At 39.3% G+C, this 69,995-nt stretch overlaps 2 protein-coding genes across 2 annotated transcripts; one reads left to right on the forward strand and one right to left on the reverse strand.

The window, feature by feature from the left end:
* Nucleotides 1-28,154: 28,154 nt before the first annotated feature.
* Nucleotides 28,155-39,374, reverse strand: LOC143299192 (alpha-galactosidase A-like). Its single transcript, XM_076612360.1, has 8 exons — nt 39,254-39,374; nt 37,079-37,260; nt 36,159-36,333; nt 34,955-35,129; nt 33,972-34,069; nt 31,514-31,675; nt 29,815-30,012; nt 28,155-29,420 (listed from the first exon to the last, which is right to left on the reverse strand). The coding sequence occupies exons 2-8, from the start codon at nt 37,231-37,233 to the stop codon at nt 29,160-29,162; spliced, it is 1,224 nt and encodes a 407-aa protein (XP_076468475.1). The 5' UTR covers nt 37,234-37,260; nt 39,254-39,374; the 3' UTR covers nt 28,155-29,159.
* Nucleotides 39,375-39,394: 20 nt separating this feature from the next.
* On the forward strand, nt 39,395-60,156 carry LOC143299193 (alpha-N-acetylgalactosaminidase-like). Its single transcript, XM_076612362.1, has 8 exons — nt 39,395-39,474; nt 41,160-41,321; nt 43,425-43,599; nt 44,624-44,802; nt 45,530-45,626; nt 52,212-52,373; nt 57,007-57,204; nt 58,073-60,156. The coding sequence occupies exons 2-8, from the start codon at nt 41,164-41,166 to the stop codon at nt 58,358-58,360; spliced, it is 1,257 nt and encodes a 418-aa protein (XP_076468477.1). The 5' UTR covers nt 39,395-39,474; nt 41,160-41,163; the 3' UTR covers nt 58,361-60,156.
* The last annotated feature ends 9,839 nt before the right edge of the window (nt 60,157-69,995 follow it).

The following is a 69,995-nucleotide window of genomic DNA, read 5'->3' on the forward strand; positions in this document are numbered from 1 at the left end:
ACTTCTGCCTCGTATTCGTTTCGTTGCGCAAGCACTCCTCGCTATAACTGTTTAAAAATACGTGGATACCACATGCCTTCTTTGAGCCGCTTTGCTAACTGAAGACAGCAGAAGTGTTCAATCAGCCATTTTGCTTCTCGTGTCAGTATAGCGCGAAGCGGTAACTTCATATATGTAGCCGAGTGCTCAGTTGGCTACGATGACTGCTTCACGGCAAGCTTTCGCTTACTCGCGGCGTTTGTTACGCTGACATACCTGTGTGTGCCTCCACAGCAAGTTTGCCCTCCGTGTCACCGTACTGTTTTCCTGTAATAACTTGGGTGAATAAATCATAGGCAGATATCAATCAAGAAACAACATTTGACATGTAGTGGGGGCAAGCATAATATGATTTCATCGAAGATAAATGGTTGCAGTTCAGAAAATACCACCAATTTGCAGATGACTTCTCAATGGACTAACACCTGGATACGAGTGTCAGTGTGGAATCCAGTTGGCTTCAGCTTTCCTGGCCAATGAACTATTTTAATTCCAGTGACTCCTTGCCTATCACCACTTGCTCTCTCGCCATTAGTGCTTGCGTTTAAGAAAAACATCTCTTGTGTTTCAATAAAAAAAAAAAAGATTTAAAAAAGTTCCTGCAAAGCGTAGAAACTTTAAACTTTCATCAATAAGTAAAGCAATATGCTATGCATTTTTTTTTCAAATTTCACTACATTACTTAGCACAAACTTTTTTAAAGTGATGTTTTCACGAATCCTTACAAATGGGCTGTCGGTGGTGGAAAGAAGGGGAGATAACTAGCAGAACGTAATGCGTTTAAAAAGCCGTAAGATAATCACAGCGCTGCCTGCACCTAAAATCAAAACCAGAAAGCATGTAACCACAAGTATTTCCCTTACCACACCACAGTGAAGCAAACTACAAGTCGAGAGGTAAACAAGACCTGTTGTAGCACAGAATCTGTTTACTGGCATCTGCTGTAATCAGCTGGTCCAGAAGGGGACGACGTGAGAAGGTCAGGTGGAACACTGTGAACAGATCGCACAGCGTTCTGCGTGTATCCTCCTCCACCCCCACCTCTTAATGATAATAATAATAATGCATAGTTTTTCTATGGCGCGATATCCAGCACTGATGCTGCTCAAAGCGCCTTACATCATCCAGTTGACTATAAACATGCCTTAAAAAACACATCAACCGCTATCTGACAATGGAAAACATCCAGTGTGTTCATATGAATGAAAAAGCACACTTAAGAGATGAATCAGATGATAAAAGCTATGAAGTAAATAGCTTTTAGTATATATATATATGTGTATATGTCCCTCCCTTACACACACACACACACACACACACACACACACACACACTTACCGTCAGCCCATGCTCTACCTCACTAATATCAGTGAGAAAAAAAACTTGAAGGCTTCTGTGCAAACTAATTCCTGTCTAAGGTTTGTTTTGTTTTGTTTTTGCGTGATGAAATAATTTTTGTATATATAATGCCACTGTATACAGTCTACCGATTTATGATGGAGGAAAAGAAAAATTGCGTTTTTTGTCCGTGCACTACTTCTGACACGAAGGCGAGACCATACAAGCAGTTGTACACATGCCTGTTATCTTGATGTTTTACGGAACAGCTTTCTGTTGCTGTGTCTGCGATCAGTCAACCACGACTATTCATATGGTGTACTGAAATGGTCAATTTATAAAGTTTGAAATATCCTAAAGTTTTAGTCCCACACACATAGTACTGCTGGATAGTAAGCGGGTTAAAGACATTGGTGGAGACTGATTACCTATGACGACGGACCAAGTCATACAAATGTTGCCCTCACACTTTGATAGATTCCTTGCTTCCTTCTCCCACAGATCAGAATAAATTTTTATACAGAATATTAAATACTATGCAGAAAAGAACACAAGCATGTCATTACCATGACAATAACAATAATGATGATAACTAGTGATGCAATTATAATAATGGTTATAATGCTAACTCGATAAAACTGACAACTCCCCACACCCTTCACAATATGTTGAGTGGTGGTCTGGGTGCTAGTCTCTCGGATGAGACGATTAGCCAAGGTCCCTGGCGTGTATAACATCTGCTTAGCGCACGTGAAAGAACCGATGGCAACTAAAGGGATATCCCAGGTGAAATTCTGTAAAGAAAAGAAAAAAAAGAAAAAGAAAAAAAGAGAAAAGAAAGAAAAAAATCCATTCTGGTAGTCAGTAAAACGGCAAGTACACATACAGACAGATTTTTTTTTTTTTAAGAAAAAAGAGAAAAAGGCAGTGGCGCTGAACTGTGGCGGCGCGCTCTTTCCGGGAAGGTGAGCAGCCAGGATTTCACACAGACAAACCTATTGTGACAAAAAGTAGCCCAGCACAGCACAGCACAGTACAGCACAGCACAACACAGCACAGCATAGCACAGCACAGCACAGCACAGCACAGCACAGCATAACACAGCACAGCACAATACAGCACAACAAAGCACATCACATCACATCACAACACAACACAACACGACACACGTTCCTAGAAATGAAGATCACTACAGACCCTGACAAACAACAATTGCCATCAGTCCCTCAGTTCTGTTGTGAAGGGAAGACGGCGAAATTTGCATAATACAATGTGTGTTTTTATTGGTTTAAACAGTATTTTATTTGGAACATGTCACAATACAACACAGATACCGATGAACAGGACAACAAGAAAATCTTATAAAAGTCCTGTCCTGATACATGTACATACTGAATATGACGGATGTCATCATAACTAGATGTTAAGACGTGAACATACATGAATTTTGAACAAAACTAATCTGAGATATAAATGACGTGAAGAAAATGAATAATAAACGTGTGGTGGAGGAAGAAGTCAATAAAGAGAGAACGAGAAAAATCGACGCTGGGGCACAAGCACAGCAAGACTTAACTTGACCGACAAACAAAGCGGCGAAGGCCAACCGTCCCACAGAAATCGTTAATTGTTCTTCTTTTTTTCTCTCTGTTTTTTGTTTTTGGTTGAACTATTCTATCCGTCTGTCTATTCTCGCTCGCTCGCTCGTTCACTGTGTGTGTGTGTGTGTGTGTGTGTGTGTGTGTGTGTTGCGTGTGTAACTGTGTGTATGAGAGAGAGAGAGAGAGAGAGAGAGAGAGAGAGAGAGAGATATTAACATAGACTGACAATCAACCATTTTCCCGTTACCTAATGAAGAAGAAAACAATAGAGTTATGTACACAGAATCCCTCAATGTTCTGTCTGCAAGTCAGGGCCATCGTCCTGATCCAACAGCTCAGAAAGCTTCGAAATGGTCATCGGTCCAATCGACGATGAATGTCTGCGCTGGAGATGTCTTTGTGAGTTCGCCTGGTGTGGGAGTTATAATCCCTCCATTACTCTACCATTCTCCAATACCCTTCCAACCTCCTTCATTTGATTTGTCTATTACCGCATTCACCCTTTCACTCACCCCACCCTAATCGTGACTGAATCAACTGCCAACACTCCATTCTGCCCACCCAATTTGTCCCTTTTCACTGAAAATTGGAAACAGGACTCTGCATGTGACTGCTTGTTTGTATCGTCCAGCTTTTCATTGGTCACTTTGACCAGCTGTATATATATACATACAGAGGTATATTTTCCTGGCAAGAATTATTCATCAGACAGACAGACAGGGAGAGAGAGAAAGAGACCTGAACTCAGTTCCAACAGTGTGGGAAGATAAGTCGTCATACAGTCTTTTTTTCTTTTCTTTTTTTATTAAAACATTCTTTCCTTCTTTTTTTGTTTTGTTAGCAAACTAAACCTGAATACTGCTTCATGGACATAGATCAACAGTGAGTGATTTGAGCAAAAAACAAAAACAAACAAACAAACCAAAAAACAAAAAAAAACAACAACAACAACAAAAAAACAACAACAAAAAAACAAAAAACAAACCAACCCCGAAAACATTTCCTGGTAAAGGACTGATTGGGGAACAGTAAGGTAAAATAAATAAACAACAGACGACAATGTTGCCCACGGTATCCTTTCCTTCAGCCTTCTTTCCACCCGGTCAAGGTACAAAAGCAAACCACTATCACTTCTTTGTTTACTTCCACCCTTCACACCTCTTAACAATACCAACGGCCTATTGTATTGCACGGTACTGTTTAGCTTTGATTATGTCACAGGGTTCTTCCCTGACTGATAAGATGACCTGTTTCGCTTCGTTTCTGCATGCACGTGATTGACTGTTTAGCTTCCTCTTTGCACGTGACTGGGTGCTCTTCCTATTTACACACGTCTGCCTATAAAAGTAGGGTCTCGTCAAATGTTTCACATACAAGCACAGTATCCTAGAGGGAACAGAGCACATTGTTTCAGACTCCGAGATTTTCAAGACGATCGTCTTTTTTTCCCCAGTCTTCAGTTCACGAAGGTGAGGCATTGGTCATTATAGGCCTGAACTATGTATTTTCAAGGGTTATTACGGACACTCCTCTTTTATTCTTGTCCTTTTTGACAGCTTGTGTTCTAAATGCCGTCAGATTAAGACAGAACAAAAAATAGTGAACAATGGGGCTGTGAGTGGAAATAAAGTATTAATTTTCAGGTCTCAGAGTTTGTAGTTTGCAGAGTTGATTTTAGTGACACATTGGCTTGCGCCCTTAAAGTCAAGCATTTGACAAAAGTGCAATGTAGGGGTCGAGTTAGATTTTAAAAAATGATAAAAAGCAGCATGGAGTGAAAGCATTGAACAGGGTATGCCAAAAAATAACAACGAAGATGCTAAAAAGAAAAAGAGCCAAGCAAAGCAAATTTTCTGGAGGTTGTGTGTGTGTGTGTGTGTGTTGTTTCGTTTCGTTTCATGATTAAATATGTTATACCGCAGTGAAAAGTTGATCTTGGGATAAAATTAAATTTTCAGTAAAAGGAGATTACAATCTAACCATTGAGATGGGATAAAATCTGTATTAAAAAGAAAATGAAAAAAAAAACCCACAAAGAGGAGGCTATCGTAATGTTAATCGGGGCCAGCCGCTGAATGTTTTTAACTCAGTCTGTGGCATAAAAACGTGAATGTTTAACAAGGATATTACTTAACTACCAGCGCGTAAAAAAAGAAGAAAAAAAAGGCCAGTAATGACAAAATTTTGTCAGACTAAAACCCTAAAACTACACCATGGAAATATCGATTGTTCATGTTCATTTATATTGTATAAAACAAAGAAAACAAATCTTCGTGGACACAGACCAGTAGTAACTGATTTAGGAGGAAAACAATGAACACTCCATAAAACAATATGTTGGTTATGAATGATTCAGTCGAAATAAATTCGAAAGCTAATAAGCGGATGGATAAGTTGTGACTGATAATAAACCTAAAAACTGCTTCATGGACGTATCTCAGCAGTAACTGTTTTAGGGTGCTTTCTTGAAACACATCGCGTGTGTCACAGTACTTTAGTAGAGCCTTTTCCTTGAATGGTTCAATCATTGGTGTGTTGAGTTCAGATATCACCAGACACTGTTCTATGTGCTGCAGGATTTTATTAAGAACATACCGAGAAAAGAATCAAATTATAATCCACAAACTAAGACACACCACTGAAACTACAGAATGCTATAAACAGTACGAAGAACGTGGACAGACATTAACGCTAAGTCAGTTCGGAGGAAATGCAAGAAAGCTTTTTATCGATGCTCAGCAGAATACAGAACCAATTATTGGATATCTATTATCAATTTTATTAAAAAGAAATATGTATTCCTTTCTTTTTCTAATTCATTGACTATCAGAGACACCCTCTGCCGAGGGTCTGTGTATAATCAGTCTTTTAGTTCTTTTTTTTTCATCCATTGCGTTTGAACACTGTCTTTTAGTGACGGTGGTCTACCTGTCATGAATCGGTGATTTTTCCATTGTTCGTGCTCATGTGCTGGCTGTAACTGTTCCTTCGTGGCTGATGGCAAACTTTGTTTAGAAAGTCTTTCTTTTAAATTTTTTTTTCATAAAAAAGATCCCATTTAAGCACATTTTTTCATATATTATTGGTGGTTGTTTTTTGTTGCTGTTGTTTTCTTTAATAGTAAAATAAACCTGAAAACTGCTTCACGGGTGTAGATCAGCAGTGACTGATTTTAATAGCAAAACTTGAAAACTGTTTGCTGGGGAAAGACTGACGGGAAAATAAGAAATAAATCAACATTTTTTCGTTAAGCCCTCTTTCCACCCACTTAAGGTATAATAGCTAACCACTCTTATTGTTTACTTCCACCCCTTCAACGTATTAACTATCACAGGGGCGTATTACATTGCACGATAATGGTTGGCTCACATGAGTCCTCCCTGACTAAGATGAGCTGAGGTGCGTTTTTTACACGCGAGTAAAGGTTCTCATGAGACACACTAGAAAATGTGTTTCTTTTTTCCACCTTGTGGCAAGAGTGGGAAGGTTCTCGCAAGGCACGGCTAGATACAGGTAGCCTCGAGCAACATCGCCGTGCGGTAAACATAGTTATCTACTTCCCACCTTGCAGTCGTTCCGTTGCGCATGTACTCCTTGCCCTCGATAACAATGGACGCAAGTGACCAAGCCATCCTGAGGCTCACCACGTGACTGCTTGAAGCGACAGTCCCTCACGTGCGACAGCTACGATTAGCTTGTTCCACATACGAGCCAAAGTGTCCCGCAGCGAACATAACACATTGTATAGTGACTGCTGTTTCATTGACTCTGAACAAGACCTTCGAGGCGGGCGGTCAGTTTTCTTCGATTCAAGCTTTCAAGTAAGATTTTGGGTATGACTGTTTCTTTAGGTATAATACAGACTATTTCATTAGTGTTGTTCAACTTGTTAAAAAATAAAAAATAAAAAAAAATCTTCAAAGACCAGATCCCAGTCGGAGTTGGGTCAGCTGATTGTCTGAAATAAAACTTGCAGAAAAAATGCATTTCTTTTACTATCCTTTCGTATGGCCATGCCTTGAATTAGACTTGTCCACAGTGTGTGAATGTGTACCGTTTACTTTTTTTTTTTTTCTTCTTTTTTCTTTTTTTTTTGTGTTTTGTTTTATTCAATATAAGCAACCATCCGTTATACACTCTTGTTCTTTTCGACAGTATGTATTCTGTCAATGAGTAAGAAATAACTTTTCGACAGCATGTGTTCTGTCAATGAGTTTAAGAAATTATAACTTTTCGACAGCATGTATTCTGTCAATGAGTTTGAGATAACTTTTCAACAGCATGTATTCTGTCAATGTGTTTAAGAGATTATATATAGCATATAATGAACATGGCTGTGAGAGGAAGTAAAGTGTTAAGTTTTCAGGTCTAAGTGCTTGTTGTCGAAATAATGTTTTTAGCGATATGCTTGCTTGCGCAGAGTGTAGTAATGATAGTTTGGCAACTGATGGACCGTTCTTTTCTCCTCCATCAATGGCTACAAAAAGATGAATGTTCAACACGAATATTTCACTACCAGTGTGTATAAAAAATTTTTTTTTATAAAAACCTCCATAGTAATGGCAACCTTTTTGTCAGCCTAACAAAAAACCCAAATTTTGAAGAATAAACCAAACATGTTTTCCGTGGAAACAGATCAGCAGTGACTAATTCAGGGTGGGGTGAGGTGGGAAATCCAAGTGGGGCTGAGGGTCCGGGGTGGGTGGGTAGGGATCCCAATCCCAAATATTTTATGTTCAAACTAATACGGAATCCAATTTTGTTATTTCATCATTTATGTATTTGTTTATTCATTAATTTATTACTATTCTAAATTTATTTATTTATTTTTTAATCAGTTCACTGACTATCCAAGACAGCGTCTGTGGAATACCTGTGAATAAACTTTTTGCGATCCATTGCGTTTGAGCACTGTCATTTATTGTCAGATACCTGTAAAAATGAGCAATTATTCCATCATTCATGCTTGTGTAACTCACTGATTCTTCCTGGCTGACGGGGAACGTTGTTTGTATCAAGGAAACTTGCTCTGTGGTATTGACAAACACTGACTTGGGCAAGTCAGCAAACTGAGATATATATATATATACCAAAGTAAAGAAATGTGTTTAAACAATTTGAAATGGCTTGACTTACGGGAATTACATTAAATGGACTTCAAAAGTTGTTTGGTTTCTCTTCTCCCTTTCGTTCTTCAGCTGTGTAAACCTGGTGCTCACTGTAGTCCGTCACCTTCCCTCACTCACATCCTTTACACAAAATCTGAAAACGTTCCTTTCATGCAGTCTCTCCATAATCAGGCAGTCCATCCTGTATCTGCATTCTATGGTGTCTGTGTGTTTTGAGGTTTGAAAGCGCTCCATATATATATATATATATAAATTTTTAGTAGTAGTATTTTTATGTATTCATCTTTTTTTTCCCTTTTTTAAATTAAAAAAAAAAAATTTTTTTTTTCGTTTTTTTGTTTTTGTTTTTTCTATATATTTAAAAAAAAAATTTTTTTATTCATTTATTTTTTCTCAAGGCCTGACTAAGCGCGTTGGGTTACGCTGCTGGTCAGGCATCTGCTTGGCAGATGTGGTGTAGCATATAAATTATGGATTTGACCGAACGCAGTGACGCCTCTTTGAGCTACTGATACTGATATACATACATACATACATACACACACACACACACACACACACACACACAGTCATATGTGTGTGTGTGTGTGTGTGTGTGTGTGTGTGTGATTAGTAGTAGTATCATCGGGGCAGGAGGGAGGGGAGAATATTTACCCATTGTTCATCTTTATAACGGGCAGGGTGACTTATGTGCAACTGTGTTGCAGGCATCAGATTGAAATGGCGCCACTGATTAAGGTGAGTTCGAACTTTACTGTTTCACATGCCATCGAACATTTCCTTTTATTTTCTAACTGGTTTTATGTTGAAAAATTTTAATGAAAAATTCTAAGAAAGACGTGTGTTCAATTCTAAGGTGTGTATATATCACGTTTTTATTCATGGTAAGCCTAATGTGTTCATTTATACAATGAGTGTGTTTCATGAGGCAAAGGCTTGTGTTGTCAACTGTAATGGAAGCAGCATGTTCTGTTTCTATGTTCATTTTATTCGTTTTGCGTATAAATGGTATACATTCTTTTGTCAACAGAAATCCTGGGCCGACGACGACAGCCGTCAAACTGAAGGTAATGATGATTATCAAAGTTTTTTTTTAAAGTAACGGGCAAAGAGGCGTGTTATAATGCTTCAACAAACGTATCAACACAGTGTTGAATATTTAGAAAAGTTTAACAGTGCCGTCACGTCACAAACAGCAGTTGTACGGATTGCCATACCCCAGATCCGTCTTAAATCGAGGCTTTTCCTCAAACTGCTCTCCAATTCTTTGAAAGAATGAAAAAAAATAATCAACCGGAATAATCAGCTCTTCTCTCCATTCCCTGAATTTTGTTATAAGATTTAATTATCCTTCGTGGGGAAAAAAATCCGTAATGAACATAAAAATTAAAGCCACACGACATGCAAACCATCGAATGAACGAAAACTGAGTAAATTGTTCACAAAGCACATACATAAACATAATCACATTTCATGTGAATTTCATAACTGGCAGACAATTATTCAAGGCTTTAGATGGAAAGAAACAAGACAATCCTTACACACACGCGTGTGCGTGCATGCGTGCGTGTGCATGTGTGTGTGTGTGTGTGTGTGTGTGTGTGTGTGTGTGTTTCTCCCAAAGTTGTCTTTTTCCATGTAAGTCCAAGACGTAAGCCATACGTTTAAGATGTGTGATGTTGCAGCTGATTGTCTTACACCATATGATCACTGTTACAGGTGAGGCTGACGTGGATGACACCGTTGGTGAAAACAGGAGTGGGGACGCCGGAAATACCAGCCCACCAGCAGCTCCGGCAAAATCAAAGAGAGGTAACAATATCTGACCACTTGTGGTAACGTGGTAAAAGTCTGTGACCACTTGTGGTAACGTGGAAAAAGTCTGTGACCACTTGTGGGAATGTGGTAAAAGTCTGTGACCACTTGTGGGAACGTGGTAAAAGTCTGTGATCACTTGTGGGAACGTGGTAAAAGCCTGTGACCACTTGTAACGTGGTAAAAGTCTGTGACCACTTGTGGGAACGTGGTAAAAGTCTGTGATCACTTGTGGAAAGGGAGATTCCTCCCATGTCTTAGGGAGTGTGGAGGGTGGGAAAGATAAATAATTAAGCTAAAAACGATTCGGTGACGAAAACACTTATTTTCTTTGAACCGGCATTGGAAACTCATTTCTTGTTCGTCTTTAGAAATCGAACTTTGCGACCATTCGTTTAGAATATAAAGAAAAGCTGAAGGGGGCAACTGGAACGCTGTTTCTGTCTTATTTAAAGCATCATGGACGTGTGTAGTGATGTTGATGAAATTAGACATGGTGAAAGATACGTTAATGTACACTTTCAGGGAAAACCAAATGGATCCCTTTTCCGCATGCCTCTGACGCGGTGGGATTGGACAGAGGGAGGAACAGACGCCGTGGGGAGATGACACAGGCTCCTGGTGGCAGAAATACAAAGCGTGAGTTTGACGTGCTAATCACATCTGTCAGATCTGATCAAGCAAAGTTATTATTGATGACTATGCCAAGACTCTTGTTACCATTGACTTATTCAGTAATTTTGCTATTTACGTAAAGATGTGGTATTTAACATAAGGAAGCAATGTTGACTGCTATGTTTGGTCTTCTGTTGACTGTATTTCGTTCCATGTGGACGCAGAATGTGTAGTTAAGCTCTGAAAGTTTAGATTGTTGAGTGTAAAGTCATATCGTCGGCATACATAGTTAGCATAATTCAGCGAGGAATAACGGTAAATCATCTTATATAATCGAATAATAACACCTGCCCCAAAACAGACGAATGGAGAATTGTTTTCATTTCTTCGTCAGTTTTTTTCCGGTCTGTTACACACACACACACACACACACATATCCTCACCCCCCCCCCCCCACCCCCACTCCCCCCCCCCCCCACACACACACACACACACACACATACACAGAGAGAGAGAGAGAGAGTGAATGAATGAATGAATGAATCTTTATTTTGCGATGGTGGATATATTACAAGCTGACTCTGGCATAATTTTGAACACAATAAACTTTGATAATAAAACATATACACTTGCAGACACGAAAGAAGGTGTGGCGCTGCACTGTGGCAACGAGCTCTCCCCGAGGTCTGTTGTGACCAAAAATATCTGTTTCAGCGGTGCGGTCACGGTACAAACATCACACGAGACATCGTCAACCAGCCGGTGCCCCCAGTGATTCCATTCGTAGAATCACTGCACAACTGTACGTATGCGTGTGTGTGTGTGTGTGTGTGTGTGTAGGGGTGGGGGGTGGGGGGTGGGGGGTTATGTGCGTGTATGTGTGTATGTTTGTGCATATGTACGTGTGTGTGTGTGTGTGTGTGTGTGTTAAAAAGTACAATATCATGCATGAAAAATGAAATAATGACCGATTTAAAAAAAAAAATTTTTAATATCGTCGGCCAAAACCACATCAAAAACTAGTCAGATCTACAGCTAGAGAAAGCTGTCGCTGTTCTCGTTTTGTAACTAGTTTTGTGCACCGGGATGGCCACCATTTATACTCAGCAGATTCATTTAAACGGAATGTTGTGGGCATTTTCACACATATAAAAGAATGTTAGCACTTACTTCTTCTGAAATCGTCCATGCCCCGTTATGGGGAACACAGTTTGATTAAATATGGAAATATTATTTCAGATGATTGCTCGATGATAAAAATTCAGCATTATTTTACCATGCCCCCAGGAGGAGCGTAAGTTCCCAAGTGGTCCTTATTTTTTGTGAACCGTATAGATGCCTATTTTGTTATGTGGAAACCATAACAATGCAATGCAATGAAACACAATGTTTTCCTCCATAGAAACGCCACAACACGGCACGGCCTGTTGTCCACAGGAAGCACTCTTACAATACAGTACAACTTAACACACACACACGTGTGTATGCACACATGTATATGCATACATTATATACAGTGCAGCATAATACACAACACAGTGTTGATGTTGCTGTTGTCCACAGAGAACATTATTTTAGCCAAGAAAACCTCCCGAAAGACACGTTCCTTCGCAGCCACATGGATGCTGATGGCTGGGTCCCTATCAGCGTTGTGGGGAGGTTTAGGAGGATGTTGGCCCTGGTCAGTGACTGTCCTGAGGATCCCCACCACAGCAGCACCATCGCTTACGTGAGTGACCTCCCTTCTTGCTAATGCCGTGTTTACCGTGTGGTCTTTATTAATCATCTACTCTCGTGAGCTGCAACTTCCCCGTCTACTCGTATCCACATTTTGCAGCCACACATTTCACAGAGAAATTCATCCTAGTGTTCGTCTGCAGGCGGAGTGACTGCAGGAGGGTTAAAATCACTTTAAGGAACGTGTAGTCTGCAGGTATATTTCAAGATATCAGTCAGTTTAAAACAGTATGATCTGCATGCTTTTTGTCTCACTTGTGTCAACAAAGTGAGTCTATATTTTAACCCGGTGTTCAGTTGTCTGTGTGTGTGTGTCTGTGGTAAACTAACACTGACATTTTCTCTGTAAATACTTTGTCAGTTGACACCAAATTAGGCATAAAAATAAGGAAAAATCCAGTTCTTTCTAGTCATCTTGTTTAAAACAATGTTTTGCACCTCTTGTATGGGCACAAAAAGTAATAAATGAAGCCTAATTATATGCAAACTGTATTGATTGTTATATTTATATATTTATATTTTTTGTATTCTCTAAACTTGGCACTTTGATCTGATATTCGACACAACAACAAGAGCAGTCATTATTATCATTTTTTGTTCAAACAGGAACTTCTTTTGCTACGCATGGAAGTTTTATTTATTTGCAAACGTTTTGGTGCAGGTAGTAAAGAAGGGAAATTACTCTAATTAATGCGAGGGGACTTAATTTGCTTTAAACTGATCTTTCTCATCTTAAACATTACATTTTGAAATTAGACTCAATACATAAAAAACTTGTGTGTTTTACTCTGTGTACAAAGCTTTCACTATGTTCATTCGCCCAAGTATTTTTCGGAAAATATTAAAATCAATAATACGAGTGGACTTTACAGATCTGTTGGCTGAGCCCTGAAGGCCATTGGCAAAAATCAATTGCGTACACATATTTATACACATTCAAAGCGCGTGCCCATATTCTTCGCGAACGCGAACGACGCCATTTTGTTTCAAGTTGTTGACCTGCCCGTTCAATCCTATATTCAATGGACAATACACGATAACATGTGATGGAAAGTTGGAGAAGGAGACCGTTAAATATTTATTCAGAGAAAGATTTGTGAACGCCTCATCACATACTGGATTATGCCCCAAACGACGCCATTTTGTTTCAAGTTGTTGACCTGCCCGTTCAATCCTATATTCAATGGACAATACACGATAACATGTGATGGAAAGTTGGAGAAGGAGACCGTTAAATATTTATTCAGAGAAAGATTTGTGAACGCCTCATCACTTACTGGATTATGCCCCAAACTGACATAAAAATATCCACAGAATCAGTCGTAATTCAAAGTTAAATAACTCACCATGAATTGATGAAACGTAAAAATTTCCAGTCTTGACTTTTTTCAAAATGAAGTCCTTTTCACTTCATACAACGTTTAGAAGTACTTGTACTTGGCTCTACATGTTATTAGTTTAACAAAATACTCAATTTTCATATCAACTTTAAAACTATAAAACTAGAATGAACATAAGAGAAATTGAATCGACCGTGTCAACCGGATGTAATTAAACTTGTATATCTATCTGGATCCAGAGAAAACAACTGTTGCAGTGTGATTGCCGCGATAGCGATTAAAAAGAATTTTTTATTGCCCTTTAAGATTTTTTGAATGCTCAAGATACACCAGAATAATATGATTTAAACAGCGTTCTCACTGCGAATACCGCAATTGATTTATCACCCTTTAAAAAAGTATATTCAAATGTTAAATTTTAGAACGACTGTTAAGTAGCCATGATAGTGTAATGGATAAGGCAGTTTCTTCTCACCCGAACACGCGGGGTTCGAATCTGGTTAGGACTTTTTTTCTTTTCTTTTTAACGCGAAGCTTTATAATAACAAATACAGAACACATTTTAACGATTGATTTTTTTTTTTAACGTGAAGCTTTATAATAACAAATACAGAACACATTTTAACGATTAGATTTTTTTTTAAAGTGTATCACAAGTGAGTGTTGAAGGCCTTGCCTCTCTTGTTTTTATTATATATATATATATATATATATATATATATATATATATATATATATTAATATATAAAGGTCGGTATAAAACCTGTGTGGTCTGCATGTTTCTTTTAAGATGTCAGCGTCAGTAACAAAAACAATAACAAAAACACACACACACACAAAAACAACAACAAGAACCAGTAACGTCTGCATGTTTGTTTCCCTCCAACAGGCGGCTCAGCAGAGTGAGAAGCTGGTGGTATCCGAAGACCACCAGTGGCTGAGGCCAGTTCTCACACCAAGGAGATGGCCCTTGTCACAGCAGCAGTCCGTGATGCCACAGCTGCCCTTCATACAGGTGCTGGCTCCACAACAGGTGCTGGCTCCACCACAGGTGCTGGCTCCACAACAGGTGCTGGCTCCACAACATATATTGTTGGCTCCACAACAGATGCTGGCTCCAGAACAGATGCTGGCTTCACAACAGATATTCTTGGCTCCACAACAGATGCTGGCTCCACAAGAGATGCTGACTTCACAGCAAATGTTTGTTCCATGGCAGGGGCTATGGCAGCCAACAGGGCTATGGCAGCCAACAGGGCTGTGACTGGTATGTTACTGATTGAAATAAAAATTTGCGCGCTCGCGCGCTCGTGTGTGAACGTCAATTTCCATATAAAAATTATATATATATATATTGATATTAATGAGTATAGATAGATAAATAATAAAGAATTGGATATATATATATATATATATATATATATATATATATATATATATATATATAGTTAATCAGTGTTGCCCATTTTTTCCTGTTGCAGACATGCTGTTTAAGTGGGAAACGATTCAACTCACATCCGTCACCTGACTCGGAGCTCACGGAGATGTCTTGGAGGTGGCGTTGACCCTGCTGCCAACTGGATACTTTCCGTCTGCAAGGAGGAGGTGTAGGAGGTGTAGGGGGTGGGGTGGGGGGCAAGGGAGGGGGGCGGGGGTCCTGTTGTAGAAAGGCTGAGAGAACACACAAGTGGTAGTCCATCAGCCAGCAGGTTAATCGGTACCACTCACAGTGGCAAGTGTTATCATATATTTTTGGAATCGTCTATGTCCCTAGATGTCAGAAAATCATGATAATGTTGTGAACGTGGCAGCTTTCTACCTGTTATCACGTGATTTCTACCACCACCCTACCGCGTCGAGAACGCGCATCGTGATCAAACTCTGTTCTCCCAGAGCCTAAACCATTGAAGATAGAAAAACCATTATTGAACAAAAAAGATGTATAATAGCACGCTAAACAACTTTTGTTCTTATAAATATATCAAATTGTTATTTGTTCGTGAAATGTAGTGGCGTTTTGAGGATTTCATGACACATTCGCAAAAAATTCGGCATGTCACCTTTTGTCAAAGCTAAATCGTTAGATATAGGAAGACACTTTATGAAACAAAACGAAGCGCATGGGACTTGTGAACAACTTTTATTCTCATAAAACTATCAAAATGTTGATCGTTTTGGAAAAGTAATCACTTTTGTGAGTGTCATCAAAGATTACGCAACACGACAAAATTCTCAGTTTGTGTTCTGCTCTGCCTAAATGGTTGCGAAGAAAAAAGTACTTACCAAAGAAGAAGATGTAGAATAGCATGCAAAACAACTTTTGTTCTTATACATGTATCAAAATATTATTTCGTTCATGAAATGTAGTGCCGTTTTGAGGATTTCATGACACAATTCACACAAAATGCGGCACTTCGTCTTTTGTAAAGGCTACCCAGTAAGATATAGGAAGACATATTCAGAAGCAAAACGAAGCGCAAGGGACTTGTGAACAACTGTTATTCTCATAAAACTATAAAAATGTTTGTCGTTTCGGAAAAATTATGGCTTTTGTGGAGTTTTATTAAAAAAAAAAAAACGCAACACGACAAAACGCTCTGTTTGTCCAAGTCGGTGTAATACTCTGCCTAAATGGTTGTATATGTAAATATACAGGTAACTGCTAAACAACCAGATGTAGAATAACACACTAAAGAAAATTTGAGCAGAAATAGATGAAAGGCAAAGTAAAAGACATTTCATTTTGACCTTGGGCACACATGCAAACTTGGGGAGGGGCAAAACAGATCAAGGTTTAGAGACAATACTTGAAGAGCTAAATCTGTTAAAGGTAAATCAAACAGCAACCTTTGTTTTTATCATTTGGTATGTGAAATTATCGCGCATTCTTATGATAATTATAGGGATTAACATAAAGAAAGTAAAATCTATATTTGTCCTGTGTTTGTGTCTGTTTCAGACGGCGTCAGAGGACAGTACTGTCCACCGGAAGTACTTCTGATTGATAAGGATCCAATACCATCATGGCAGAAGCTCCGCATGAAGGAAGACCTGGATTAAAGTCTTCAGTTGACCAGTTTATCATCCACAAACAGAGTTATACATGTGATCAAAAAGAGTCTGATTTCTCCAAATTCATTCCAATCATGGGAAACTGTGCTTGAAGTGGCTAAAATAAGGAATCACGCACCTGTGCTGGATGCTCCCAAGACGGTAGTTGGTATGGAAGTACAAAAAATAAAATACCATAGGTACTGCGGAACTGTCTTCACTATGAAACATACTTTGAATAGCCTGAAAAGAAAGGTAGAGGAACCAGTTCAGCCACGTGAGGAAGCTTCACAGACAAAGCGTCAAAGTCGAGGACCATCTTCTACGTCAAGGGTCCTTCCAAAACAATATATATTTTGTGAAAATTCTTCGAAGTATCTGAAAAAATCCTACACAAGAGAACAGTTAATACAGGCAAAAGAACTTCGTTTGGATAAAACCCTACGTGACATTGCTGTGAAAAAATGTGACACCAAAATAACTGCAGCGACAAGCAGAGACGTGGTAGCAGCTGAGGCACAATACCGTCGGACATGCTACAGATTATACACTAAAGAAACATGTAAAGATAGGTTGCCAACTCAGAAAGAGGCTGATGATGAAATGCCAGATGACGAAGAAAGGACATATCAGAACGCAGAAGATGCATCGTATGCCTTGCTTTTCAAGCACATCAAAGAACTAATGGCACAGCCAGACATCATTCCTCTAGTGACTCTTACTGAGAAGTTGAATATGTTCATGTCAGTGAATGGTATCAAAGATGTCAAAGATTCGATAACTAGACACATCCGTGGAAAACTTGAGATTAGATTTGTTGAGGAGCTGATTATGTTTCCAGATGAAAATGGAAAGATTTTAGTGATGCCAGTCACTCTCAGTCCCCACGAACTTGGCCGAATGTATCAGGCACTCAAAATACAGCTGGCCTTGTGGAAATCAGACAGCCCATCGACTGACAAAATGTTGGATAAAGCATCTCTGCATCTTCAACAAGCAGTGAAAAATTCACAGAACAAGTCACCATGGCCCATCAACCCCTCAGATTTGGACACCATGAAGTCTGTTGAAATGCTGATCTGAAACGCTTTCTTCTGGCACTCATTACTGGTGATCCAAACAACGAGAACCCATCAACCAGGAATCGAATCCTCATCGACTCGTTTAACCAAGACATTGTGTTTGCTCTAAGTCATGGGCAACAGAAGACTCCAAAACACATCCTTTTATAATATGGTGTGAAAAGTCTTACTTGAAACGTGGAGCTGATCAGAACGTTGAACATGCTAGGACATGGAGTATCATATGAACAGCTTGAAGAGAACAACACAGCACTGTGTCTACAAAAGATAGCAGATTCTATCAACAAGAGAGTAATTCTTCCCAGGAGCAATGTCACGTAGGGTTTTATCCACACGAAGTTCTTTTGCCTGTATTAACTGTTCTCTTGTGTTAGATGTTTTCAGATACTTCGAAGAATTTTCACAAAATATACATTGTTTTGGAAGAACCCTTGAAGTAGAAGATGGTCCTTGACTTTGCCGCTTTGTCTGTGAAGCTTCCTCACGTGGTTGAACTGGTTCCTCTGCTTTTCTTTTCAGGCTATTCAAAGTATGTTTCATAGTGAAGACAGTTCTGCAGTACCTATGGTATTTTATTTTTTGTACTTCCATACCAACTACCGTCTTGGCAGCATCCAGCACAGGCGCATGATTCCTTATTTTAGTCGCTTCAAACACAGTTTCCCATGATTTGAATGAATTTGGAGAAATCAGACTCTTTTTCACCACTTTTGTAAGTCTGTTGGTGGATGATACACTGGTCAGTTGAAGACTTTAATCCGGGTCTTCCTTCATGCGGAGCTTCTGCCATGATGGTACTGGATCCTTATCAATCAGAAGTACTTCTGGTGGTCAGTACTGCCCTCTGACGCCGTCTGAAACAGCCACAAACACAGGACAAATATAGATTTTGCTTTCTTTATGTTAATCCCTATAATTATCATAAGAAAATGCGATAATTTCACATACCAAATGATAAAAACAAAGGTTGCTGTTTGATTTACCTTTAACAGATTTAGCTCTTCAAGTATTATTTCTAAACCTTGATCTGTTTTGCCCCTCCCCAAGTTTGCATGTGTGCCCATGGTCAAAATGAAATGTCTTTTACTTTGACTTTCATATATTTCTGCTCAGATTTTCTTTAGTGTGTTATTCTACATCTGGTTGTTTAGCAGTTACCTGTATATTTACATATACAACCATTCAGGCAGAGTATTACTCCGACTTGGACAAACGGAGGGTTTTGTCGTGTCGTGTAATTTTTGATGAAACTCACAAAAGCCATAATTTTTTCCGAAACGACAAACATTTTTATAGTTTTATGAGAATAAAAATTGTTCACAAGTCCCATGCGCTTCGTTTTGCTTCATAAAGTGTCTTCCGATATCTAACGATTTAGCTTTGACAAAAGACGACATGCCGAATTTTGTGTGAATGTGTCATAAAATGCCACTACATTTCACGAACAAATAATAATTTGATATACTCATAATAACAAAAGTTGTTTAGCATGCTATTATACATCTTTTTTATTCAATAATGGTTTTTCTATCTTCAATGGTTTAGGCTCTGGGAGAACAGAGCTTGATCACGGTGCACGTTCTCGACGCGGTAGGGTGGTGTTAGAAATCACGTGATAACAGGCAGAAAGCTGCCACGTTCACATCATTATCATGCTTTTCTGACATCTAGGGACATAGACGATTCCAAAAATATATGATAACATTTGCCACTATGAGTGGTACCGACCGCCTTGATTTGAGGGGCTGGCTGAAGGACTATGGGAAAAGATTTCATCCAGAGTGACGTGATGTACAACGCGAAGATAGCCAGAACATATCTGAGCTGTGGGGAAATTGGGAGCTGTTCTGTTCTGAGCTGTGGTGAAATGGGCAGCTGTTCTGGTCTGAGCTGTGGTGGAATGGGCAGCTATTCTGGTCTGAGCTGTGGTGGAATGGGCAGCTGTTCTAAGCTGTGGTGGAATGGGCAGCTGTTCTGTTCTAAGCTGTGGTGGAATGGGCAGCTGTTCTGGTCTGAGCTGTGGTGGAATGGGCAGCTGTTCTGGTCTGAGCTGTTGTGAAATGGGCAGCTGTTCTTGTCTGAGCTGAGGTGAAAATTTAATGGGAAACTGCTCCATGTGCAATAAAATGATCAAACTGTGAAGCTGTGGTGAAAAGAAGGAATACAATGCCTATAGAACGCAGGGTTGTGAAACTGAAAGTAGAAATACAAATAGTTATGATAATTTTTTGGATACAATTAATTGAAAATGGCTGCATTGTATTAACAGTTCACTATTTTGTCATTTGATGAGATCACCATTGGAAAATGTATATTTATTCATATATCACCAAATCATAATTCTGTCATTTTATGAGATCGCCATTATTTTCCTTATTGCTATGTCAACTTTCTAAATGTATTGTTAGTTGACTGTTGCATTGAATGATGTAAAACTTTGACGATTTAGTTACAATAATTGGAAAGGATGTTCATTCATTCATTTATTTGCTGTGGTAAAGAAACTGTAAATATTTTCAAATGAACAGTTTTACATGACAACGCCTGTGTGTGTGTGCGTTTGTACGCGTGCGCGTCAAACGTAAAATAAGTGTTTACATTCTTTGATTGCTAATTCTTTTTCTTTTCATTCTATTTCTATCTGCCTCGATCTGTTTTCTATTTCCTTTCCATATCTGTTTCGCACACACTACATATGTTTGTATGAATGCAGGCGCGCACATACAACCCTAACATACAAGGTTTATTCTACACACAGGTTAGCAATGAGTTAATCATACATTTGAGATAAACAAATTACACATAAGTTTTGAATATACGTAGATTGTTAGTAAAAGCAGCTGAAAAAAAAATCACGAAAATAAATGGAAACTGAATGTATTTCCATACTTTTTTTAGCCATACACATGGAGTCTATACACTTCTGATATCCTGCACATTGTCAGCCCAGCATTCACTCAATTTCTTGCAAACTACAGTGGACATGTAGTCAGCAAACTATCTTTTAGTCTAGTTTTTAAGACAAATAAAAATTACACACACACACACACACACACACACAACTTTTTTTTAACTTTTTTTAACACAAGTCCTTCAAATGCTACGCCTCATTCATTCTTTCACAATTTATAGGCTTGTATTGGCCAACAATAAAATCTTCGACGAATTAACGTAAAACTGTCTGGTAGTTTTATTTCATCACTTCAATCTCACTCTTTCCGAAATTATTTTTTATTCAGAGACCTGCAGGGGTCTTCCAGGAATTATTTCAGTGCGTTTGTATGAACCTTTGACCCTTAGGGGATTCACACTAGTCGAGTTGATCCACCTACCTACAAAATGGTGTTTTGCCAGGAATCACTTTAAAGTCGCGAAACCGAGTGGGTTTTGTGACTATGTTATGTTCCCAAGCTTCAGAATACAATAAATACTGATTTGAGAATTTTTCGTGCAAGACAGACTGTGTATATCCGGATATAATGAAGCAATTTGAATGTCCCCAGTCATTCGTTATAAGCGGCTTTGACTGTACCTAACTAGTCACAGTTGTCTGTAGCTCTGAACAAACTTCAACAAGTCCACAAAAAGCTGCACGTTAGCAAGATTAAGTGCAAAAAGTCAAATTTATTTGTCCAGTCTACAACTTCCTGCCCCTAACATACAAGGTTTGAAACTTGTTCAATTCCAAACATTCTAAATTTAGTGAAATTCAGCAGTAAGCATATAAATAAATCGAAAACAAGATTATCATGGCACAATAATACTGAACAATTTCCATGAGCTTGCAAAAAATGCCTTTTTGAAACTCACTTTTATTTAAGATGACAGTACCACATGTTATCGTCTTCTGATTATTTTAAAGATTTATGAATTCACTCATTTCAGTACACACACACACACACACACACACACACACAGGGTTATTACATAGACTATATGGACCCATCCTTCCTTCCGCTGTTATAAACTTCCCTAACTATGTGGAGTGAGGAAAAACCTAGAAATGTCTTTCACAAGGACACAACTATGTGGAGTGAGGAAAAACCTAGAAATGTCTTTCACAAGGACACAACTATGTGGAGTGAGGAAAAACCTAGAAATGTCTTTCACAAGGACACAACTATGTGGAGTGAGGAAAAACCTAGAAATGTCTTTAGCTGTTCTTGTCTGAGCTGAGGTGAAAATTTAATGGGAAACTGCTTCATGCGCAATAAAATGATCAAACTGTGAAGCTGTGGTGAAAAGAAGGAATACAATTCCTGTAGAACGTAGGGTTGTGAAACTGAAAGTAGAAATACAAATAGTTATGATGATTTTTTGGATACAATTAATCGAAAATGGCTGCATTGTATTAACAGTTCACTATTTTGTCATTTGATGAGATCACCATTGAAAAATGTACATTTATTCATATATTACCAAATCATAATTCTGTCATTTTATGAGATCGCCATTATTTTCCTTATTGCGATGTCTACTTTCTAAATGTATTGTTAGTTGACTGTTGCATTGAATGATGTAAAACTTTGACGATTTAGTTACAATAATTGGAAAGGATGTTCGTTCATTCATTTATTTGCTGTGGTAAAGAAACTGTAAATATTTTCAAATGAACAGTTTTACATGACAACGCCTGTGTGTGTGTGCGTTTGTACGCGTGCGCGTCAAACGTAAAATAAGTGTTTACATTCTTTGATTGCTAATTCTTTTTCTTTTCCTTCTATTTCTGTCTGCCTCGATCTGTTTTCTATTTCCTTTCCATCTCTGTTTCACACACACTACATATGTTTGTATGAATGCAGGCGCGCACGTTTATTCTACACACAGGTTAGCAATGAGTTAATCATACATTTGAGATAAACAAATTACACATAAGTTCTGAATATATGTAGACAGTCAGTAAAAGCAGCTGAAAAAAAATCACGAACATAAATGGAAACTGAATGTATTTCCATACTTTTTTTAGCCATACACATGGAGTATATACACTTCTGATATCCTGCACATTGTCAGTCCAGCATTCACTCAATTTCTTGCAGACTACAGTGGACATGTAGTCAGCAAACTGTATCTTTTAGTCTAGTTTTTAAGAGAAATAAAAATCGCACACACACACACACACACAACATTTTTTTTCCCCTTTTTTAACACAAGTCCTTCAACTGCTATGCCTCATTCATTCTTTCACAATTTATAGGCTTGTATTGGCCAACAATCAAATCTTCGACGAATTAACGTAAAATTGTCCGGGTAGTTTTATTTCATCACTTCAATCTCACTCTTTCCGAAATTATTTTTTATACAGAGACCTGCAGGGGTCTTCCAGAAATTATTTCAGTGCGTTTGTATGAATCTTTGACCCTTTGGGGATTCACACTAGTCGAGTTGATCCCCCTACCTACAAAATGCTGTTTTGCCAGGAATCACTTTAAAGTCGCGAAACCACCGACTAAGTGCAAAAAGTCAAATTTATTTGTCCAGTCTACAACTTCCTGCCCCTAACATACAAGGTTTGAAACTTGTTCAATTCCAAATATTCTAAATTTAGTGAAATTCAGCAGTAAGCATATAAATAAATTGAAAACAAGATTATCATGGCACAATAATACTGAACAATTTCCATGAGCTTGCAATAAATGCCTTTTTGAAACTCACTTTTATTTAAGATGACAGTACCACATGTTGTCGTCTTCTGATTATTTTAAAGATTTATGAATTCACTCATTTCAGTACACACACACACACACACACACACACACACACAGGGTTATTACATAGACTATATGGACCCATCCTTCCTTCCGCTGTTATAAACTTCCCTAACTATGTGGAGTGAGGAAAAACCTAGAAATGTCTTTCACAAGGACACAACTATGTGGAGTGAGGAAAAACCTAGAAATGTCTTTCACAAGGACACAACTATGTGGAGTGAGGAAAAACCTAGAAATGTCTTTCACAAGGACACAACTATGTGGAGTGAGGAAAAACCTAGAAATGTCTTTAGCTGTTCTTGTCTGAGCTGAGGTGAAAATTTAATGGGAAACTGCTTCATGCGCAATAAAATGATCAAACTGTGAAGCTGTGGTGAAAAGAAGGAATACAATTCCTGTAGAACGTAGGGTTGTGAAACTGAAAGTAGAAATACAAATAGTTATGATGATTTTTTGGATACAATTAATCGAAAATGGCTGCATTGTATTAACAGTTCACTATTTTGTCATTTGATGAGATCACCATTGAAAAATGTACATTTATTCATATATTACCAAATCATAATTCTGTCATTTTATGAGATCGCCATTATTTTCCTTATTGCGATGTCTACTTTCTAAATGTATTGTTAGTTGACTGTTGCATTGAATGATGTAAAACTTTGACGATTTAGTTACAATAATTGGAAAGGATGTTCATTCATTCATTTATTTGCTGTGGTAAAGAAACTGTAAATATTTTCAAATGAACAGTTTTACATGACAACGCCTGTGTGTGTGTGCGTTTGTACGCGTGCGCGTCAAACGTAAAATAAGTGTTTAAATTCTTTGATTGCTAATTCTTTTTCTTTTCATTCTATTTCTGTCTGCCTCGATCTGTTTTCTATTTCCTTTCCATCTCTGTTTCACACACACTACATATGTTTGTATGAATGCAGGCGCGCACGTTTATTCTACACACAGGTTAGCAATATGAGTTAATCATACATTTGAGATAAACAAATTACACATAAGTTCTGAATATATGTAGACTGTCAGTAAAAGCAGCTGAAAAAAAATCACGAAAATAAATGGAAACTGAATGTATTTCCATACTTTTTTTTAGCCATACACATGGAGTATATACACTTCTAATATCCTGCACATTGTCAGTCCAGCATTCACTCAATTTCTTGCAGACTACAGTGGACATGTAGTCAGCAAACTGTATCTTTTAGTCTAGTTTTTAAGAGAAATAAAAATCGCACACACACACACACACACACACACACACACACACAATTTTTTTTCCCCTTTTTTAACACAAGTCCTTCAACTGCTATGCCTCATTCATTCTTTCACAATTTATAGGATTGTATTGGCCAACAATCAAATCTTCGACGAATTAACGTAAAATTGTCCGGGTAGTTTTATTTCATCACTTCAATCTCACTCTTTCCGAAATTATTTTTTATACAGAGACCTGCAGGGGTCTTCCAGAAATTATTTCAGTGCGTTTGTATGAATCTTTGACCCTTTGGGGATTCACACTAGTCGAGTTGATCCCCCTACCTACAAAATGCTGTTTTGCCAGGAATCACTTTAAAGTCGCGAAACCGTTTAACCGACTAAGTGCAAAAAGTCAAATTTATTTGTCCAGTCTACAACTTCCTGCCCCTAACATACAAGGTTTGAAACTTGTTCAATTCCAAATATTCTAAATTTAGTGAAATTCAGCAGTAAGCATATAAATAAATTGAAAACAAGATTATCATGGCACAATAATACTGAACAATTTCCATGAGCTTGCAATAAATGCCTTTTTGAAACTCACTTTTATTTAAGATGACAGTACCACATGTTATCGTCTTCTGATTATTTTAAAGATTTATGAATTCACTCATTTCAGTACACACACACACACACACACACACACACACAGGGTTATTACATAGACTATATGGACCCATCCTTCCTTCCGCTGTTATAAACTTACCCAACAATGGCCATTTTAAACTTCCCCAACTATGTGGAGTGAGGAAAAACCTAGAAATGCCTTCCACAAGGACACAACCATGTGGAGTGAGGAAAAAGCTAGAAATGTCTTTCACAAGGACACAACTATGTGGAGTGAGGAAAAACCTAGAAATGTCTTTCACAAGGACACAACTATGTGGTGGTGTGTCCATCGAGATCGATGATGACCATCGTTGTCATCCAGCTGGGGGATGGGGGGAGGGTGGTGGTGGGGTGGGGGGGAGGATGCTCATGAATCTATCTGTGAATGCACAGATGGCTGAATAGTCCAATCTGCGCACGAAATGTTCGCTGACAGTTGGGGCAGACAAAGACAGGCATACCATTGTCAGGGAGCTTAATGTGGAGAGAGGAAAAACCTAGAAATCACAACAGCATGCTGAAATGGGACTCTGAACACTGGATCAGAAGCCCAACATCTAACCAGCTCTGCCACAGCAGCTCTCTAGGTTGTGTACTCACACTTTGTTAACAAAGGGTACATATCATCAAGTCACTGTTGCTTTGTTATACTTTCCAGCAGCTTGCTGACAGACAACTGAAAGCAACATCCAGAACTGCATTTCACTTTCAGCAATCATCCATAAAATGCCTTTCACTTTCAGCAACAATCCATACAACGCCTTTCACTTTCAGCAACAATTTGAATACTGCCTTTCACTTTCAGCAACAATTCATAAATTTGCCTTTCATATACAGCAACAATTCAGAATATGCCTCACACTTTCAGCAACAATCTGTAAACTGCTTGCAATTTCACGAATAATAAACTTTCATACACAGCAACCATCCATTAACTGTTTCACCAACAATCCATAAACTGTCTTTTCATATTCAGCAACAATCTCTACCTTTCAACAGCAATCCATGAACTGCCTTTCATTAACAGTCCATTAAAAAAAAAAAAAAAAAAAAAACCACACCTGCCTTTTATACACAGCCACAATTCATAAACTGTCTTTTACTTTCAGCTGAAATCCAAATAATGCCTTTCATATGCAGCAAACCATAAAATCACAGAGCACCTTTGTACACACATAAAGTAAGTGTGTGATCACTGGGTATTTTTGAAAGGCACTAAGAACAAAATAGATCACTTCAAAGAAAGACCTGAAACATTTGAAATAGTTAAACGAGACACAGTAATCATTCAGATTTCATTTTAAAATGCAGTTTCAAAGCAGTAACAAGTTAAAACTGTAGATCTCATTTGGAACTTGCATTCTATGACACAGAGTTTTATCTAACGTCTGGTGATTTCCAGGAAGATGAACACGGCACTTCAAGAACCATGCTCACCATCAATGAACAAGTAATGGTATCACTTTCCATTCCAGGACAGCATCATTAGAAATCCATTCATCAGAATACAAAACAGTTTACAATATCCAATAATGGACAGGTGCCCAGCCTCCGTTCCAGTGCAGAGTGAAGGAACGAGTCTGAAGTTATCTTGCAGTCTGGTAACATCACAAACAGCTGTCTGCAATATTTTTAGACTAGATTATTCTTTTCCTTATGATATTTCCATTGCACCTGACAAGCCTTCATTGTCTGAGATTCCATTTATGTCTTGTGTATAGTGTACTGTAATGTCATAAGCCATATTGCACCCACGTATCTCTGTGATTTACTTTCAATCTTTGCTCCCAGATCTTTACAATATCAATTCAGGTGAGAGCCGTTTTCTCCTATCTTGGACCAAATAGTGTGGAACAACCCGCCCTCCTCAGTCATCATGATTCTTCAGCTGAGTCTAAAAGGTCTCTCAAAACATAGTTGTACTTGAGCTTCTTTTGTTCTGCCTGCAGTCATATTGACTAAAGTGCTTCCTGAACTTGTGCTGATTGTGTGTGTGTGTGTGTGTGTGTGTGTGTGTGTGTGCATGTTTGTGCACACATTTGCAGGTGAATACTGATGAAAACTGCTTGATTTTGTGGAAGTTGAATAAACAAAAGAAAGGCTCAACACGCTTTAGCTTCTCTCTTGGTCCTCCTTAAGAAAAGATCCTTTTGCCCCGTGATTAATCAGGCTTGTCAACCCTGGCAAAACAAAAATGTGAACAGCTCCATCAAGTATTTAGCTTCCCCTCAGTTTCCACAAAAAAATGTGCATTATTTGACCACAAGCAGAATAATAACTATTTTGTACTGATCTGTGGAAAAGAAAACAAAAGTCAACACCTGCAAGAGGTGTTTACCTTATCCATGTATGGTAAAAAAAAAAAAAAAGGGTAAAAAACCCAACAACACCCCCCCCAAAAAAAAAACTCCACTTCAACATATACCACTAAAATCTAAAATACCTGATATTCGCTAGCATTTTCTCCTCCTCCACTAGACCTTGAGTGGTGGTCTGGACACTAGTCATTTGAATGAGACGATAACCTGATGTCCCACGTGTAGCATCCATTTAGTGCAAGTAAAAGAACCCACAGCAACAAAAGGGTTGCTGTCAGTGTAGCAACACCCTCTCCCTGGGCTTCGGAGAGCAGCCTGAATTTCACACAGAAATATCTGTTGTGACAAAAAGAATAACACAAATAAAAAAAAGTGCGTGTGTCTGCATGCATGTGTGTGTGTGTGTGTGTGTGTGTGTGATTGCTTGAGTGTGTCTGTGTGCATGTGTGAGTGTGTGTACATGCAGGTATGAATACAAATGTGCATGACACTCTGGAAGTGTGCAAGAAACCAACAGCAACAGAAAGAAAAGAAAAAAACCCTGAACATTTGCTCATTTATTTTTTAGCAGTCAACAGTCAACTGAACAACAATGATAAAAAAGACAATCTGAATATCATTTTGATTAACATGTAATATACCTGAACATTGTAAACATCAAAAAATATTATTTTAAATCAAAACAATTAATTACAGCAATATGTCGCTTTCATAAGAGATACTATGGGTAAAATGGAATGTCAAATGTAAAACACCAATTCCCTGAGACAACTGTCTGTTTCATTAAAGAACAGTCTCAAACAAAACAGTTATCATATTTCTCTGACAATCATACCACTGATACAGTAAAAAAAAAATAAATAAATAAAATAAAATAAAATAAAAAAGGCTGAAGGTGTTGAATATAAGAAAATAGATTTTATTTTGCATTCATCAGCCACAACCTGAATTTAAAACCAAGTCGGCTTTTGCACATAATTTCATTCTCTGCTTGCAGGATCTGAAAAATCATTACCTGCAGAGTGTGTGCATGCACATGGTAGCTTGTTGCTACAACACACACTTACATCATGTGATGTAAAAAGTAAGTCCAGCTACCAAATGCATTGATATCACTCGGTTTGCCTCATTAGAGGTCTGAAGTGGAGACAAAAAGCTTGTAACAAGAAATTTCCATATTAAGCAGGTAAAGTGGGTTTTTTGTCTTGTAAAAAAGCAAGAGCTTCACACAAAAACGTTTTGCCATTCAACAGCAAACACACAAATAATTAAGAATATGTCAATAACATATGTACTATATAGTACTGTGGCTTTGTTCAATATGGTACACACAGACATGTACACTTGTTCACACACTGAATGACAAGTTAGGACTAAGAATGCACAAAGGGTCATGCCAATCATCATTCACAAAAAAATAGTAAGTAATGTTGCCATAAAATAACAAAGGAATCATAACCTTAATAATCATTCATCCAGCTATTTACTATTCTTTTCCTTTTCTTTTACAATGGTACAGCTTTGAGGATAACAATACTGGTTGGATCAACCAAAACGTCCAAGCTTGACGTGGGTTTGTACTGACCCATGTTAAGATTATCAAAGACATCGGTCACATTGTAACCATTAGTGCTGGTCAGTCCTATGTCAGCTAGGTGGATACTGAAGGGCATGGGCCGCCCCTGGTCATCCTCATTCAAAAAGGCGATGGCGTAGCTGCCACTGGGTGTTAAAGGCTTCAGCCACACTGAGATGGAGTCGACCAGCTAAAATAGAAGAAGTTTAGCAGTTTTAGTCAAGACTGAAGTATTCATGGTGAAAAAACAATCTTCAGTATGTTTTGTCTGTGACAGAGCATGCGTTTGTGAATGCACACAAATGTACTTTGTCGTGTTGTAGTTTTGTTCCAAAGATCACAAAGATCAACACAATGACATCCATTCACACATACACACGTGTATGCACACACACATAAATGCATGCACGCACACACACACACACACACACACACACACACATTCTCACTTCTTACCTCCTCCATGTTTGTTGACTTGACAAGATAACAATGAATTTCATTAATGCAGTAAACAGAGACTAAGCAACAACAACACCGCCAACAACAAAGAAACAACAGCCAATGACAAAAAGACTGGAACTCACCCCATACAGCATAATGCCCTGTGCACCCAGAGGGTCCTGGTTGATGGCAATGACATGTCTGTTCAGCAGGATGGCCTTGGCCTCTGGGGTGATGGTTCGAAGGTCAACGGACATGAACAAGGGAGAAGCAAGCATGGCCCACATGCCAAACTGGGCCTTCTGCTGGTAGCGGCTCAACCCATAGTCACCCATCAACAACTGTTCACAATCGATAATAACAACAGTAAGAAGAGGAATAACAACTGTATATTTAAACCTCTTTATGCACTTTTATTAACATGTCAGTCACACACAGCACACAGAGAAACATCTACACACAAACCCACACATGCACATTCACAAACATACTCATGCACACACAAACATGCAAGGAAGAAACAGATGTGGATCAAAGGAATACAGTTCTGGGATGTTATCATGTATTGCCTTAATCATGTAGAGACTGCTTGAAAAGCAGTGTCTTTGGGTTAAAATATCACACTGTCTGTCATTGCATCAAAAACATAGAAAATCATTCATCATAACGGAGTATAACTGCATAAATGGCATGGATAAAAATGGTCATTCATGTTAAAAAGATTTCATACATACAAGTCAACTTGGGATACATAGCCCATGAATAACAACAACAACAATCTCTCTGCCACAGTTTCATTTACCAGTTCATACTGAAAACAAATGATCAAAAACAACATTCTGTTTATCACCATTCTGTTTTTCCAACTCATAATTTTCCCCCTAAAGAAATGGAAGAAAACTATAGGAATATACAATACCATCTAAACTATATATAAATTTATGTTCTGGTTTCTACTGGTTTACTGAAAACATTCTTTGCTTTAGGTTGAATGACTGACATATTTACTGATGGAGTGATCTATTTTATAAAATAATTCCTCTCTAACCCTCTCCCAAAGAAAATAAACTTCATGAAATAATTGAATGGAATGACCCAAATCAAATGTGAAAAACGCCAGTTATGGTTATCATTGTCATCAGCATTATTACATTATCACTGGTATTATCATTATTATTATTACCATTTTTTGATTACTACTTTCATTATTAGTATTATGAAAACACCATGCCAACATCTTTTTTTTTAAAAAGGTAAAACAACAATATATATATAACAGACAAACTTTGTTTCACTACACATTACTGGCAACAGAACCAATGTTTGAACATGCCCTTGAAGAAATGGAAGTCACCAACTGAGCAGACTTTTGTCTGATTTGGAGAATAGACCCCTTCACTTGAAGCACTACTAAAGCTCCACTCCTCTGCCTGGCAAGCAAAGAGAAAATGATGTCTGGATTCAGCTGACTGTGGGGTCAGCCACATGCTTTTATCCACATTTTACTGTCTTCTAGCCCTGATTTGGGCTTTGGAAACGGAAAGAAAGTAACGCCATCATTTCTTTCAGGATAATGCTGGTCAGAACTGCACTGATCAAAACAACAACGTTGGTTGCCTCTTATTTTCTTCTGCCACGTGCAAGCCTTCTTGTGAATTGCTCTCTAAGCAAGACCAGAAATTCAAGCCATTTTACTTGGCAGTAATATGGTGACATGCAATTGGTTGAATTGCACTCACAAGGGAAAGATCACTGACAGGAATGGGGAGGTCTTTTCATCACATGCAGAGAAAATTTGGAACAAAAAACAGAACAACAAATATAGCGTTTAATATCACAAACCTGGTCTGGATCAGAAAATCCACCAGGACCAGAGAAACTTGCAAAGTTCTGTTTGTTTGCTCCGTAAAACTTGAGGATGCCCTTGACATTCTCCCAGCTGTCTTGTACGTCCAGGTAGTTACGCCAAACGTTACAATGTTCCCGTATGCTGGTATAGTTTGGCTGTTGGATGAGAAAATAAATAAATAAATCAAATGAGAGAGGGATGTTCAATAACACACACACACACACACACACACACACACACACACACACACAGAAACATATCTTAAATTTTGCTGCATGTTCAACCTTTTTAATAATTTCAAGCCACTCTTTCAATCATTGGCATGAGATGATGTTAGCATGGTTAAAAAAAACAACATCTCAGAAAGTGTACACTGACTTGTGTTTGTCCTGGTATATCTATCATCTTGTCAATCTTCAGACATTATTCCAGAAAAGCCTGTCCTCTCTCTCTCTCTCTCTCGCTCTCTCTCTCTCTCTTTCCCTTCCTCCTCCCTGTTCTTTAATGCACATACAGACACACACACACACACACACACACACACACAGAGATTGACAGACATACACACACACACACACACACACACACACACACACACAATCTCATGATTGTTAGGTACAACTCACAGAGACCCAAACCAAGTTCAAAGGAAAAAAGGTCCTGACCGGGTCGATGTTGTTATGATCCAGTTGGGGTCACTTTGACCTATTTATCAGAATTTATTTATTTTATTTTATTTATTTTATTTATTTATTTTTTAATTAATTTATTTTTTTACTTTTTTTAAAATTTTATTTTTATTTTTAATTTTTTTTTTCCTTTTTTTTTTTCTTCTCAAGGCCCGACTAAGCACATTGGGTTACGTGGTGTAGCATATATGGATTTGTCCGTATGCAGTGAACGCCTCCTTAAGCTACTGATACTGATACTGATACTATCAGAATGTGTCAGTTGGCGTAGTTTTACAGTTGAAGGCAATGGGATTTACTGACCAAAGGATGGATGTGGTTTCTTACAGCATCCCCTGAACAGGCAATGTAAACATCTAGATACATCTGGAGGTACTGAGGTTTGCTGATGGTAACATTTAAGACTGGCAGGTCCCAATAACTTATAGTCCAGAGAGTGCAATGCATTATTTCTGTAGTAGGAGTTGGCTGCTGTTAAGGAGCAAGGTAGCAGAATGGTTCAGACACTCACCTGCCAATACAGTGTTTTTGAGGGTCTGGGTTCAATTTTATCTTTCACCCTCTCTCCCAAGTTTGACTGGAAAATCAAACTGAGCATCTAGTCATTCAGATGAGATGACAAACTGAAGCCCTATGTGCAGCACACACTTGGCACACTGAAAAAGAACCCAAGGCAACAAAAGTGTTGTCCTCTTGCAAAATTCTGTAAAAGAAATCCACTCTGGTACACAAATATACAAGTGCGCACAAAAGACCTGACAAGCGCACTGGGTTACACTGCTGTCAGGCACCTGCCTAGCAGATGTGGTGTTGTGTGTATGGATTTGTCTGAACACAGTGATGCCTTCTTGACAAACTGAAACCTAGTTTCTATACCTTTGTTTACAAATAATTATGCTATCATGATTTGGTAATTGTACTGACTCAGTTGCAACGTGATTTCAGAAGTAAGTGTTTGAACCTTATCCCGCCTCCAAATTTAAGCGCATTCATTGTCTGCACGCTACAAGAGAGTCTTCCATACTGATAAAAATTAAGCTAATACTACTCACTCAAATGTGAGAAATGACGACAGTCAGCTGAAAGGGAAAGGGAAGAGAAAAGAAAAGAAGAGGAGAAGAAAGAAGAGAGAAAAGAAAAGACAAGAAGTTAATATAAAAGAAGACAAAAGAGATGGGAAAATAGAAAAAATAGAAATTAAAAAAAACAAATTACAAAACAATCCCTACACTTGTTCATACCATTTTACGGGCGCAATAGCCGAGTGGTTAAAGCGTTGGCCTTTCAATCTGAGGGTCCCGGGTTCAAATCATGGTGACGCCGCCTTGTGGGTAAAGGGTGGAGATTTTTACGATCTCCCAGGTCTACATATGTGCAGACCTGCTAGTGCCTGAACCCCCTTCGTGTGTATATGCAAGCAGAAGATCAAATATGCACGTTAAAGATCCTGTAATCCATGTCAGCGTTCGGTGAGTTATGGAAACAAGAACATACCCAGCATGCGCACCCCTGAAAACGGAGTATGGCTGCCTACATGGCGGGGTAAAAACGGTGATACACGTAAAAGCCCACTCGTGTGCATACGAGTGAACGCAGAAGAAAAGAAGTTCATACCATTTGCATTCTTAAATGTGCTTAAAACCACATGGTAAGCAACCGATAAATGCATATCATTATCATCATTAACAACAGAATGTAGTAAAACATAATCAACTAGAACACAACCCATCCAGCTCCCACTGTCTTCACACAGGTCCACTACCTGCATGTGGTAGATGACAACCTGGGCACCAGCCCAGCTGCAGCAGTACACAATGGGTCGTCCAGTCTGGTTCAGGTAAAATCCAAACACCGGGTATGCTGAAACCAGTAACGCAATGCCGGTAAACAAACGTGAACACCATTCCCACAATTTACCCTGAAATTAAAGAATTTGTGCTTCATGTTCCACACATGACATTACTGATGAGTTTCACTATTTGTTTGTGGTGCTGATGAGTTTCACTATTTGTCTGCAGGCCCATGTTTTTGACAAAATCAGACAAAAATGTTTACCTACATAGAGAAGAACCTGTCCAAATGCCACAAATTTCATTCACTCTTTTCTCAGAAATAAAAGGATATTGTTTAAACTTAAATCCTCTCTCTCTTCTATAAATATTAATATCTTATGTCATGGAGCATATATGCAGTGCATGTACCATGCTTTGAGCATCCCCTTTATCTGCATCATTTCTAATGTTTCTGTCTGTTCAATGGACTTGTCTGTGTGCATGCATATGTCTGCATGCATGTATACCTGGCTGCATGCATGTCTGTATGTTTGTATAAATGTCTGCTTACATCAGTGTTTAATCCATAAACAGGCAAAGGTTTTAAATCTCTGCCATCATAGCGATCTCTGCACTTCAATAATGATAAAAAACACAAAAGTATGCGTCTATATACGATCAAACAATGGTGTGACAGACAGGAAATACACAGAAAAAAATAACTACTTGATGCACATGCTGAAGGAACTGAAGATGGCTGCCAGAAAAGATGGCACTGTATATGTAAACAGAAGCTAGGCAATGTCATCAAAGAAGGCAACTAGCCACCAGTACTTTTGATTTCTCCACTTGAACAGAGTAATATTTGCAAAGGACAGGAATCAGACCCCTGCCAGAGTCCAAACAAGTGGGTCATGGTAAATATATATGTAATAAAATGATCTTTCAGACAGCACCTTTTCCCTTCACTTACAGGTATCCATGTCTTTGGGGTTGGCTTTGCAGCCATCCGTTTTGACCAAGTCCACTCCCCACTCAGCAAACGTGTAGGCGTCAGTCTGTAGGTAGAATTCTGAGCCTGGCAGGCTTTCACATGTGGCATAACCAATGTCTGTGTAGATTCCTAGCTTCAGCCCTCGTTCATGCACCTGGCAGTTATATCAACACAAGTATACAGTTAAGATACACAGTATGGTGATCTAGTTTTATCTATGGAATGTGGACACCACAGCTATTGCAGCAGCCTTAAAAATAACTCTGGCACCACCAGTTAAGGAATGCCAACAACCATCCAATTCCCACGCCTCTTTGCCTCTGTATCTCTGCTGCTTCTCTGCATGCTTTGACTGCTCATGGCACTTCCACTTTGACTCTCACTGTGTGTAGACTGCTCATGGCACTTCCACTTTGACTCTCATTGTGTGTAGACTGCTCACGGCACTTCCACTTTGACTCTCACTGTGTGTAGACTGCTCATGGCACTTCCACTTTGACTCTCATTGTGTGTAGACTGCTCACGGCACTTCCACTTTGACTCTCATTGTGTGTAGACTGCTCATGGCACTTCCACTTTGACTCTCATTGTGTGTAGACTGCTCACGGCACTTCCACTTTGACTCTCATTGTGTGTAGACTGCTCATGGCACTTCCACTTTGACTCTCATTGTGTGTAGACTGCTCATGGCACTTCCACTTTGACTCTCATTGTGTGTAGACTGCTCATGGCACTTCCACTTTGACTCTCATTGTGTGTAGACTGCTCACGGCACTTCCACTTTGACTCTCATTGTGTGTAGACCTTTCTGTGCTGTAGATTATAGTTGAATAGAATAAAGTGTTTTAAAGACCAACCAGTGTTCTCTCAGGAACAAACCTTACAACAACATTATTATCATTACAAATGACGGGAACATGATAAAGTATTCACAAATGACTCTTCTTAATAATGTTTACAAAAGACGCTTTGCAGGTACACACTGAAAGACATTGCTAAAAGTTGAGGTTTCTGATCTCCAAGGTCAACATACAAGCAGACAGGTGGTATTCAAACCACCTTCCTTTTTCAGAAGATAGCAGCTGCATTCATGAACATTCGTAGAAAAATGGAATTATGGCCATGACTCCCACTTATGGATACATATGAGGCTATGCTGCACAAGAATCATATGCAAACTTACATAGTCTGCCAGGGCTTTGATTCCATGGGGAAAGCGATCAGGATTTGCCTGCAGCCTTCCTTTGCTGTCACGTTCTGGGGCAGCCCAACAGTCATCAATGTGGACATACTCATACCCTGCATCTTTGTAGCCATCTGACACCATCCTGTCTGCCATTGCCATGTACAGATTTTCACTGAAACATACAATGTTGTTTCGTCTCTTAACTGATTGAGCCCTGAACCCAAAGATTGCTCTGCTGACATCAAAACTCGGCTCATTAAAATGGTTTTCACTTTTATACACATACAAAGAAAGGGAACTAACTGTTACAGTATTTCCAAATGTGTCCACATGTAATTTGGAGGAAAAATAGTATGTTTTCTATGCTTTTTCTGCATTAACATGGCTGGAAGCCTGCTGAGGCTGTGACATCCCCAGGGTTGAATGGATTAATGAGAAAGGGTGTGGTGCCAGGCCAGTGGTTTTCAGATTGAAGTTCATGTGATCTAACTATGCCACTCAGCAATTACTGTTGTCAACAGAGGGCTTAGTATGTGATTTCTGCTTGTTGAATCAGAACAGGAAATAGTGAACACCACTAAAGTGAACAGCAACAATGCTGGGTCTCTTTGGGTGTGTGACCTCACAACCACTTGACACTGATAGCTATTGTGGATTGCTGGTACTGGGACTGCAACCGAATCAGTGTTGGTGTGGATATGCATAAGCCTGGAAAATGAGATCAGTGGCATGTAGGTAATGCCACTGGGCTGGTATGTAAAGTGAGACAGCTAAAAAATAAACATGCATGCACACACGCACACACACAGTTCACACACACACACAGACACACACACACACACAGACACACACACACACGCACACACACATACACACACACATTCATGCATATGTTCTGCTGTGTTACTTCAACATACTCAACACAACTGTCAGGGTAGGTCTTGCAGTCTGTTTCACACCGGAAGCGTTCCCAGGACAACCAACCCATTGGTGGGGTCAAGGCCAATCCATTGTTGAGTGCCAAAGTACTTGCGAGGAGACCGCTCACAACAGACACAACCAGCAGCAGCATTGTTCATTTACTCTCTCAGTCAAGGATCTGGAAAACAAACAAGCAGAAAACAAGTCATTCAGTTTGGAGGGAAGTGGGTGCTCTCTCTCTCTCTCTCTCTCTCTCTCTCTCTCTCTCTCTGTCAGAGGTGCATAAGCATTAGGAGCAAGTTTTGCAATAAGTGGTATAGTTATGAAACTTTCTATCATAATTGATAGTGTCTTATAAAACATATTACAACATATCTTATGAAGAAAAATTTTAAAATGTTGAGACCCATATGTAATATCACACAAGTAGAAAAACATGAAAAAATGAAATGAAAGAAAGAAATATGCATGAGCTCACACACACTTACAGAGTTCCACACACCTAGCATACCAAACTTGAGCACATGTGTTTGTTTTATGTATGTTTTTTAAATTTTTTTTGTAAAGCGCATACAGCTCTGTACACAGATTAGATGGTGTAATATTTTCCCCCAGCTTTCAGTTCCCCAGGTCTATGTTTCCCCAGGTCTAAATTCACCTAGGTCTTTGTTAAGATCCCCCCCCCCCCCAACCCCCTAACCCCCCCCCCCCCCCCCCCCCCCCCCCCCCCCCCCCCCCCCCCCCAGGCTCATGTATGTTTCATCATTATATGCATTTTGGGGTAGTGGTCAGAAAGCTGTCAAAAGTGTGCCAAGCCATAATAATAAATAGCAGATGTGACAACAATCACAATCTGAATACTTCTGTGAAGCTTTCAGTCATGGTCAGCAGTTGCATGCGGTGGCCAAAACAGCTCAGCAGGTCAAAATGGTCAAACCCTGGCCGCCCATACCGCATGACTGTCAAAATGTAATGCAAGTTCAACACTGTAGTGTTAGTGGTCAGCAGAGTTTATCAGTGGTCAGGAACAGGTCAAACACCTGCCAAGACAACACAACACTGCAGACGTGACAAAATAATACTTGAACTTGAACTTGACAAAATCAGCGTTTAGGCCTTCTGGCCTTTACACAGTCCATATGCTCCTACTGTTACTGTGGCATGCGTGGGTATTATAATGCCTACAAACTACCAGAAACAAACTGGATCCTAGACGTAGACAGTTGAACTGCCTTTCCAAAAAGTGTTGAGCCTGCTTTTGAAACTGTTAACTGATGGGGCTGTGACCACTTCCTCAGGTAGGCTGTTCCAGGTTTTCACAACTCTCTGGGAGAAGCACCAGCTGCATACTGCAAGCCTGCATCTACCCTTGGCCAGTTTCAGGGAGTGCCCCCTGGTGTCCCGACTGGTGTTTAGCTCAAGGCGAGGTCTGTCTGTATCGTACAAACCATGTAGGTACTTGTATACATCAATCATGTCACCTCGTTTCCTTCGGTGCTCTAAGCTTGGTAATTGCAGGTAGGTCAGTCTTTCATTATATGGTTTATCTTTGATGCAGGCCAACAGCTTAGTGGCTCTGGACATCCTCAACTTTGGCGTACAATGTCTTGTGAGCACTTATGGGTTGTTTTCAATAGTAGTCAGCGTACAGTGATCCTATACCTTGGGAAATATAGACCTGGGGGAACAAAAACCCATGGAACAAAGACCAAGAAAACGAAAATAGGGGGGAACACAGACGACCTGGGGCCGAACGAGTGAGAGTGAGTGTGAATTTTTAGGTAAGTAGTGGGTAGGGGGAGTGCTGGAAGGAGGGCGCTGCGGCGGGGGGTGCCAGGGGCCATCAATAGGATGCCTGCCTGTCACTTCTCGTCCCCTCTGATCCAGTTAGTAGGCAGGAGGGAGAGTGCGAATGTGTAAATGTTTACCTGTAAGATGTCTTCCAAACAGGTATAAAATCAATCCACATAGAACTTTTTCTTTCTTTTTTTTCAAGCAACTGGTTTGCGGAACCCCCCCAATATGTGGCAAAATAATCAGCGTGTTGATTGTGGCTACACAACAGAAGAACGAAGACCTGGCTGAAGGAAAAATAGGGTGAACATTTCCTGGCAGAACAATGCTGACCCCAGCAATATTAGAGAGAGGTGGGCGAAAACATAAGCACTTACAATTTCCTATTACGTGTGTGTCGATGGTAACGTGGGCGGTGTTTTAACTCTACTCCCACGTCGATTAACAATGAAACATGTTACGAACTTCAGGAGCAGACAGCCGGAAGTTCATTGAAAGTCACATGATTGTTAAATCACATGATCTCGGCTTAAACGCGTTCCTGCCCAGTGGTTCAGAAACAGCTTCAACTTCCTTTCATTGTGGGCAACAAGGACAGGTAAATCTTGCACACACACACAAAAAAAGCAACAATTTTTACCGAAATATTTAGGCAGTACAGTGAGAATATTCCAGCAGAACTTTCCGTTGAAGCGTATTTATTTCATTTATCTTGCCAACGATATGTCGGCCTTGTCACTGGAGCCAACGTCACACGCGACGGCTTTATTATTATTGTTGTTATTTTTAAATTGTTAGCATTGAATAAATTTCCTGGTTTATTTTTATTTTCTCTGTACCTCTTAAAAAGTCGTATAATTTTACCAGTGATGTGTGTCAGGTGATAAAAGAAGTGCTTAGGTGCAATTTTATCCGCAGAATGTCATGCGGTTATGTGCCTTTTTTATTCCACACAATTTTCTGCTTGTCACAGCCAGTTTGCTCAGATTTCTGTCACTCCTAGACTAGAGTTAGATGCTAAGCTGCCTAGAGTTTACTCCTCCCACCCCCCCACGGCCCCAGTGTCAGCTGATAATGAATGTTGAACACCACACAAACACAGACACACACACACACACACACACACACACATTATACATACATAATACATGCATTATTATACATACATACATACAATGATGTATAATACTACACACAGAGGAACATGGACAAAATCAAAGGTTTACAGAGAAGGGCGGCTCGCTTTGTGCTCAACGGCTACCACAACGCCTCCAGTTCAACTGACATTATATCATAGTTAGGGTGGCTCACACTCAAGCACCGCAGGAAGTTAGCCAGGCTTACTATGTTGTACAAAATCCTGCACAGCCTGGTCCAAGTCAACAACATCAGACTCATCCATAGACAATATTATCACGGGAATTCTAGTGTCCATGACTCATCCCAGCACCATGTTGTGAAAAAATGACACACTCGATCAGCAGTTCTGTTCTAACCACTGCCGCACCAAATACCGGAGAAATTCATTCTTCCCGCAGACGATCAAGGACTGGAACATACTACCTGAGGAAGCAGTCACTGCCCACTCCTTGGGCATGTTCCAGTCTTCCATTAGAACAATCCTAGCTTTTTTTTTTCTTCTTTTTTTTTTTTTTTTAAGGCTGAGGGGTTCCTGCTGATGCAGCATCATGTTGGTTCAGATAAATGAGTCTTGACTGGCTGGGTCAAGTGTAGTTTTGATTTTTTTAAATTAAAAAAAAAAATTTTTTTTATATACCGTTCAACCATCAGACCTTGACCATAATAGTATCGCAAAATCAAACTCATGATTGTGGATACTCATATGGAAGAAGAAGAAAGACATGTATACATACATGTACATACATACACCCATCTGGAGCCATATTTGTGATTTTCTCCCATGTCAGATCAGTTCAATTTTACAAAAACGAGAGCTTGTGCAGGGCCTGTGAGTAGATTCCACACTCTCTCTTTGTGTGTGTGTGTGTGTGAGAGAGAGAGTGATCAAGTGTTCCAGGTTAGTGACAAGTAGGGATAAAAACAGTTTAACATGTGATAGCAATGGTATGGTTTAGGAGACCCTGCTTCACATTTTCCTCTCTCACACCTTAGATACTGTGCAGTGCCAAGGAGATATGAGATGACCTATCAAAATATTTTTTCCCTCAATCTAGATTAATGAAAAGAATCAACAGTGTAGAGATGAGAATTACTTGTGTGACTAGCCTAACTCAGTATTTTGTTGTTTTTTCTCCTCACCAGAAGGATGAACAGCATGGAGACAGTGCTTGTGGTGGCAGTTCTGCTGGGGCTGAGCTCAGCTCTGGACAATGGCTTGGCTCGGACACCACCTATGGGCTGGTTGTCATGGGAACGCTTCCGATGTGTGACAGATTGTAAGACATATCCTGACAGCTGCATCAAGTATGTATCGAATGCTTATTGGGTGACTGTAACAGGACAAAAGTAAATTATAATAATCTTGAATGAAAAGAAAGCCATTTGTGTACATATTATATCTATCAGCATTGATTTACCTGTTGTAATTTCAATCTTTTAAAACTGGTCTGAAAACCCATCTTTTAGAAAATGCCTATCCATAGACCTTCCATACCTTTTCAGTTATAATAATATAAGCCATGCAAACTCACTCTCTCTTTCATTGTGTGTATGTGTGTGTGTGTGTAATTATCTAATGTAATACTGCTAAATCATTATTTTTATTGACTCACTTGTGTAAACAAAGTGAGTATGTTTTAACCCGGTGTTCGGTTGTCTGTGTGTGTGTGTGTCTGTGTCAGTGTCTGTGTGTCCGTGGTAAACTTTAACATTGCCATTTTCTCTGCAAATACTTTGTCAGTTGACACCAAATTAGGCATAAAAATAGGAAAAATTCAGTTCTTTCCAGTCATCTTGTTTAAAACAATATTGCACCTCTGGGATGGGCACAAAAGAATAAAAAATGAAGCCTAATTATATGCAAACTGCATTTACTGTTATATTTATATTTTTTGTATTCTCTAAACTTGGCACTTTGATCTGATATTCTGACCCAACAACAAGAGCAGTCATTATTATAATTTTTTGTTCAAACAGGAACTTCTTTTGCTAAGCATGGAAGTTTTATTTATTTTGCAAACGTTTTGGTGCAAATAGTAAAAAAGGGAAATTACTCTGTGATTAATGCTGGGGGGACTTAATTTGCTTTAAACTGATCTTTCTCATCTTAAACATTACATTTTGAAATTATACTCAATACATAAAAAGCTTGGATTTTAAAAAAAAATTTTTTTTAAAGTGTATAACAAGTGAGTCTTGAAGGCCTTGCCTCCCTTGTTTTCTTTTCTTTTGTGAGATATTGCGCACACATTGTGTGTGTGTGTGTGTGCGTGTGTGTGTGTGTGTTCAATGTTTATTGTAAAGCGCTTTGAGCTCTCTTTAAGGGAGGAAAGCACTCAACAAATGTCCATTATTATTATCATTATTATTATTATTATTATTGTGGAGTGTTTTTGTTTCGAAACAAATACGTTCACAGGCATGGATAAAAATCAAAAGTGAGCACAGCACTTGCATTGTAGCATGCTATTCCACCCCCGTCACATGGAATTTTGCTTTAGCAGTGAACGGTCATAGACTTTGGAAGAAGTTACCACACAAAAATATGGAAAATTTTATGACCCAACTACAACAACTGAGCAGTACTCCAGAAATAAGTGGCTACAGGGAAACACTTTGGTGATAAATTCCAAAGACCAGGGGTCGAGGCTGATGCATGAATCAAACCCAAGACCTTCACTTCATTTTCAGGTGCTCTGTCCTCTTAACCAGCAATTCCCTGCATGCAGAGATTTGTAATCCTACATCCTAGTGACCCTGACAAGGAAATGTCAGCGAATCGTACAGAACCATTTGAATGTGGAGGATGCAATAACAATAAGCACATGATGCAAGCACAACTGAGGTGCAGTTATACAAAGTGAACAAATGAATATAAATGTATAGATATCAAATTTCTTATCCGAAAGATAGATAAAAAAATTAAAAAAACCCAAAAAAAACCCACACAATACTTAAAAGTAAAACACATTTTAGAAATATGTTTCTAATATCAGGGATTCTTTCATTACACACCCTTCTGAAATGTTATGAACTTATGTCTGTTTTGTTTTGTTTATAATCATTGAGTTTGAAATGTATTGTACATACCTCCTCCTCTTTTTCTTGCTGCTCAACAAGACTTCCTCACTGCATCAACAAAAAACAAACAACAAAAACAAAACATATTTGAACTGTGTGCCTGAGGAAAAGAAAATGGTCTCCACATTCCTACAATTACATAAACTGCAAGTAAACTGTTGCAAAGGGAAAATTATTTTAAAATAAAGTTCTACAGTATTTCCAACTATGTCTGCATGAGTCAGTTTGGAGGAGAAACCAGTCGATGTGTGTATATTTTCAGTGTTTTTCTGCATCAGAATTGCAGGGAAGCAAACAAACAAAAAATAAACAACCCTATTTTGGCAGTGAGAAACTGTACATGGACATGGCGGACATGGTTGTGAAGCTGGGATTGAGGGAGCTGGGCTATGTGTACATTGACATTGACGACTGCTGGCCTGCCAAGTACAGAGACAGTGAGGGAAAGCTGGTCCCCGACCCAGAGCGCTTCCCCAGCGGCATGAAGGCTTTGGCTGATTATGTGAGGGCTGTGTGTGTGTGTGGATGTGTGTGTGTGTGTGTATCTCGTTTGTGTAAATGTGTTTGTGTGTGTGTGTGTGGATGGGTTGGTGTCAGTTGCTTGTGTGTGTGTATAAGTGTATGTGTGTGATGTGCATGTGTTTTATGTGTTTAATTTTAAAAACCTGTGTGTGTGTGTGTATGTCCTGTGTGTGTGTTTGTGTGTGTGTGTGTGTGTGTGTGTGTGTGTGTGTGTGTGTGTGTGTGTGTGTGAAGATACCGTATCATTGTACTCCTCCTCTTGTCACAACAGGTTGTTAAATTGCCTCACTTTCAGTTCCTTACATGTTTTCATATATCATAAATTTTGCACCATTGGAATGGAAAATATTTGCAATTTTTATTTGAGCAAGAGTTAAATTTGGGAGAAAGAAATCATGCACACCTTCACCAGACCTACCTGAAGACAGGACACTCAGTACAAGGTCAAGCATCATTCTCATAGACAGGCCTGTGGTCTGAATTCTTTTAGTGTTATGTTACAGGCTGTGTATGAGGAATGCTCTGTGTGGTGTGTGGTTTTAGTACATGAAATGTTTGAGTGGGGTGTGCATGGCTCATTGAGCAGCATTACACAAGATTATTTGCTATGTAAAAGTGTTTCACTGATTCATTCATTTGCTTCTTCTAAGTCTTTTAAGAGACAAGGGACTGTGCTTAAGCACATTCATGAATATCAGGTTTTATCTTCATGGTGTATTGAAAACTGATTGCATCTCATCAAGATTAGAGTGTCTGGTTGGTGATCGGTGCTGGTAGTTGTCTTGTTTTTCTCCAGTGGTCTTGGGCACTTATTTTTGACAGACCCAGGTTCATCATGTGATTTGCAAGACCTTTTAAAATAAAGCAGGTGTGGTTGACACCTGACAGACCAATGTTAACCTCAAAAACAGTGTTTTCAGAATTGAAAACTTGTGACAATGAATACCATTACCAGCAATGTTTGATGCATTGACTTGTATGTCATTGGTTTCTGTTCACAACAGATGCATGATCGTGGTCTGAAGCTGGGAATCTATGAAGACTTTGGCTATGAGACCTGCGCAAAGTACCCCGGGTCAGAGTTCTACATGCAGACAGATGCCAACACATTTGCAGAGTGGGAGGTGGACATGCTGAAGTTTGATGGTTGTAACTCAGACGCTTCTGACATGAAGTATGGTGAGTAGGAGATGAGTGTGGGGATTTCTCTCACTCTGTTTGTTGTCTATTTGACAGTCTTGAAGTTGTTTTTTGTGTTTATGGATGTGTGTGTATGCGCACTTGCATGTGTGTGTGTGTGTGTGTGTGTGCATGCATGACTTTGTGAATTTGTTATACAAAAGCAAGAAAGTGACTTTTCATATTTTCAGTTACATAATTATTAGTTAAAATGTGTGCAGACAAGAAGTTTGTGTATCAAGCAATGTAAAAATATCAAATCAGAAAAGAGGAGATGCAGTCTCACAAACAAAGGCACAAATAGTTGTGTATAGTGAGTGAGTAAATGTGTCAGTATGTTTGTACAGGTATATTTGCATGTTTTCATAATAGTTTGTTATTGTGCAGATTGACAGTTTAATGTGTGTGTTTGTATATACATGTGTGTGTGAATGTCTGTGTGAAGATGCTTTTCATTCTCTTTCAGTCAGATTTATTGTACATTGTTTGGTAAATAATGTCTGGGTAATGAACTTTTTGTTTTCAGTTAATCCCTCTGAAACAGAAGAGAAGAGAAAGTAATGCTATGAAGAACCACGTAAAAAACCCAACTAGCATTGGAAGTTTTCAGTGAACTGATATTTTCATCATTTTTATTAACTTTTTCCTTATATAAAGTGTCCTGAGCTCTTAGAAAGACAAGGTGCTATACAAATGTACATTATTTTCATTATCAATTATCATTATTACAGGCTATCCATCATGCAGAAATTCCTCAACATGACTGGCCGGCCCATCTTGTACTCATGTGAATGGCCACTCTATGAGTACGCTCACCACCTCAAGGTTGTATTGATTAGCATTGCCACACAGTACCAGATTCTAAGCAATGTTCAAAAACATAAAGATAAAAAGTGGGTTAAGGAATAAAGAGAAAGGGATAAAAAAAAAAAAAAAAAATTTAAAAAAAAACGGGACGGGGGTCGGGGGGGGAAGGGGGGTGCAGGGGGGGTGGAGGGGGGAGGGCAGTTGTGGGGGGGTAGAGTGCATGGGATGGAAACCAAGATGATCAAATGATTTCACTGTTGATGAAAGGAAGCCTTATTGAGGACTGTTTTGTGAAGGGATAGCACTGCAGAATGTTTTTATTACACATAACTGGTTTGTTTTTGTTATATTAAAAGTGACCAGATCTGCGGGCTGTTTGTTTAGTTTTGTTCTTATTTTTTTCAGTTCTTTTTCTTTTACACAAAAGATTATCTTTGATTTGGTGTTTTTAAAAAAGTTATTTATAACTTTAGATACTTGTTATAGAACTATTTTTATTTTCTTTGAAACCGTGACGCATTAAAGTGTCTTTGATACAAAGACTCTCATTCAAATTGTGGTTTCTATCTCTAAAGTTTTCTGAAAGAAGATCTACACAGATTTTCAGTGATAGAAATGTTTCCTTCCTGATAAGACAAATTCCTTTGAAATCACACAAGATCCAAGTTTTCCTGTTAAAAAACATGAACCAAAATTACAATATTTTTTTCAAACTTTTAAACATGCTATCATTATGTCCATGGCAGGCAGCATCCACTGGGCTTGCAATACAGGTTTCACAAAAAAAGTATGGGGTGTTTGGTTTGAAATTTGATAGGAGGGTGCGGGAGCAGAGGATGTGGGATTCTGGTGAATGGTGTTTATTCTCACGGTTTGATGTATTTCCATGTACATATTTCCATGTTGGTGATAAGAAAAATGCAGTGTTTTTTCCCCTTTATTTGACTTTCTTCTGGTTTTAAGACACACACTTAGGTAAATCAGGCCATGGACCCTGGCTGCAAAATTTTCAATGTTACAGAAATCAGTCACTCCTGCCAGTGTATTCCGCATTCCTTTCCAGAAAATGATAGCTTGCTCTTTGCGTGTTTAAAATGCTTTGTGTGGTTCTCTTACTTTTTTGGAGACATGGTCAGGATGCCTTGGCACACTGAGTTGCAGAGAATGCTTATTATCATCACATTTGTCATGTACATTGTGTGCAGCGTTATTTACTGTCAGTGATTAGACGTTGCTGACATATGATCTTATCTTGTTAACAGAATGTCTGTTAATTTTTATGCTTTGTTATTTTTCGACAGTGATAATGGTCTGTATTGTAAATGGTAGCTGTGGTATGAAATGCACATGTTCTCTCCTTGCAGTGAATTCTCCCGTACCAAAGTGCAGTTTGAAACAAGTTGAATATTATTAGTGGATTACACTACTAACAAAAAGTACACCTATTTTGGTCCAGTAAAAACGTTTGGTTTATTATCCGTTTCATATGTGAGTGATTGGCAGTAAAAGTAGTAAAACTCATGTAAATGCTGATGGATATTACTGTTCTATTTCTTGATAAAGCATCAAAAGGAAAAGACATTTTGATTTATGCAAATGATTGAAGCAAAGTAATGTCACCAAACCAACCATAGATATATCTTAATTTGTGAAGAGTTATACAGTACCACCTGAAATTCAGGACAGTAAGTTTATCTTCTTATTTTATTGGAGTAGACACACACACACACACACACACACACACACACACACACACACACATACATATATATATATATATATATACACACATGCACACACACACACACACACACACACACACACAGCGCTTTAATGTTTATTTCAGAATTGGCTTAGTTTGTCATCTTCATCAAAAATGTTTTTTTTAGCATTAGCCCTTTTCTTAACTTTAGTGAAATAAGACCAGTGAAGCACAAGTCTGGAAAGCAGTTACTATTTTTTTGTGAACTCATCAATGGTGTAGTTGATTTTGCTGAACTAAAGTAATGCAGTGCCCAGAGGAAGAAGTCCAAATACTGAATGGTCTTTGACACCCTGCTCTTTAAGCTGCGTCTCATCTCAGTGAGGTGACAGCTCTTCACTGTCGAGCATATTTTTCAGCGACAGTCAAGGGTTTAAACAACAAAGGAATTAAAAAAAAAAAAATCCAGAAGAAAAAAGAAAACAACACACACACACACACACACACACACACACACACACACACACACACATTATATGATGTCACCACTCCTTCCCCCTCCATTACTCTCAGAAATCTGTTAACTCAAAGCTCATGTTTGAAAATAATGCAGAAAAAAAATGCTAAGGCAAACATGTATCTTCTGGTCCTGACATGGTGGTATGTTTTGATAGATGTGATTTTTTCTTCAAATGTGAGATTGGCAGCAGTGTACTTCATATTTTTTTATAAATAGTTGATATTCATTACCTTCCTCCAGGTTTTTGTTGTTGTTGTTTTTAAATCAAGGTATCAGTATTTAGAATCTAAAAATAGATTATTTTTTCAATAGTTCTGAGCTCTGTGTACATTTTGAAACAAGGTATGATGTTTTATTATCAAATGCACCTTATTTTTAATTTTATTTCTCATTCACTGAGCTTGAAAGGAGATGCCTTGGTGATGCCAATATCAGATCTTTTTTTTTAAGAACAGAAATATTGTAATGTATTCTCTGAAACATTGTTAGAAATTGATTTGTTCATAACATATTGAATATCAGAACCTTTCAATGATCTTTATTGGATATCTTCAGTTTTGATTTGCCTGGGACAGGAGTTTGATGACTTGAACAGGTAGGTGGAAAACACAGGTGAAGGACAGAAAATGATGGATGAAAGGGTGAGTGGACAGAAGGAACAGACACACTGGTGTGCGGGTGGACTGATGGAACAAAGCATGTTTTTAAGATAGGCATGACAACATAGGTATGTGTACTTGTTCTTTCCACTCCCCCTTCTGTCCACTCACCCTTGCATCCATAATTTTTTTTTTTAAAGTAACTACAGATATACATAATGTGATTTTTTTTATATGGCCAGTACAGAGCCATATGTAAAGATTGTAGTGCCCAGTGGTTGCTTAAAAAAAAGGGTTTAGATATATATATAGCAAATACCCGCTAAAAATTGCAAATGACTGCCTCAATCATTGGTGGGGCAAGAAGCGGCAGTATGTTAAAGGTTGATCACTTGTACATGTGTATGCAAGTGAGTGTGGGAGTGAAGCTGACAAGTGGAGAAAGAAAGAAAGACATGTATGTGCGGTAAATGTTATTCAGATAGTCACTGATGTAAAACAAAGAGCTAGATAAACTTGTAGAAGATTCTAAACCTACATTTTCAGAGATAATTAAAATTTAGACCCTGTGCATACGTTTATAGAAATAATTAAAAATATACACCCTATGCCTACATAAAGATGTAGAAGATCCTTTACCCACATTTACAGAGACAGATAAGAGGCAGATAAAAACGAAGATCTTATGCCAAAAGTTGCATTGCTTCATGGAGTAGACCAGACTGATATTAAACCCAAGGCTGCAGCCATGTCAATGTCATTGGAATGTTCACATGTCTTTGTGACACAATTTTCTGAACTCTTATTCCAGAAGGTTTCTTTGCACAAACATTGTGGTAGCATAACATGGAATTTCATCATACAATTTTCTTTTAACAAAAATTCAAAACATTCTTGTCAGTAAATTGGGTGCATCCCAGAATAGCTGATTCTGTTTCCTGGCCACATTGCAAAGTTTGGCAATTCGTTAGTGATGCTTCTGCCCAGATTTATGTCTGTGTGAAGGCCACTTTTAAGTGGCTGCATTTGCTGTACATGGCATGGGGGAGAAGCTTCTCATTGCTTTGTGTTGTACCAGTGGCCTTGCTTCTTTGTTGTCTTGATCTGTAGACAGTAGCCACAGTGTTGTTGGCATGCAGTGTGGACTGATTTGTTTTTGGTTGCGGATGTATTTATTTTTCTACTTATTTCTTTGCTGTCTATGTATTCATTTGTGTGTTTTATTATTAATTGTTTTAAAACGATTTATTATAAAGTTGTTTTTTTTAAATTTTTAGTATTCTTCTTCTTCAGGAGGAAGGGGGCAAAGTAGTTAGTACGCTTATCTGTCAACACAGTGTTTGTGAGGATCTGGGTTTGATTCCCACACCCACCCTTTCCCCCAAGTTGTGTAGGACATGTCTGGAGCAACAGGACAGGTTAATCCATCATGTACAGTAGGCAGTGATCAGGTGAAAGCAGTACTGATATCTTCATCCACCACAATTATAAACTGTGTTCATCTCATCCACCGCAATTATAAACTGTGTTCTGTCTGTGCTATGAATGATATATTTTCTGAATGAGTGTGAGACGACTTTTTATACACCCCCCCAGGCCCCCTCCTCCTTGTTGTTATAAAATTGTCTTTCTTTGTTAGATTTTGCCAGTCATATGAGAGCTTGATTGTCCTTCCTAGTCTGGTAGGCATGTAATTTACCTCTCTGATCTTTGTGCTATGTTTTTTGGTTTTTGTTTTTTTTTTGTATTTTGCTAGTCTGCTTGATGGGTTGAAGCTTTTGCTTTGGACTTTAGCTTTGTTGCCGTTGTGACAATGTATGTTGATGTGAAGTAAGGAACTGGATAAAAGTTAGAACTGGTATTAACATATAGCAGCAGTTAAAATAAATGGGACAAAATACAGGCATTCATGTAATTTTAAACACTTGAAAAAATTTGAAAACTGAAATAAACAGATGGAAGAGGGAGAGGAGAAGAAGAGGAAGAAGAAGAAGAGAGAGAGAGAGAGAGAGAGCAAGCAAGCAAGCATAGTGTACTTTATGATTATAAGCATATAGTTATTTTCTTGTAAAATATGTCTGTGTTTATGAAAAAGTAAACTAATTTACTTGTTACACCTGGGAAAATGATGTATTCTGTGAAAAAAAAGATCTCATTAATGATAAACCTTTTTTTCCACATCTTTTGTAGTATTTTGTACTGAATGAATCATGCTGTTTTTATGCTCTTATGCAGTATATATGGTTTTCATTCAAAGAACAGACCCTTTTGTGGAAGGATGAAAAAGTAAAAAGCAAAAAAAAGGGGGATGGGGGTGGGGGATGGGAACAGTCTGTATATGAGGGCGTAATTTACTGCTTTACAGAGAAACTACTTGAATACCTGTGTATGAGGGTGCAATTGACTAATTTAAAGCATAACTACCAGAAATTTGTATATGAGAGTGTAACTGATTGCTTCACAGGGAAACTACTTGAAAATCTGTGTATTGTGGTGTAATTGACTGCTTTACAGCAAAACTTCCATAACATCTGTATATGAGGGTTGTAACTGACTTCTTTAAAGAGAAACTACCAGAACACCAGTATATATGAAGGAGTTATTGACTATAGCAAAACTACCTGTGCATCTGTATATGTGGGTGTAACTGGCTACTTAACATAGAAACTACTGGAACATCTTTATATGAAAGTGTAATTGACAAATGTACAGCAAAACTACCAGAACATTTGTACATATATATATATATGTGTGTGTAACTGATTTCTTTCCAGAGACACTTCCAGAACATCACAGAAAAAACTCCTAGATCATCTGTATATGAGAGTGTAACTGACTGCATTACAGAAAAAATACAAAACATTTTTATATGATAGTGTAATTGAAATTGACAAATGTACTGCAAAACTACCAGAACATCTGTATATAAGTGTGTAATTGACTGCTTTATAGAGAAAATACCAGAACATCTGTATATGAGGGTATAACTGCTGCTGTACAGGAAAATTATCAGAACATCTGTATTTGAGGGTGAAACTGTAGTTTACAACTTTTAGCATAACTACCAGAACATCTGTGTATGAGAGTGTAATTGATTCTTATCAGCAAAACTTCCAGAACATCTGTATATGATTATGAGGGTTAATTAACTCTTAATGGTGAAATTACCGGAACGTCTGCAAATGAGGGCATATTTGACTACTTTACAGAGAAACTATGTGAACATCTGTATATGAGGGTATAACTGACTGCTTTACAGAGTTACTACCAGGACATCTGTATTCATATGAGGGTATAACTGACTGATTTACAGAGTAACTACCAGGACATCTGTGTATGGGGGTATAAGTGACTGTTTTACAGAGAAACTATGTGAGCATCTGTATATGAGGGTATAACTGACTGTTTTACAGAGTAACTATCAGGACATCTGTATATGTTTGGTATCTTGTGGTCATTTTCTTCCTTTTTGATATTTACATATGTGTTCTATTTGTAAACGCATAGGGCTTGTTTTCAAAATTAGGCGTAAATGCTAATAATGATAATAATAATGATAATAGGGTGTAACTGAATGCTTTACAGAGTAACTACCAGGACATCTGTATGTGAGGGTATAACTGACTGCTTTACAGAGTAACTACCAGGACATCTGCATATGAGGGTATAACTGACTGCTATACAGAGTAACTACCAGGACATCTGTATATGAGGTTATAACTGACTGCTTTACAGAGTGACTACCAGGACGTCTGTATTTGAGGGTATAACTGACTGCTTTACAGAGTGACTACCAGCACATCAAGAACACCTGCAACATTTGGCGGAACTTCCAGGACATGGAGGACATTTGGGACAAAGTGGTGCAGATCATTGACTACTATGGTGCTGACTCAGGCAGTTTTAGCCAAGTGGCTGGCCCTGGGGGGTTCAATGACCCTGATATGGTAGGTGGCTGCTGATTAGGGGGGTGAGGTTGAGGGGGATGAATTGACACGAAGTAGGCAGGGTGGTAAAGGGGGAGAGAGAGGAGAGGCAGACAGAACAGGATGGGGGTGACAAGAGAGGGAGGGAGGGAGGGATACACCGACAGGAAGGAGTTTTGGTTTGTGTGGATGGAAATTGTATTCTTTCTTAGACCATGAGTTAGTTATGTTTCTAGTTTGTTTGTTGTTGTTTTTTTTCTTTTTGCCATTATGTTTGATCAACATGAGGTTCAGGGTGCTTGACAACAATGTACATTTGGTGTGTCTGTGTGTCAGAAGGTAACACCCACAAGGTAAGTTTGCAGAAGGAAAAAAAATGTGTACCCGGTATTGTTTCATGTGTGCATTGTAGTGTTTGGTCTGTGGCTTCTCTTGTACTTGGATGGCAGCGTATAAACAGCTGTATTGTACTGGTATGAAAGGATCATGATAGCGAAGAGCCTGCATCTTCAGCCAGCCTCTGTGTTTGTGAATACTTGCAGGCTTTTGCTAGTGCATGGATGTATGTGTGTATGTACATATGTTTGTGTCCCCCCACATCTGCATTTGAATGCAGGCATTCATGTGAATATTGTTGCTATATTTTGAATAACTGCTTGCTGAAAGCTTTTTGTCCCCTGTTCTGGTTTGCTTTCAGTTTGTGGCTATTTCCGGAAGTGCTTTTTGTTCCATATTGTTTGCTTCCCAGTGCCCCATTGACAGTCCTGGTTGGTTTTGTCATGATGCGGGGCATGGAGCTTTTGGTTTGCGTAGCTCTTTCACTGCTGCCAGCTTTTTGCCATGCTGCCTATAGCTGTGTGTTCATCAATCCATGGAACATTGGCATGCAAACGAGTAGCAATGCTAAGTTTCCCCACAGCTAATGGCTGTAACTGTCTGGGTAGAAGTATTTCCGTTTTATACAGATTTGCATTTTGGCAGTTTACCCCCATGGTATTGCTTTCTGTTGGTATTAAGGTATGCACTTCAGATGAGTGGCTCATGGATCCCAGCCACAAACATTTCAGTATGGTGTTACAAAAACTGATCACTTGAATCCATTCATAAAGCAGTTTATTGTGTCAGTATCCTGCTGCCCTTTGAAGCTGTGTCGCAACTGAGTTCATGGAATAACAAATGAGGTATACGGCTTCATTCAAAGTGAAGAAGTCTTATAGAAAATTGACAAGAGGCCAAGGAATGTAGCTTCCTCAGGATGAGAAAGAAAATGTTGTCACAGATTTTGTTTAAAACATGCAACTTACTGCAATGAAAAAAAAAAAAAAGAAAGAAATGAAACATTGGCACCAGCAATGGCACCTCCTTTTGGAAAGCCATAGAGTGTTTGTTTTTCCACACACAACTACCTGGGGGAAGGCGTTCTTTAGTATTGTCTTTTGTGTTAACCTTTCTTGGTTTTGTTCTCTCCATGCTGTGCAGTCCAACTTCGATGCCATTCGAAACACATGTAACATGTGGCGCAACTATGTTGATCTGACGGATTCATGGAAAAGTGTTATACAAATTATTGATTACTATGGGAATAACGGTCAGAACTTCAGTACCTACTCCGGGCCTGGTAGCTGGGCCGACCCAGATGAGGTAAGACACTTGTTGCCAGTCACATTTAGTGATAAATGATAATAAATGTATATCTTAATATAGTGCTAGATCTTGTGCCGAAACAAATCAAAATGCTTTCACATCCAGATTTTCACTTGTATACATAACTGAAACAAAGGGGTGAAAGACTGTACAGAGTTTCTTCTTAGAGTATTTAGAGAGGTTTTTTTTTTTTTTTTTTTTTTTTTTTTTTTTTTTTTTTTTTTTTTGCCTTTGCTCTGCTGTTTGGTATAACCATGTGCTGCTTTCACCTTGACAGAGTAAACCTAGTTCTTCAGTAGCCTGCCTCTCATAAAGGGGATATAAATTTGTATCCATAAACCTGGGGGGTGTGTGTGAAAGAAGATGATCAGCGTTTGTTACCTCCCACCAGAAATGTTAGTGAACAGCACTCTGTGCTGTGAAGTCTGTCTCTCCTGTTGGTCCTTATAAACCAGACTGGGTGACTCTACAGCTGTGAGCTGTCTCAGGCTTTAACCATATGGAGCTTTCTGAGGTCATATGCAAGTAAAAGGTCACACAACTGTTACACAACTCTGGCAGACATTATGCTGTCCAGTTTCAGTCTCAGCGTTTTTCTCATCATCAGACTGAAGAAAACACAGGGCGTGGACTCTTGATCCAACATCAGAATATCTTTCCATAAACTGGATGTTGCCCATGACCTTGTGTACCTGGGTTTGAAAATCTCACGGTCCCTCACTCTTGACACTGAACTAAACAAGTTTATCGACAAGGCAGCTACCACCATGTCCAGACTGACAGAGTATATGGACAAACAGGAGGCTGATGGAGTCCACCAAGATCTAGGTCTAGAGCTTTGATGTAGGTGATTGATTCTCTCATTCTGTCAAAAAGGAATTGAGGATGCTCTTAAGCTATTTCTGGTACAGTCTACATTCTGTGTGAACTGATTGAGGCACAGCTGGTCAACGAAAGCTGGCTGTGAGGGCTGAAGGAAATGAACAAACAGAAATCTTTTTTTTAAGTCAGCAGAAGATGAAAGCATTTGAGAATACAAACAGTGATGCCAGCTTTTGTTGCATTTTGTTATTACTGGACGCAGTTTGTTCCAGTGCTACACTGACAACAAAATTGTTCTGATGAGTTCATACTTGGCTGTTAAGGGTCAACTGCTTGTTTTGTTATTGTGAGCTGCTTTGTGGTTTCACAATGCACGTAGTGTTCTGAGCAAAGGTTGGGGCAGTGAGTCACACTACCAGTCTTGGATGATGAAGCTGAGCCAAAGCCAGTTGTGTGTGCCCTCAAACTGAACCTGTGTGTAGATCTGACCAATCAGCTGATTCATTTGCCCGAACAGGAAAGAACCTGACTTTTGCTCCCCATGTATGGTAAAAAATCAGAAATGTTCTGCAAAATGTTCCAGATCATTCGTGCAAAGAGTTAAAAATTGTTGACATCTCTGCACAAGTCGACTCACAGAAACATGTCATGAAAGTGCCCTTGCCCTTTGTTGCACTCTGCTGCATTTAGGAATGATGTTATGTACTGGACTATACACATTTTCAGTAGCCATAAAAAAACAAGAAGAAATACAGAAATCTTACAACTTTTTCACCTTGATCATGCCATTTAAAATAGACTGACCCACATTGTAAGGTCTGAATCATATAATAATGATAATAATAATAATAATAGTATTTATATAGCGCTGAATCTTGTGTAGGGGCAAATCTAAGCGCTTTCACACCAGTCATTCACACGCACGCATATCTCTGAAACTGAAGACAAGGAAGAGGCAGGGGAGGGAGGCTATCTTGTGAAGAGGTGAGTTTTAAGGCCAGACTTGAAAGAGCTGAGTGTGGAGACCTGACTAAGCGAGAGAGGAAGTTCATTCCAAATGCAAGGTCCAGAGACAGAGAAAGAACGGCGTCCAGCAGTGGAGTGTTTGAATCTGGGTATGCGTAAACAGAGTGGATCCGAAGCTGATTACAGAGAGCGAGATGAAGTGTAGAGGTGAAGGCAGCCACAGAGATAGGAAGGGGCAGATTTGTGAATACATTTATAACATAGAGTGCTGATCTTATACTTTATCAATATTTACATGTTCTGTGATCTTACTTTGGTCACCAAGCACATGAGAATTACACAGAGACCATTACTGTTTGGCTGGCAATGCGATAGTCAGTTCCTGAACATGAGATCTTTTTTCCTTGATATGTTTATTCTGTGTCACATATGCCACATATACTTTAAGTCCCTTCTCTGTTTATGTGTATACTGCATATCTGTGAATGTGTAGTATATGGCTGAATACTCAGTTTACTGCTTACACTGTTTGGTGATTTTAGGTTAACCCCTTGACTGCTGAAGCTTGGTGAAGTGTGAGACCTTTTGTTTCTGCATTTCCTCCTTTTTCTGTATTTTTCAGTGTTAGTGATAAGAAACTCTAGGGAGAGCTGGACAGTACAAGGTCTTCAGAGAAGAAGCCGCCCTCAGTCAAGTGTTTCGGCCCTGAACTCCTTACACTCTAAGGGGGCCGGGCTGCACCCAGGTCATGACTCCTGGATGCCCTTGTATTGCCGCCTTTTCTTTTTTCTGTTTTCCTGGTCCTCAGCAGGTTCGAACCTGCGCCTCCAGGGTGGTCGCCACTTCAGGACTGAGTCACCTTTTCTGGCAGAGGTTTTAACCACTGAGCCATGATACGCCTAGTTGGAGTAGGGAAATTTAATCCTTATGAAGTTTACTTTCATTCCTCCTCGACCAGATCCAGCTGGTGGATGATTTATTCTGCTGATCAAAGGGAATGCAATCGCAGCAGGAAGAAGCCCCAGTATAGATCGGTGACTGACATCCTGACCTGTAAACTCTTGTCTTATCTCAGCAAGGTGACAGCCCTTCACTGACGAGTATACTCATCAGCAGCTATCAAGGGGTTGTTGACATGTGAGCTGAGGTACCAGATCACCATGCCAGACTGTGTGATCTGTTGTCTCTCACCAACCATCCCTTCTCTCCCTGCTCTGTACAGCTGGTGGTTGGTGACTTTGGGCTGAGCTATTACCAGCAGAAAGCCCAGTTTGGGATGTGGGCCATGTTTGCCTCTCCCCTCTTCATGTCCGTGGATCTGCGCACCATCACCCAAGAGGCCCTGGACATCCTGAAGAACAAGAATGTCATCGCCATCAACCAGGACCCTCTGGGTGCTCAGGCTGTCAGGCTGTATGAGGTGACGATAATGATGATAATGATAATGATTTTATTTTTGTATACTGTTTGATCAAATGATTTTGTTCCAAGCGCTTTACAATACAGTAGTTTCAGTGATAAAATCATCCGTCAAAACATGCAGGTTGGATCACTGAAGTGAGCCAACATAATGAACTATGACAAGATATCACATGAAAAGTTCATACTGAGCTCAGTGTCCATAGCAAACTATTTGTGTCAGACATAAAAACACATGTATAATGATGATAGTAACAATGATAATGATAATATAATGATAATAATGGTGATAATGATTTAAATCATACATGCAAAACATGCCCTGCGCTGCACAATATGAAATATAATGGTTCCATCATCACTGTTGTTTTTTTTAAATGACACATGTCAGTTAACTGTTTTAAAAAAAGAAGTGCAAACACATTTCAGTTAAAGAAAAGAAAAAACATTTCAACCTTTTTACATTTTCAGTTTGAAAGGAGTGTTTTATTTGTCCCACAGTCTAAACATGGATAATTTTCTGCATCATTTTTCGTTCAATGACATGTCATGGTTGAGGTTGTTCATGACTTCATGATTGATAATATACAGTTGTATATAAAGTCAGTGAGTAAGAGTATGTGTGCAGTGTGTGTGTTTATGTGTGTGTGGGTGCGTATGTGTTTATGTGTGTGGGTGTTTTATTGTTATCTTCTTCCTTGTTTGCGCACTGCAACTCCCACATTCACTCAAATACTGTAATATACAAGTTGGCTTTTATCATCTGCATGACCATTTTTACCTGCTGCAATGTAGGCAGCCATAATCATCTTCGGGAGGAATGTTGTTCTTACCATGTTTTCTTCTTTTTCTTCTTTTTTTTTCTCCAGATACCCAACTCCATTTCGGTGTGGATGAAGCCTCTGTCCCAGAACAACACAGCCATTGCTTTCCTCAACAAGGATGTCCAAGGACGACCGACTCCCCTGACGGTGATGCTGGCTGACCTAGGGCTGAACAACCCCAGTGGGTACAACATCACTGATGTGTTCGAGGACCGTGCCATGGGGGTGTTCAAACCCTCCTCCCCCCTGCAGGTCTTGGTCGATCCCACCAGCATCTTGCTCATAAAGATCGTGCCTCTGGTCAAGAGCTTTGGCGTAGGGGGAGATTGTTAGCATTGTCATGTATCATTTTCCTGTGCAGCTTTGACATGGGAGTAACAAAAAAAAAAAAATTAAATCCTGAAAACTAACCATTGTTGTTGTTGTTGTTTTTTACATCAAGATTACTTTTAGTTGGCAGGTTTGGTAATTGTGTATCTGTGTGTATATATGTGTACTTGTATGTCTGTGTGTGCATGCACACACACACACACAAACACATGCTGACACATGTGAAGTATGCAGGGTGGAAAAAGCAGAAAAATAAGATGTGGAAGAAGACCATCTCGTTTTGAATCATACCCAGCAAAATGTTAGCATGCATTTTTTTCTCACACAGGGTGCATTGCAATTTTGATGACTGTCAAAATAGTCTAAGCTCGAGGCATGGAAGCTTCCTGCTCCCCAACTCTTACAATTGATGAATAGAGGAGAATGAGTAGAGGAAGGAAAGAAAGACTGAAAATGAAAAGGTGGTACAGAGAAAGAAAGAAAGAATGAAAGATGCCGCAACTCCAGAATCATGCATTTCTTCAGGTGGGCCTTCACCTAGTTGACTGGTATTGCTCAACCAGTGGTTGAGGTGGATGTAATATTCTGCAGGGTATGCATTGTGTTTTCATGTACATGAATTGAAAATGTTTGCAGACTGTGGCACCACATATATGTCTTTTGTCACTTCGACAATGTTCATCCATATTTTTCTGACATTCAGCTCCAGTTCGTAATCGTGTAGCTTTCAGCGCAGTGTTAGGACAATCACCCCAAATGCTCACAATGTGATTGCGGTTTGTCTTTTTGACATTTTGAGAGACTTCTGCAATGTCTGGATTACAAATTAAAGTATTCCATTGGTTATGCATGACTGCTTTTTCGAGTCATTTGTTTGCTTTTTGTTGGTTCAACATGTGGCAGTGAAGAATGATAAAACATGCATTTAGATGGTCAGGGTGTGGGTTGAATTTTGTGCCTTAGTGATTGGTGTTGTGATCCATTATGTTCATGAACAACGTAATAGAAACCTCCAAATTCTTGATAACCATGCTAGTTTGCATTCTTGCCATTACATGTATCATTTTTTTTAATCATGTTTAAGAAAAATGTATAAACAATGTATAACACAAATGAAATGTTTCTTTTTCTTGTTATCTATGATCAAAACATTCCCAAAAATGTGATGTAACAATAATCATGCAAAAATGTTGATGCTTTCTTTACATTATGAAGAACTAATCTCATTATTTTGATAAACCAGAACACTGATGTCCTCTCATGCAACTAGTAGGCTTTCACTTCTGCCTGGTAGTGGAACTTGAACTGCTATATGTTTAGCTTGTTTAGTGGAATTGAGATTAGATGTGATGTTTGGTTTCCTTGGTCTGAAGCGAGAGGATGTTTGTGATGCTTGTTTTACGATGATAAGATGTTTGTAGAGATTCGTTTTCTTGTACTGCAGTATATTTGTATTTTTTTATTTGTTTGGTTGTTCTGCAGTAATAAAATGTTTTTGGTTTTGTTTTTTTCTGTTGTAAGTTAAATGTCGGTTTATGCTAGGGTGATGATACATTGATACTGTTCTGTCTGCTTTCCATCATCATCTTCATTGTTTTAGGTGTTAGAAACGCTTCATGTACACCGCATTCTTTAAGATTTTGTAACATTCTTTATCTTGGAAAAAGTTTGTGCTCTGGATGTTTGTGTCAGTGAGAAAAAAGCCTATGATATGATACTAAAAGATTGCACAATGTTTCCTTTTTGAAAAATTCCTATTAACAGTAAAGTTTGATTGAAAGTAAAGTAGTTGTCATGATTTTGATTTGTTTGGTTGTATGCGTGGTGGAAGTTAGAATCCTGTCTTACAGTCCTTATGAAGGTAATACCAAGTGCAAAGTCCTGAGACAGAAAAAGAGCGGTGACGAATTGTAGAGTGTTGGAACCAGGGAACGCAGAAACAAAAACTTACTCCCCTCGTGATGACAATGCTACTTTAGTCACAGAGCCAGACAGTGAACATTCCGTGTTGAATGGAGATCGCCTATACATCCCTCCTAAAACAGGCCCCGAAAATCGACATGAACTTTCCATAGTGAAGTAGATGGAAACTGAAAACTAGTTCTAGTCTCTACATGAGCAGGACATTTAAGGTTACAAAGATCAGGAATCGTCTTTTTTTTTCCAGTGTGCATGATGAGGCTGAGAAAGTTGCTGCTGCCAGTATGAAAATTATCCGTTTGTCCACGTGGCAGTGCTGTACTTGAGCTTCCTTTAATGTTCAGAAACCAACTGTGTCAAAATGACAAAGAAACATGCAGGGCTGGTCAGTAAATTTCGGAAACATGCCAGAAGACGCTTCTGTGCAGTGGGTGACTGACAGAGTGGTCCGAGGCGTAGGAGTCCATGTTGATATTCCCCTGTTGGGATTTGATTTCATAATAACCCGCTCGTCTGTTCATGATGCTTACCACTTGGCCACAACTACCAATGCAAATAACTAATAACTGTTTCAAAATGGAAGGTTTCACTACTGATCATCTTTTAACAAACAAAACCTAGCATTTTGCCCTCCACCCTCCTTTCCAGTCAAAATGTGCCTTATCAAAATTTCTGTTCTGAGTGAACACTAAACCAGCAGCAAGCCCTGGTCTCGAATCAGTGTAATGTTAGTGGTTGCACAGACCTGGTTGGTGTTAGTTTCACAGCTACAGTTTCAAGGGGGCGTCAAAGCTTGAAGACTGACCCATTATACGTAACATTTAACACATCTACTTAAAAAAAAACTTGATGACCAGTGCACAGACCTGGTGCACTGGTCTGGCCTTTACAGCCTACCATTAGTAACGGCCTTTACATTAACAAAAATGAAATAACGCAAACAGCAAAAATGAGTAAATAGAAAACAAGAAAGACGCATACAACGGGCAAATAATTGAAATAACAAGAAAAACTCGAGGGGAAAAAAGACTGGCTACGTTTAGCGAACTTCGAACAGCCACACATGTGTGTATACTCACACAAGCGTGATAAAAGTTAGAAATGTTAAAGGGTCACAAAGCCTTTTACGCAATCGAGGCAGTGATTTCATATTCACTGTGTCCTGGAATCAGCATAAGATGGTGGGGCCCAATCCTCTCCTTTCTCCGCTTTTACATTCCTCAACCGAAGTCTGGTAAACATTCACACCCAGGTGGAGTGAGGTCAATCGGAATAAAGTGCCGCTCTCAAGGACAAAACACGACGTGAGTGAGGTCAGTCGGAATAAAGTGCCGTTCTCAAGGACAAAACACGACGTCGAAAAAGGGCCTCAAACCCTTTTCAGTTCAATTCTGTCTTCACGCTTGACGAAAAAAAACAAAAAACAAAAAAACTCCACCTCCCTCAATTAAAGGACAAGCCCTGCCCAGCCCAGCATCGATGACCTTGACATCTCAACGGAAGGAATGGCCAAACTACTCAGGAACCTAAACCCGAGAAGAACCTGCAGACCAGACGGAATCCCAGCTAGAGCCCTGAAATCTGCATAAGGGCCATCTGTAAACTCGGCTCCCTGAGACGTAACCTAAGGAACCGCCACCGGGAGAGTCGGCCGATGGCTTTTGTCTCTCTTGTCCATTCCACACTGGAGTAGGTATGGGACCCCTTCCTCAAGAAAAACATTGAAAGATTCCAGTGGGTCCAGCGCCAGGCCGCCAGGTTCCCCACAAAAGACGACGGGTCCAGGGACCCAGACTATGTGACTGATATGCTACAAGAGCAGAGACTGCCACCTCCAGCTCTGCCACCAGAAAAGTTCCTGACACCTGTCAGAATGACCATCAGAAGATCCAGATCAACACTATACAAGGATAAGGACTTAGAAAAAACAAACAGACAAACAAAAAACCAGCAGAAACAAGAACAATTTGGAACAACAAAGGTTCTGCAATCCCATTCAACAAAAGGGAATGAAAAAACTTTTTATTGGAAAAAACAACAGTAGAATGGAACCAGCTTGAAGAAGAAGTCGTCAGTGCAAGGACCCCCTCGCCCCCCTAACCCCACCCCCCGCCCCCTCCCCGCAGCATTTAGGGCGGCAATCAAAAGTTTCCTGCCGGCCGCTCATTTCCACCAGTTGCAGCATCCCCCCCCTCCTCCCCCACTGTTCCAATTCTGCTTGCGACACTGGTCGAAAATGTTCCTTGTAATGAACTGATTCTATCCCTGAAAATAGGTGATGACTGGAACGCCCAGCCGATTCGGCCACTGTTTTTCCACACCAGTAGGCACACGCACTTAGCAACTTGTCTTGATTGTGCCAACTGGTTCCGGATATATGACCTTTTCAGCTCAACCTCTTCACGCCGTTCGGCTTTTTAGCAGCCTCCCCCCCCCCACCCCCATCATCTTCCCCCCCCCCACACACACTCCCCTGTATATTCTCCCCCCCGCCTACCCCCTTCCCCCCCACCCGCCCCGTTGGTTAAAAGGGTATGTGGCCTACAGTACGTGAATGGACACCATCAGTATGTAAATCGATCGATACCTTTTAATCCAGGGAAGTCTCTCAAAGTCAAGCCAGTGTGGGTTTCTTCCCCTCTTTTAACAGCAAACGTGGTGTAGCGTATATGGATCAGTCCGCGCGCTTTGACACGACACTGAAAATCTTTCGATCTGTCTCACTTTTCATCTATGTTTTTGTCTGTCTGTCTTTGTCTCTGTCTCTGTGGAGTGTGTGTGTGTGTGTGTGTGTGTGTGTGTGTGTGTGTGTGTGTGTGTGTGTGTGTGTGTGTGTGTGTGTGTGTGTGTGTGTGTGTGTGTGTGTGTGCTCTCTCTCTCTCAGATGATCTCGTTGACATATCTAAGTCTATTTTCTCATTTGTGTATCTCTGTCTGTCTGTCTGTCTGTCTGTCTGTCTGTCTGTCTCTCTCTCTCTCTCTCTCTCTGTGACACTACACTACACTTTGATATAAGCCAAAAGACAAAGAAGAAGCAATTTACAGAATATTGAAAAATATATATTGCTTTATGAACATTTAATACATGACGGTCACGCATTAGTATATTTCTATAATATACATGCGAATGCACATGTGTGACGGTGTGTGTGTGTGTGTGTGTGTGTGTGTGTGTGTGTGTGTGTGTGTGTGTGTGTGTGTGTGTGTGTGTGTGTGTGTGTGTGTGTGTGAGATATGAAACTTTTATGAATGTATGTGTATGTATATATGTGTATCTTTGTGGCTGCCTTCACCTCTACTCTCCATCTCGCTCTCTACGACCGGCTTAGGATCCACTCTGTTTACTGTTTACGCATACCCAGATTCAAACACTCCACTGTTGTACGCCGTTCTTTCTCTGTCTCTGGACCTTGCAACTGGAATGAACTTCCTCTATCGCTTTGTCAGGTCTCTGCACTCAGCTCTTTCAAGTCTGGCTTTAAAACCCACCTCTTCACAAGATAGCATCCCTCCCCTACCTCTTCCTTGTCTTCAGTTGTAGAGTTATGCATGCGTGTGAACGACTGGTGTGAAAGCGCTTAGATTTGTCTCTGCACAAGATTCAGTACTATATAAATACTATAATTATTATTTGTATGGGTATGCATGTGTGTGTATGTTTATTCAATGTAAAATGTCATTGTCATTGGGGCCCTTCGTAGGGCTTTTGCGCCTTACTGGAGTCAGTCAAAGCAAATCCCGCACATGGTGTTTAGTATTTAAAAAAAACCTGTTAGTTTTGTGTGTGGTTGCCATTCGCATTTACCTTGTGACACAAGCAAATGGTTCAGATCGATAGACCTCCTTCCTCTCTCTCTCTCTCTCTCTCTCTCTCTCTCTCTCTCTCTCCATGTTCCTCTCTACATCTACCATCCACCACATCCCCAGTCTCTTATTGAACATTACTTCCGTTCATTTTTTTTTTTTTTTTTTTTTTTTACAGCTGATGTTTGGACATTGGACAACAACGTTACATTAGGAAACCAAGAATCGCCGAAAAAGAGAGAGAGAAAAAAAAAATGGGGAGGGGGGTGACACCAAAAAATCAAATAAACGAAAAAAAAGGGGTGGGGGGGTGGAGGGGGGGGGGGGCGGGGGGGCACGAAAAGCGGGGTCGTGGACTGTGGACAAATCACTGCTGTCACTGGTAATGACCTGGAGCACGATTTTACTGAACAAACATTTAGACGGCTGATGTACGTCAACGCAGACCTGGACTGGATTCCGCGGTCCTGATTGCCACGGTTGGTCAGTTAGCTAAGCCGGTCACGCGCGCGCACACACACACACACACACACACACACACACACACACACACACACACACACACACACACACACACACACACACACACACACACACACACACACACACACACACGAATAAATAAACACACACAAATAAATAAACACACACAGACACACACACACACAGACACACAGACACACACACACACACACACACACACACACACACACACACACACACACACACACACACACACACACACAGCTCATCAATGCCGGTTGGTTCGTGGCTGTGTGAGCAGTGAGTATTTCGAAACCACACAGCCCCTCCCCCCTCTCCCTACCACTCCACCAGGCCTCCCTCCATCCACTTATGACCATTCCCCAAGTTCCACAATCTACAGCCCTACGCCTTCCCCCACTCCTCACCCCGTCACACACACACTCACTCTCTCTCTCTCCATCTACCAACCTATCAGGTATCAGCAAAACGTTCCGTTGCTCTGGCAGATTCAGTCGTCTGATGACCTCACACACCCCACACACCCTTATGTTGGCGACATTGTCCACGACTGAAATGTACTGTCTGCCTCCCGTAGCAGCCTGTCAGGTGTTAATGGCCGTGACTAAAGGGCACAAATAGTTTACGTGTAGCGTATAAGGTCTGCAGTCAGAGCAATTATATCCATGCTGTACTGAAAACGACGGCCGGTTTTGTGGTCGTAATGGCATTAACGAAGACGATGATGTTGGTGGTGGTAGTGGTGGCGATAATGATGATGATGATATATAAAAGCAGCAACCCAATGGACCCAAATAACTATCGGGGGATTACACTGACTAATACATTAGATAAAGTATTCTGCACAATCCTGAATACAAGAATGAATGAATATCTGGAGACTAACGACGTTTTGATCAAAGAACAAGAAAAAACTATAGAACCACTGATCAAATCTTTGTTTTAAAAAAGCTAGTAGTTGAGATAATAAAAAGAAAAAACAGTCGACTATATGGTTGTTTTGTAGATTTTCAAAAAGCGTTCGACAGTGTTTGGCATTATGCAATGATGCTGAAGCTACACCAAATAGGAATAAAAGGTAAATGTTTTAATATAATAAAAAATATGTATACGAACACTAAAATCTACGCAAAATCACAAGATCATTTCAGCAGAGAATTTATTATTCGAAAGGGGGTACATCAGGGAAATACACATAGCCCAACTCTATTCAATATTTTCATAAATGATATCACCACAGATATGACAGATATGAACTCCCCAACAATTCACAACACTTCATCTACTAGACTCCCATGTCTTTTATATGCAAATGATTTAGTTATTTTATCATTATCTAAAGACGGCTTGCAACAAAAGCTTAACATTTTACACTGTTACTGCAGTCAATGGGGCTTACGTTTGAATAGAGAAAAGACAAAAGTAATCGTTTTTTCAAAAACTGTCCCTAAAATACCCCTACATTTTAAATGTGGAGAGGACATACTTGAAACAGCAGAAGAATATAAACATTTAGGGGTTATATTTCATAGAAATGGCAACTTAAGTCGAGCACAAGGTCATCTTAAAAATCAAGCAAATAAGGCTCTACATGTGCTACTCAGAACATTTCGTAATACAAATATGAATATAGATATCATGTGTCAGTTATATGATACTTTGATAACGCCTATTTCAACATATGGAGCAGAAGTTTGGTTTCCATGTGATGTTGCAGGAGATGTATCGTTTAATTTATTCGAATTATTCAGTAATTGTCTTTTCAACAAATTTCCACATGAAAGACTTCATGTCAAGTTTTGTAAGCAATTACTTGGTGTACATAAAAGAGCAATGGTTTCCCCCGTTTTTGGAGAATTAGGCAGATTCCCTATTAGCCTAATATGAAAGTCTAACATGAAAGGTAGAGCACGATGCTTTGCAAATCAAACAAATATCGGCATCATTTCCAAACCAACATTGTGCACATTTCTTCAAAACGGAACAGTTTCTGTGGGCTTTTTCAAATACAGTAGACTGAGCAACACACTAGACGCCACGTTCTTGGCATCAGAGATCTTTTCCCATCCCTCTTGCGGCCAATCAGTGGCAGCCTCTGTGCGTGTGTGTATGTGTGTGTTTGTGTGTGTGTGTGGGTCTGTGTGTTTGAGTGCGTTTGTGCATGCGCGAGGGTGTAAATGTACACAAGTGTCAGGAGAGTTCTGTGCACGTGCGTGTGTGTGTGTGTGTGTGTGTGTGTGGGTGTGTGTGTGGGTGCGCGCGCGCGCGCGCGCGCGTGTGTGTGTGTTTCAGGGGGGGAGGTGGGGGTGCCGGGGGGAGGGGGGTAGAGGATGAGGTATGTGAGTGTATACATGCCTACACTCTGGGAGCAACGGGATATTGGAACGTGCGGGTGTGTATATATGTGTGTGGGGTTGGGGGTGGGTGATATGGGCGTATGTGTGTGTGCTTGTACAAGTAAGTGTTCATCTCTGTGTGTGTGTGTGTGTGTGTGTGTGTGTGTGTGTGTGTGTGTGTGTGTGTGTGTGTGTGTGTGCCGTGGAAGCTGCGATACGTAGCCTAGAAATGAGTGTGTGGAGGAGGGGGTAGAGGAGGTGCAGGGTAGTGTGTGTGTGTGTGTGTGTGTGTGTGTGTGTGTGTGTGTGTGTGTTGGGGCTCATGTACGTTTATGTGAATTTGACTGTGCTTTCATATCTGTGAAACTGCATGTTTAGTAGCGCATATCTGTTATGCATGTGTGGGTGTATGTGTGAATGTGTGTCTTCATATTTTACATTTATTTGCTTATTTATCATCATTGTTGTCTTATTTATTTATTTATTTAGTAGTAGTAGTAGTAGTAGTATTACCACTACCTTTTTTATATTATAATTATTATTTATTTATTTATTTACTTATTTATTTATGTACGTATATCTATTATTTATTCACCTTTCTTTTCTCTCTCAAGGCCTGACTAAGCGCGTTGGGTTACGCTGCTGGTTAGGCATCTGATTGGCAGATGTGGTGTAGCGTATATGGATTTGTCCGAACGCAGTGACGCCTCCTTGAGCTACTGAAACTGAAACTCAAAATTCACTTGTATACACAACATATAAATGCATGTATCGTCAAGTAAATGAAAATGTTCAGTGGCTACTTTTCCTAAGAAATGTATTAACTAGCACTGGATTAGATCATGTTTGGAAAAATCAGTTCACTTTTAGTGTTAAAAGATTAAAGTATGCTATATCCAAGAAGCTTGAAAATGAATATGTAAAATTTTGGGAACGGAAACATGACAGTTCATCTAAATTAGAATTTTACAAGAACGCTGTGACAAATTATAAAATTGAACCATATATAAAGAATACAGCAAATACACAACACAGGAAAGCACTGACCATGTTACGAATCAGCGCCCATGACTTACAAATCGAACAGAGAAGATATAAAAATACACCGAAAGAATGACTGTGTGATACTTGTAACAGTTTAGAAGATGAGATTCACCTTTTAGACAATTGTGTAAAGTACAATACTTACAGACACAGATTCCTAATCGATTTTTGTCGTCCAACTGCAAAGTCTAGTGAATTGATCTTTCTAATAGAAATACAGCCAAGGCTGGCGAAATTTGTTCATGAATGTTTCTCTTCTTAATATGCTCATGCTTATGTTTCATTGTGTCTTATAAACGTTAAATTTTTATGACAATAAAAAGTATTCTATTCTGTTCTATTCTATTCTATTCACACACACACACACACACACACACACACACACACACACACACACACACACACACACACACACACACACACACACACAGAGATAAACACACACGTTCACACATACATACATGCACACATGCGAACACAGACATGCAAACGCACAAACACATACATTCATTTACTCACACACACACACACGCGCGCGCGCGCGCCTCACACACTCAAAGAAACACACACGCACACGCACGCATATACACGCACATTATACTGAAATGTGCGCGCGCGCGCGCACTCGCTCGCTCGCTCGCTCACCAGAGGCACACGTTCTTTCGCAATACATACACGTGTTTCTCAGTTCGATAAGAAGCAAAACACTCGGTTTCCATGGGAGGCAAAATATGACGAGACATACAACATACAATGACAACATCGCGGCACCTTGTAACACCAGAGATATAATGCACAATTCCACTGATTCCGTGGACTGGCGCAGTTCAGGTTGCGCAATATCTGCGATACCATTGGACTTCCAAGCCGCTGTCATCACATCACATCACGCCTGACGCCCGCGCCGACACCATGTATCAGGGAATCTGAATCGCATGTGTCTTGTTGTACAGGTTGTTTCCTTTTTATTCTTATTCTGTTTCAATTTGTTTCCTTTTTATTCTTATTCTGTTTCAATTTGTTTCCTTTTTATTCTTATTCTGTTTCAATCATTTGGCTTCTACATATATTTCTGTTTCAAGCAATTTGCCCTTTACGTATCTTTCATTGTATTACTTTTAAAAACAAAAAGCATATACTTGTTTATTTGATATTTGTTTAATCATTTCGTATCGTTAAAAAAAAATGTTTTTAAACAAGTCGACTGGGCTATGCTCTCAAGGCCTGAACAACACGTAGGGTATATGTGCAGGTCAGGCATCTGTTTCTTTAACTCGTTTTTCGGTTTCTCTCTCTCTCTCTCTCTCTCTCTCTCTCTCTCTCTCTCTTTGGGGATCAGCTTCTTGAAATATGTAATGCTTTAGACATCATGATTTTAAATGGATTACACAAGTATGGTTTTGACGGAAGTTACACGTTCATATCAAACAACGGGTCAAGCACCGTTGACTATTTTTTGATGTCTTGCGAAATGTTCTCAAATCAGCTTGCATGTAATGTTTCTCTTAAAGTACAAGCAGTTGTATGGTTAAGAAATGTTTTACCCAGCCAAAGAGACAAAATTCTGAATGGTTTGATAAAGAATGTAAGTTGCTCAAAACTGACACCAGAAATAAGTTAAGAACATTCAGATTTTCAAGGGATGAGGAAGATAGAAAAGAATATGTTCAAGCACGGAAAAAATATAAAACTTTATTAAAAACTAAAAGACGAAATTATCGAAGAGAAAAAATAATTTCACTGGAATCTCGTCAGCATTCTGGAAAAGCCTAACAGAAATGGGGTGTGGAAAAACAAAAAGTAACATCAGTAATAATGTCAGTATGGAAGAGTGGTATCAGCACTTCAAAAGTATATTTTCCTTGGATAATGATGTGGACAATGTTGATAATTCTGCTGATCTTAATAACCTCGATGATGATGAAGAATGTGAACTTGATAATGCAATTTCAGAGAATGAGGTTTCTTTCGCTCTTCACGAGCTGAAGTCGGGTAAAGCATGTGGACTTGATGGTATTTCTGCTGAAATG

This window comes from Babylonia areolata, chromosome 24, assembly GCF_041734735.1.
Source record: "Babylonia areolata isolate BAREFJ2019XMU chromosome 24, ASM4173473v1, whole genome shotgun sequence".
Taxonomy (NCBI): Eukaryota; Metazoa; Mollusca; class Gastropoda; order Neogastropoda; family Buccinidae; genus Babylonia; species Babylonia areolata.

What these genes read in the sequence shown, in the direction of transcription:
- LOC143299193 (XM_076612362.1), top strand. Translation starts at nt 41,164, where the DNA reads ATGAACAGCATGGAGACAGTGCTTGTGGTGGCAGTTCTGCTGGGGCTG. An exon ending in TATCCTGACAGCTGCATCAA is followed by an intron (nt 41,322 to 43,424) that starts GTATGTATCGAA and finishes CTATTTTGGCAG; the next exon opens with TGAGAAACTGTACATGGACA. An exon ending in GGTTCAATGACCCTGATATG is followed by an intron (nt 52,374 to 57,006) that starts GTAGGTGGCTGC and finishes TGCTCTGTACAG; the next exon opens with CTGGTGGTTGGTGACTTTGG.
- LOC143299192 (XM_076612360.1), bottom strand. Translation starts at nt 37,233, where the DNA reads ATGCTGCTGCTGGTTGTGTCTGTTGTGAGCGGTCTCCTCGCAAGTACT. An exon ending in GATTTTCTGATCCAGACCAG is followed by an intron (nt 30,013 to 31,513) that starts GTTTGTGATATT and finishes GATTGTGAACAG; the next exon opens with TTGTTGATGGGTGACTATGG. An exon ending in AGGGCATTATGCTGTATGGG is followed by an intron (nt 29,421 to 29,814) that starts GTGAGTTCCAGT and finishes CTTCTATTTTAG; the next exon opens with CTGGTCGACTCCATCTCAGT.